Raw genomic sequence first — 72,089 nt, 5'->3', positions numbered from 1 at the left:
ACACCGGGTCCTCTTTCTCTTCGCTTCTCCTCCATCACCTGCGAATCCCTCATCCGGTTAATGAGCACATCATCACGATCCGAACACAGACTTTGGACCAATTCTTTTCCTTCCTCTTTTATCTCTTTCTTATCCCCTCTCCGTCGCTTCTTAATTTCGCTCACCCCTTCTTCCACTTCTTCTAATTTCTGCTTCACCTCTTTTATTTCCCGGTGCGTCTCCTCAAGCTCGTCCTCTAAGGCCACCTTGACCGTTTCTATGTGCGTCCTCACCTGCCGGTCCTTCGTCTCCATTACCTCTGTCACCTCGTCCAACCTCGTTGTCAGTCCCTCACGTACCATCTGACACTCTTTTTTAATTACCCCGACGTCCTTTTTCATCTCCTTCTGTGTCGATTTTAAACCCTCTATTACCGCTGTGTTCTTCTTTACCTGGTCCCCCAACTCCTTTTGTCCCACTGTCAGCTGTTCTACTCCCAGCGTCAACTCCTCTATACCACCTTGCAATTTTACAGTCCCCTTTCTCACCTCCTTCTCCATGCGCTCCTTACAGTGCCTCACCTCCTCGCGCACTCCTCCGACCTCCTCACTCACACCTCTTCTGATCTCCTCTCCCATCACTTGCATCTCCTGCCCAGATGCCACCCTCATCTGCTCCATTTCCTTCCTGTGAGCATCCAATTTAGTTTCTACCCCCATTCTGACCCCCTCTATCTGCTGCCCCATTTGTTTAACTTCCCTTTCCGCTTGGTCCCTCATGTCCCTCAATTTGCCTTCCATACTGTTTTCTAACCCCTCTAACCCCTTTTTCATCCCTTCCAATTGATTCTCTTGAGCGGCCATTCTGTTTTCTACCCCCGTTAACCCCTCCTCTATTTCCCCTAATCTATTGTCTAATCCCTCAAATTTGTTTCCTAATCCCTCTATTCTACTCCCTAACCCTCCGATCTGGACCCCCATGTCCTCCCTCAATTTCTCGCTATTGGACCCCATGTCCTCCCTCAATTTCTCGCTATTGGACCCCATGTCCTCCCTCAATTTCTCGCTATTGGACCCCATTACCCCCATTTGCTCACTCTGAGCCTCTATACTGTTTTTCAAACCTCCAATTTGGTCTCCCATTTGTCCCATAAGGGCCCTCATTTGCAGGAAAAAAAGGTTCGAATCCACCAGCGGCACTGCTACGGTCACGGGCGCGGTCGCCGTAGCCATGTGCGAGGCGCCATTTTGCGCGCCCGTAACCTCGTGCGCGAGGACGCCATTTTGCGAACCTGCCGCCCTCACTGCTTCGCTCTCCTCATGTCCCTCAATTTAGTCCTGGATCGACCCTGCCTCACTCTCCTCTACCGGAACCCAGCCGTGTTGATCTCCCATAGCGCGACTTTCAAATTCGGGTTTTTTTGTAAAACAAAATCAAATTTCGGTGACTTGTAATTTTGAGCGCGTTAAGCGCGCTTCGGGTCCGTATCTCACTCCCGACACCAATTGTTACGGTCAATAACACAATTGGTGTTCCAAAATTTGGGCCTAACAAATTTAGTCCCAGGTCCGAATCCGACACTCCTGACACCAATTGTTACGGACGCGGTTTAGATGTTATTTACCGAGCGGTGGTATTGCCGCGACCGAACAGTTATTCCCCGACTAGACCCCGATTCCACCCAGACGTTGACCAAATCGCGCTATGCCAAATCAATGACAGAAAGGACACGACGACTGGGAAAGAGGAAACGATGCAAGGGGTACAGTTCTCAAGACCTCCGGAGGAGGGTATAATTACAGTGGTGGAGAAAAGGGGTAGATTACAAGGCAGTGAGGTAAAGACACAGAAGAGATGGGCACTTAATTACCGTCTTATCTATTCCCAGACAGACCACAGACAAACGGAACAAGGCGGACTTACACAGGGATTGATGGCAGGAAGGGACAGGTAGGTCGATAGCACAAGGTGCACCTTGGCTCGGGGACAGGATAAAGCACGGTTCAGAAGATGCGGGGAGGCCTCACAGCACTCGGAAGGGACGTCTTTCTTGCTTCAAGCTCAGCGCGCATCTGACGTCACCTCCCTCTCCCTGCGCATGCTCAGCGGGGAGTGACACGCCCTCGGCTGGTTGGCTCCGCCCCACTTGGGCCGGTCCGCCGCTTCCATTGGGTGCGGGGGTTACCGGGCTCCGCCCTTGACGAGGAGCTGACAGGGAGCCCCTATTTGGTAACCCCGTCGAGCACATGTTCGATGGCGGCTCGTTGGGAAGGCCTGGTGCCCTCCCAACACCCCCTACCAACCAAGCCGGAGTGAGGACGCGCACTTCCCGTGCCCGCCGCTGCCGTTGCTGTTGTTGTTGTTGTTGTTGCTGAACCGTGAGGAAGAGCTGCGGGGAGGTATCAGAAGGTCCTAAACTTCCTAACGGTGCCATACAATCACATTCTGGTGCAACGAAGGGTCAGAATTAATGGAAACGAGTCCTTAACTGACATAGACTAAGAATAACTAGCAAGATGTCCTATAGTTGTCTTACATGAGATGCGGTGAACCTGGGCACGACATTTAATGGGGGAAATAGGGGGAGGTCGGGTCTACAGAGTGTTGTTTACAGAAAATGGGACTAGGGAATGGGGGATTGGGGATAGTTGGGAAGTATTGAGGAAATAGGGGAATATTTACAAGCAGATATGGATGGATGCAAATCCCATATCCGCAAATCCCAAATCCCATATGGCTTCTTTTTTTGACTCTTGTTCCTCTGCCAAAATTATAACATAAGACTATGTCAGGAGTTGAACAGTTCAACCAATGGGTTACATCAAGCTAATACATGTTCTTGCTGTTACTTGTAACAGTTCACAAATTGAGTCTGTTTTGGGGTCTTCATAATCTTCCACTGCTGGAGAAAACAGGGCTCCTGTGTGAAAGAGGCTCTTTGACCGAGACTGGTGTTGAGGGTGTGCTGCAGGTGTGCTCACTGGTGTGCTCCCGACTGGTGTGCTCACTCGCACCAATTTCTCAGCACCGCAACCCTCAGGCTTTTAATGGCAGTTTTGTCTCCACATTGCACTGTACTTTGATCCGTATTTGGATCTTCACCAAAATCGAATCAATTCGTCCTTGTTGTCACACGCCCAACCTGTCGACATAGTTTCTTCCGAATCCGTCCATAACTTTTTGGGATATTCTGCTCACAGATAAACAGACAGACACACAGAGGTGAATACATAACCTCTGTCCACCTGTTGGTGGCGGAGTGTGTTAAAAAAAATTGTATACATCGTCGAGGTTCATGGAAGAGTTAGTGCACTGAACGGATCAGGATGTAACAGGATGCAAAATGAATAGTAGAGAGAGGGGGAGGGGAGGGGGGAATACCAACATCAGAGCTGAAGGCCTACATGGAGATGGAGACTTGGACACACAATAGGTGTGGGGAGGAATGGGGGGCAGGAAAGGTTGCATAGGGTGGATAAGATGGATACAGAAAGAGACTATCAGGAGGGAAAACTGGAAATTTGGAAGGATGGATTGGGGTGGGGTCATTAATGAGGGCAAAAAAGATCATGGGTTTGGATTGGGCACGATCTAAGATTGTGGTGAAGAGATCTCCTGAGGACCTGGAGGAAAGAATGAGATTGAGGAATAATGTGGAAGTTGGTTCCACAGATGGAAAAATGAGGAACAAATGAGTGGAGGTGAGCAGTGATCCTGGATTTAGGTAGTTTTCACCGACCTGGCTGTGATGGGAAAATGGTAGGCCCATGGACTCAGCTTCAGCACGGGAGATTCCAAAGATCCTGAAGACCAACTTTGAGACGTGGTTTGCCCAAGTGAATAGTTAGATGATAATTCGTCATTCATCGAAATGTGGCATTTTTGGTAGGGGCTGAATACTCTTGCAACCAGGAAATTTTAATTTGTGCATGCTTTTTGCAGGTATTCCTGACATGTCATCTCCTTCGACTATAATAGAGTTTAGATCGATCTCTTCAGTTATGAGCAAAAATGTTTATTTGGAAAAATTGTTTCTGCATAATTCACAATCATCATAATAAAAACTCAAATTTGGTGTTTGTCTCTGTCTACCTGTCTGTCTGTCTGTCTGTGTGGCCGCAATACATTTGGTCGTTACTTATCCAATCTCAACCAAACTTGACAGGAGGACTAACACTCACACAATGGAGGTTGTGGAGACTTAATTTGCCTCCCTCCCAAAGGGGGTTTTCCGCCTTGTGGAAAGGTCCTTGCAGAAAGGTCCGCCTTGCGGCGAAAATCTGCGTTAAGGTGTATATCCGTGTTCAGATGGCTAATTGTGTCATTTTTCCAAGGCCACTTCTAATAACAAAAGTAACAACGACCTAAATGATAATAGTGTGGCGGATACGAAAGCCCACTGGCGTGGTGACATCATTCCGCGCACCAAGTGGGCGGCGGCCACGCCCTAGGGGTAGGCGTGGCCTCAGGATATACACCGGGCGCGCAGCCCGGAGCACGCCAGTGCTACAGTGACCTCTTTGGAATAAAGAACTATAAACTCACCGCGTTGTCCGCTTCCTCCTTGGTAGCAAGTCACGCGCGTAGTCCCGCGTGCTTCAATGGTGACCTCCGACATTCGAGTCATCCGTTGCTGACTCCCCGAAACAGCCGCAACAATGGCTACCAACGCGGTCTCCATCAAGCTCCCCGGATTCTGGGAATCACAAGCCGAAGTTTGGTTCCTGCAGGCGGAAGCCCAGTTCCGACTTCGAGGCATCACGGTGGACGAGACCATGTACTGCCACGTGGTCTCCGCCCTCGGGCCTGGCACGGCCACCCGCACCGTATCGGTCCTAAGGAATCCACCTGCCGACGGCAAGTATGAGGCGGTCAAGCGTCTCCTCCTCGCCACATACGGCCTTATGGTGGACGCACGGGCCGATCGCCTCTTGGACCTCCCCGAGATCGGGGACACGCGACCGTCGGTCCATATGGACCATATGCTGGCGCTCATGGGCAACGAAACCCCGAACGCTCTATTCCGGGCGTTGTTTCGACGCCAGCTGCCAGCACGAGTCCGCCTCACTTTGGCTGGTTCTGCGTTAACGGAACCCCGTGCGCTCGCTGCTGAGGCCGACAAATACTACGCGGCTTTGGACGCGCAGGCGAGTCTTGGCGTGGTTGCCGCTCCCGAGGCTCCCGAAGCTTTCCCCGATGCACCGCACCTCGTGTCCGCCATCACGCCCCGCCCACCACCACCACCACCGCCGCCGCCGCGAAGAAAACTGCGGCCTCTGACGCCGCAGCTGCCCACCTGGTGTTCCTTCCACACCAAGTTCGGCCACGAGGCTCGGCAGTGTCGCCCGCCGTGCTCATTCGGCAGGTCGGGAAACGGGCGCGCCGGCGCTCAGTGGCAACGGTGAGCGTCGGCAATTCCAACAGCCTGCTGTACATAACGGAAACCTTGTCCGGGCGCCGTTACCTGTGCGATACGGGAGCGCAGGTGAGTGTCATTCCTGCCGGTACGTCCGACAAGCACACCGTGGGCCGGGGCCCCGCGCTGCTTGTGGCCAATGGTACGTCTATACACACGTACGGAAAACGCTGTCTCTCTCTGCGGTTCGGAGGGCAGGTTTTCCGTTGGTCGTTCGTTACGGCCGACGTGCCCATGGCACTGCTCGGTGCGGCCTTCTTATGTGCTAATGGATTACTGGTCGATGTAAAGCGCAGAAGGCTTGTCCAGGCTGAGACGTTCAGCTCGCTCGCGTGTGCGCTGCCCGGCTCGTTGAGCAGCTCACAGAGCAGCTCATCGAGCGGCTCGCCGAGCGGCTTGCTGAGCGGTTCCGTTCCGGTCAGGTTCATCTGTACGCTTCCGGCAGCGGACGAATTCGCCCGCCTCCTCGCGGGTTTTCTGGGCCCTCACGCGGCCGACCTTCTCGGCGCGGACCGTCAAGCACGGGGTGGAACACCACATCCCCACCGCCGGGCCACCGGTCTATGCCCGGGCACGCCGCCACGAGCCGACGAAGCTCGCGGTAGCGAAAGCGGAGTTCGCTACGCTGGAGCGGCTCGGCATCGTGCGGCGCTCCGAGAGCGCGTGGGCGTCCCCGCTCCACATCGTGCCCAAGCCCGGCGGGGGATGGCGACCGTGCGGGAAATACCGGCGCCTCAACGACGCCACCACCCCCGACCGCTACCCCGTCCCCCACATTCAGGACTTTTCCACCCTCTTGGCGAATATGTCCTTCTTTTCAAAGGTGGACCTCGTACGCGGCTACCATCAGGTCCCTGTCAGGCCGGAGGACATCCCAAAGACGGCTGTCATCACGCCATTCGGGCTTTTCGAATTTCTTCGGATGCCCTTCGGTTTGAAAAATGTGGCTCAGGCATTCCAGCGCCTCATGGACAGCGTCTTGCGCGGCTTGGATTTTTTGTACGTCTACCTGCACGACATCCTCGTCGCCAGCGCGTCCTGCGAAGAGCACCTACACCATCTCCGCACGCTTTTCGAACGTCTGGGCCAGCACGGCCTGATCGCGAACCCCGCCAAGTGCCGGTTCGGTGTTGCTGAAATCGACTTTTTGGGGCACCGCATCACCAGGCACGGGGCCGTTCCCCTACCGGCCAAGGTGGAGGCGGTGAAGGGGTTTCCGCTCCCCCGCACGATCAAGGGGCTCCAGGAGTTCCTGGGCATGGTAAACTTTTACCATCGGTTCCTGCCCCGCATTGCCCAGCTCCTGCGCCCCTTACACGAGGCCCTTCGTAGGAAGCCGGGCAAAGGTGACGTTACCTGGACCGAGCAGATGGACGCGGCGGTCTCGGGCGCGAAGCTCGCCTTGGCCAACGCCACCATGCTCGCGCACCCGGCGCTCGATGCACCGATCGCCCTCACCTCCGACGCCTCGGACTACGCGGTGGGCGCGGTGTACGAGCAATGGATGCATGGAGCTTGGCAACCGCTGGCGTTCTTCAGCCGGCAGCTTCGCCCACCCGAACGCCGTTACAGCACCTTCGACCGCGAGTTGCTTGGGCTTCACCTGGCAGTCAGGCACTTCCGCCATCTGCTCGAGGGCCGTGCGTTCACGGCCTTCGTCGACCACAAGCCTCTGGTTTTCGCGATGGGCAAGGTCGCCGAGCCGTGGTCGGCCCGGCAACAGTGTCACCTCGCAGCCGTGTCCGAATACACGACGGACATCCGGCACGTCGCGGGAAAGGACAACCCGGTGGCCGATTGCCTTTCCCGGGCCGTCGCCCATGCAGTCCACCTTGGCATCGACTATGCTCAGATGGCAGCGGACCAGGCCGCCGACCCCGGGGTCCAGGCCCTGCAGACCGCCGTCACGGGCCTCCGCGTCACCGAGGTGCTCTTCGACGGCGCGGGCACGGCCCTCGTTTGCGACGTCTCCCTCGGGCGGCCTTGCCCCATCGTGCCCGCAGGCTGGCAGCGCCACGTTTTTGACGCCATCCACGGCCTGTCCCACCCGGGCACGAGGGCCTCCCAGCGGTTGGTCGCCGACAAGTTTGTCTGGCATGGCCTCCGGAAGGCCGTCCGCGGCTGGGCCAGGACGTGCCTCGCGTGCCAGCACGCAAAGGTGCACCGACACACCCAGGCCCCCTTGGCCCCGTTTACGGTGCCGGAACGTCGGTTCGACCACGTTCACGTGGACCTGGTGGTACCTCTGCCCCCCTCGCGGGGTTTCACCCATGTCCTCACCATGGTGGACCGCACCACCCGGTGGCCGGAGGCCGTGCCTTTGGCGGCGACGACGGTGGCAGACGTCGCGCGGGCGTTCATCGCCACCTGTGTCGCCCGGTTCGGCGCCCCCTCGGACATCTCATCCGACTGCGGCCCCCAGTTCACCTCGGAGCTCTGGGCCGCGGTCGCGCGGGGGCTCAGGGTCCAGCTGCACCGAACCACGGCCTACCACCCCCAGGCCAACGGCCTGTGCGAGCAATTCCACCGCTCGTTGAAGGCCGTGCTCCGGGCCACCCTCCGCGACGGCGGATGGGTCGACAGGCTCCCCTGGGTCCTGCTGGGCCTCCGGACGGCGCCCAAGGAGGACCTGCGCGCATCCGCGGCGGAGTTGGTCATTGGACAACCGCTGCGGGTGCCAGGCGAGTTCCTCCCCGACCCCACGGCACCTTGGTCCGCAGCGCAGGAGCGTTCTGTGCTGCAGGAGACCGCCCGGAGGTTCGCCCCGGTGCCGACGGCGCACCATGGGCACCCACCTACACACGTCGCCCCGGAGCTTCGCACCGCGGAGTACATCTTCGTCCGGCACGACGCTCACCGGACACCACTGTGGCCCCCGTACGACGGGCCTTTCCGCATGCTGGAGACCGGGGTGAAATATTTCACCCTGGACATCGGCGGCACTCCTGACCGGGTCTCCATAGACCGCCTCAAGCCGGCCCACCTCGACGTGGACCACCCACCGCCGGTGGCTCGGCCCCCGCGTCGGGGCCGCCCCCCTGCGGGCGGACCCCCGGCACCGCCCAGCCCCGCAGGCACGCCGCCCCCCGGTCCGGCACCCATCCCGGGTACAGCCGGGGGCATCCCACCTGGCATCCCTGCACCCCGGACGCCGCCGGTCGCCAGAGGGCGCATCGGCCGGGTCATCCGTTTGCCCTGCAAACTGGCCCTCCAGGTGCGCGGGAATTCTGGGGGGGTGCGTGTGGCGGACACGAAAGCCCACTGGCGTGGTGACATCATTCCGCGCACCAAGTGGGTGGCGGCCACGCCCGAGGGGTAGGCGTGGCCTCAGGATATACACCGGGCGCGCAGCCCGGAGCGCGCCAGTGCTACAGTGACCTCTTTGGAATAAAGAACTGTAAACTCACCGCGTTGTCCGCTTCCTCCTTGGTAGCGAGTCACGCACGTAGTACCGCGTGCTTCAATAGCATAATATTATTGTTAGTTTAAAACAATATTAATTCAAATAGTATCCCCCTCTCCTCCCGGTGTATTTTCCTCCTATGACAAGCGCCGTATTAATCTATCTATAATTCCAGTAATCTCTGTGTGTATGTGTGTGTGTATGTGTGTCTGTGACCGCTGTTTCTCGACAACCACGGGTCCGATATACTTGAAACTTGCCAGGTATATTGCTGGGGACCTGAGGATGTGCCTTTTCAAGGTTTCATATTAATCGGAGAAGTAGTTACCGAGCTATGTCCAAAAAACGATTCAACCAATCAGAGAGCAGCGAGCTATCACGTGTGCCGAACGTGGCGAACAGACTCTGCCTCGGACGGCACATTTGAGAGCGTATTCATTTATTTCACGTTGGCAAACTATGTTGGCGCTATGTTGGCGTTAAACTATGTTTTAAAACTAATTAAAACTAATTTGCGATTCATCGTAACTGCGATATGCGACCCTCCGGACAGTCAAATGAGGACGTCACTTCCGGACTTACGGATAGTCATAGTGACGACGTACTGATGCTGAACGTGGCGAGCAGACGCTGTAAGGTACGATCGATTGTAGTACACGTTTATAATAACTCTGCCGATACAGGCCCGATTAACTGCAGCGCCATCCGAGCTGCGGCGTCGGGACGATACATTCATTGTACGGTCACATCACGCACTTACGGGCACGCCCATGGGCCCATGGGCACGCCCATGCATGCATGGGCGAAGACATTTTTTTTTTTTTTGGCAAGGAACGGGCACCCACGTACGGGCACGTCCTAGTGTGTATAAATAGCTTATCGTGGCATATAGTGTGGCACCCCTACCAGAAGAAAATTTTAAAACAAATCACAAACACATTTGATTGCCTTTTTATTAAGTCGCAACTGCTGTTTAACATGAAACTGAAAGAAATTTGGAGGAATCCCGATGTCCTTGAGGCATTGTAGGTGGATTGCATCCACCACAGACTAACGGAACAAAGCCAAGATCTACTGTAATCTATATACTGCATATAAGATAATAACATGACCCTTCCTGCCGCTCCTGTGGAGAGTGGGTGTACTAAATCTAAATGTGACATTATTGGTACGGGGTGAATACTTTTGCAGGCCACTGTATTTAATACTACTTCAGTTGTGCTAAACTTCCGGTTTTTTAACGATCTTTAAAATCTTCTTTTTTTAATTGAAGTATTATTCTATGCATTGTAGGCCTGGGGCGTGTTCATTTACTAGTCAGCCAGCTAACACTTGCCAGGCCAGTCGTTCCTTATCTACAGTTTTAAATGGAGTGCTTACTTGAGTGCTTAAGCGACTTGACGAGCAATCTACAAGAAACGTAGTAACTGAACACACCTCTGGTGTTGGCTTTAGGGTTAAGGTGGCTGGCTTGAGATCTTAGGTTCTTGAGTTTGAGCCCCTGGCTGTCCAGGTGGGTTGTATAACACCAGGTGGGTTGGAAATGTGGCATCCAATAATACAATCAGGTGGGTTGTATAACACCATTTGTTAAATAACACCAGGTGGGTTGACTCAGCCTGTCATCCTTCCGAGGTCAGCAAAATTAGTACCTGCTTGCTGGTAACAGGGGGCACTGCATCAGCGACACAGATGCGCTCTCAGTAATGATGCAACCAGCAGCCACATTTTGCATACAAAACTAGAACGGCACTCAGTAGAGAGCATACCTCCACCTGGTTGGTCATATCACTCAATGGTGAAGAATCACTTAAATTAAATAATTGACATATCCGAATCCATATTCAGATCTTCACCGAAATTGAATAGATTCTTCTTTGTCACACACACAACCTGTCCACCACGTTTCGTCCAAATCCATGCACAACTTTTTGAGATATCCTGCTATGTCTAGTTTTTGGCCCTATCTCCCAATGGTGAAGAATCACTTAAGTATTAAATATTTCTCATATCCGAATCCATATTGAGATCTTCACCAAAATCGAACCTGTTTGTCCTTGTCAGACACCCAACCGGTTCACCAAGTTTCGTCGAAATCCGTCCACAACTTTTTGAGATATCCTGCTATGTATCGTTTTTGGCCTTATCTCCCAAATTAAAAAAAAATAAAAATTCTCATATCCGAATCCGTATTCAAATCTTAACCAAAATCGAATCGAATCGTCCTTGTCAGACACCCAACCAGTCCACCAAGTTTCGTCCAAATCCATCCATAACTGTTTGAGATATCTTGCTATGTATCGGTTTTGGTCCGATCTCTCAATGGTGAAGAATCACTTTAAAATTCTAGTAGCCGGATCCGAATCCGGATCTTCACCAAAATCTAATAATTTCGTCCTTGTTATATACGCTACATCTCTGCCAAATTTCGTCCGAATCTATCTACAACTTTTTGAGATATTTTGTTCACAAACAGACAGGTGAAACAGCGGTGAAAACATAACCTCAATTTGGGTGAACCCCATGACAATTTGGGTGAACAGGTGATCAGTTAGCACCCCATATGAATTTACTTAGCACCCCATATTATTTCAGTGCTGCCATCCGTTTGCATTAGTTTAGGTTAAGACAGAAGATTTCCTTTTTTATGCAAGAAAGTTCTTTGCAGACATCAAAGTTCGTTATCATTATTGTATTAACGCATGTTTTCTTTTACAGGTGGAAAACCATAAACCATGTCCAGGTCATTCAAGATCGTTCCTTTTCAAGTCAATCGGATGAAAATTGAGGATTTTAGAAATTTGGCCTATGTTGACCTTTTGGCCAATGTTGACCTCAAAAATAATTGCTAGTTGTATTCAGTGACCTGATATGTAAATGCTCTTCAAATTTCAAGTCAATCAGATGAAAATTGAGGATTTTAGAAATTTGGCCTATGTTGACCTTTTGGCCAATGTTGACCTCAAAAATAATTGCTAGTTGTATTCAGTGACCTGATATGTAAATGCTCTTCAAATTTCAAGTCAATCAGATGAAAATTGAGGATTTTAGAAATTTGACAAACTTGTTGACCTTTGGCCTATGTTGACCATTTGGCCTATGTTGACCTCAAAAATAATTGGTGGTTGTATTCAGTGACCTGATATGTAAATGCTCTTCAAATTTCAAGTCAATCAGATGAAAATTGAGGATTTTAGAAATTTGACAAACTTGTTGACCTTTGGCCTATGTTGACCATTTGGCCTATGTTGACCTCAAAAATAATTGGTGGTTGTATTCAGTGACCTGATATGTAAATGCTCTTCAAATTTCAAGTCAATCAGATGAAAATTGAGGATTTTAGAAATTTGACAAAGTTGTTGACCTTTGGCCTATGTTGACCATTTGGCCTATGTTGACCTCAAAAATAATTGGTGGTTGTATTCAGTGACCTGATATGTAAATGCTCTTCAAATTTCAAGTCAATCAGATGAAAATTGAGGATTTTAGAAATTTGACAAAGTTGTTGACCTTTGGCCTATGCTGAGTTGGGTCCTAATCGAAAAATGTTCCTACTGGGGTCCCCAACCTGTGTGCAAAGTTTCATAATTTCTCCACAAAGTGAAATATACTGCCATATTTTTCGACTTAGCCGCTGGGCTATTAGCTGTCTTTGTTTTAGAAAGAAAGCCAGACATGACAGCAGGCCATTCCAGTCCAGTATACAGTGTCATATCTTTATTCCAGCACACGGTGACGACATCCCTTTAACAAATAACACTGAGCAAGAAAAGAACCGCGGATCAATGATTCATTTCACACAGACATCAAACTACTACTATTACTAATTCTTCAATAGCCGGGGAATATTAATTCATCCCAAGTCTTCCCAAACCAGCTGCTCAGGCCCAACAATGGACTGAATGCGGCAGGAATTTGGAATTTGTTTAAGGTCCCTGCAATAACCCGTCAACTCATCTTTTAACATCCATCAACAGTCAATTCCGGAAGATGGGTCCTCCGACTTACCATCCATCCGAGGGACATTGATGCGTTGCCCTGACTGTGAATCACCGAGACAATTTATAGTTTAGTGGAGAATCAAAGCCAGGTTAGGCAGCTGAAAGGTGAGTGTGCATACCTCTCGGCTCTCCTGTCAGCCCTCCACACACTTATCGTAACAAGCAGACGTCTTTGGAATGGACATGAATATCCAAGCAAATGCATCTTTCATTGAATATGGCAAATTAAATGCAGGTGAAAGGGTATTGAAAGAAATCGTTATCATTTCGTCGACATTTGATTGCTTCTTATTTCAATCGAAGAAGACATTTGGATGTTTTTGAATGTATTTTTTATTTTTCTTCTTACCGACAAATGGCGCACTTCGTTAATTGCGTCCGCCACCAAAGGTCGACGGAGCTTGTTTTCACCCCTGTCTGTCTGTCTGTGAACAGGTTATCTTAAAAACTTGTGGACGGACTCGGACAAAACTTGGTGGAAAGGTTGGTTGAGTGACACTGAGAAATTTTTTGATTTTGGTAAAGATGGGGATCCGATCAGAGAATTTTTTAAAAATCTTCCTAAGTGATTCTTCATCATTGAGATATGCAGCCAAAAACGACATATAGCATGATATTTCAAAAAGGTGTGGATGGATTATAACAAAACTAGGTGGATGAGTTGGTTTGGCGACAAGAATAAGCCAATTCGATTTTGGTTCAGGTCCAAATCCAGATCGGGCCTATCAGTGGGATACAAAACGTGAACTGTTCAGCCTAGCGCAGGTACGCTCTCTTCCGAGTGCCTTTCTAGCAGGATCTTGGTCGGACTTGAGCACAATTCCCGGGAATTTTTTTTAATGCAGAAGGGGAATGTGTACTTTTCCCTGAACCTGAAATGAGCACAATTCACGATGGTTTGAATGGGTACGTATCTGTCATGTGTGTACCTCTCCAATCACTAGGTGGAGCAGTTGATGCACATTTGTATGGAATTTGTGTACAATGAGACATCATTTGGGGTCTCCCTGAATTGCAGAGCTGTCCGCAATGTACACTGCAATGGGACAACGCACTACAAAAAATGGAGCAAATATTGAAGAAGAGTTGGTTTCTGTTGCATTTGGAGCTATCGATATACGTATTTCCTGTGCATGGAAGGGCTTTGGTTGTGGTTAAACCTACTATAACTTTTGCGTACCGTACTCCTTATCCTCGTCTTTTATTCGGCAAAATGCACTCATTGCACTCATCAAAACGTGGAAAAAACATTTTGGAAATGCATATTTGTCAGGTGTAAGACTCGACTATTTTAACATCCCTTGCCCGTACCATGGACCCCTTGCATTGTATGGATGTAAAATCTATTCATGGGTCATATGACGTGCAGTACAGCACATTTCGATTTGCACTCCTAGAAACATTGCCAAACTAGAATAGCACTCGATGGAGAGAGCATACCTCCACCAGGCTGAACAGTTTACGTTTTGTATCCCACTGATAGGTCAGATCTGGATTCGGACCTGAACCAAAATCGAATCGGCCTGTTTTAGTCATCTACCCAACTCATCCACCAAGTTTCATCTGAATCCATCCATAACCCTTTGAGATATCCTGCTCACAGACAGACAGGCCGACAGACAAACAAACAAGCGTGAAAACATATCCTCCATCCACCGTAGGTGGGCGAGGTACCCAGGATGTTTAGCCTGCGCAAGATCTGTCTTGCAGTCCTCATAAGTATTTCCCAAATTTATCAACGAAAGGATGTGAAGACAGGAAGATTTCAACAGGACCCAGTCCTCTACTTCTGTACTGATCATGATGATGATGTTGAAATGCAGCTGGAAATGCTTGATGGAAGTTAAAGTCACCTTGATTACAGAGACCAAAAAGCCATGATGAAATATACCATGGTATAAACTGCGCTCCTACTGTGTTCATGGTACCTACTGGTACCTACGTATGGCATTTTGGCATGACGTCTTTTTATCTCGCGGACACACTCGTTCTTCTTCAACATTTTAAAAACATTTCACTTTATATCTTGAACTACTGATGACACCATTTAATATATTCCAGCCTTGTCAATCCTACCTCTCATTCACTTACATAACATGATAACCAAACGAATACATTTTTCAGATAGTACGGGAACCCACATTGCACACACATAATGCTCTCGCTGAGTCATATTAGGATTTCTCTGTTTCGCGAAAACAATATTTTTGATTGCAGAAGAAGAAGAACCACCTTTAGAGGCCATTTTCCCCTGCAGAGCAGGGGTTGGCCTTGGCAGTGGTTGGCCTTTTTCATTGGTATTTCAATACTTTTGCATTAGCACATACACCCTGGAATCATATTTGCCTTTCCTATTCATGATTGTCACTACTCCTACATAGCGATTGGTTGTAAGACCTACCCACAATGACCTCTTTCTTGCCTCCAATTCTCGAATTAACAAACGACTTGATTCACGACGTTATTTGACACTAGCCAAGGAAACACGTCACACATCTATCGAATCGTCTGCAACTACGAGCATTTCAAGTTTCCGAACTACAAATTTCAAGTTGCATTCTGGAGTCGGTGAGTTATGAAGCTAAGAACAGAAGATCGCATTCTTGTGACGTTTGTTCTCAAAATGACGTCGACAAATTCCACGTCCTGAATTTCAGTCAAAATTTGTGCGGAATCCCGATGCAAGGAAAAAAAAAATGAATGAAAGTTTTGTAGAACCTTCTGCAATCGTTTTCCTCGTAGTGGCGGCCATTTATATATTGGATACAGAGGAGGGGTGGTGGGTGTGAAGTAAATTGTCATTTGAGAAAAGGAAGGGAAGAGGAAGGATATTGGGGAGGAAAAGAGAGAACTCTGTAGAATACCTTTAAACTTTCACTATACCTCAAAATAACACTTGTTTCAAACAGACATAAACCTTGTACAACCAAACACAAGTGTACACCTTTATGTAAAAAAAATGAGAGTTAGACTGAAATGGGGTGAAAAGCAAAGGAATGTCAGAGGAGATGTAAGGGATTATGAGATTTAGGAAACCAAAAAGTTCACTATTTTTGTGTGTGTAATATGTAGATGGCTCCTAAGATTGCGAATGAATAAAAAATATAATATCAGCGTTATCACAGTTTCTTAGGTTCTGAAGCAAATTGCGCACAGGTATTGAAAGAACGATGGTTTGAGATTGTTGCTTTTCATTTCCCTCGAATTGCCTCCAGTCCTCACTGTGTCTGCGGATAAATCTCCAGGTTTCATCGGTTCCTCAGGCAGAGGTATCCATCAGGACGTGTTTGAGGAGTTGCGGTACTGTTTATCGTTCTTTTACAAAACACCCATTAGCAGGCAGCTACCCGAGTATGTTTCATCCACTACGATTACGTCACGATGGTAGAAGTCCGCATGAACACTGCAAGACATTTGTCATTGACCCTTCAAGTTCCGAGCCACCTGTACGAACCGATGATGTAAGAACAGTTATTGTCAATATTAATTCCAAAATCGGAAAACATTTGGTAAAAAAACAGATGGTTTTTCAGATCTCATTATTTGCTCAGTCTTGAGAATTTAATAATGAATGCAAAGAATCTTTACCTGTCTGTTTAAGTTCTCATTGGTAGTCCAATGGCCTCTGCATTTGCAGCACATATTGCAAACTATCTTCACTCATTTCCTAGGCTAGAGCTGTTTGTAGTTGGTTCAGTGCAAGGTATGCTGCTGTGGTATTCATTGAAGCAAAGGGTACGGCACAGTGGAAGATCGCAAAGGTTGCAACTAAAAGACGTTCTAATTTGCCCACCGGAAGGTGTTCTGCGACCTTTTCTGGAGCATTCACGGCATGCCCTCTTGTGCCGTGGCAATCTCAACAAGCGGTGGGCACCGACGGCCTTCACGCATCTCTCGCTAACCTTCGCACGAGCTTTTCGGCCCCTTTGGAGACTATGCCGTGAGAAACCAGCTTGGAGTTGCTCAGCCAAATCGAGTCGGAAACGAAGGTGGTCATAGTTTTTGGTCGGAGGTGGTGCATGTTTCGATTCACGGAACAACAGCCATGCATTAACGATGGCAAGGTTCATGAGAAACCACACGATGTATCGCCACCACTTCTTGGAGGAGCGACCGACAGAGTAGTAGCTGCGGTACTGATCAGATCGATCAACACCTCCCATGTACTGGGTATACCGAATTACTGCCTGTGGCTTACGCTTCCCATCAGGCATCTGCTCCATCCTTCCAACCTGGCTAGTAGACAGGATAGCCACTATACGTCGGTCACGCCACATCGTAAGCAGCAGACAGCCTTTCTGAAAGTAGGTCACATCACCACGACATTGAAGGTTGAGCTCTTTTACCGATGGTGGAATACCTCGACGATTGAGATTGACCGTGGAGCAGGCGTACGTGCCGTGCTGGTAAAGCAAGTCTTCAAGAAGCTCAGGCGTGGAAAAGAAACGGTCAAAGTAAACATGGTGATTTTTGTTTTGGTAGCCATGCAACAAGTGCATCACGACCTGATAGCCAAGGCCTTTTGTAGGCCTCTCTTGGCGGTTGCGTCCAGTGTAAATGCCAAAATTCAGGCAATAACCAGTCTCGGCTTCGCAGAGTTCCCACACTTTGATTCCCCACTTCACGGGCTTTCTCGGCATGTGCTGCTTAAAGAAAAGGCGCCCCTTGAATGGAATCATGCCCTCATCAACGCTCAACTCTCTACGAGGGCAGTACCACCGTGAAAAATTCCTCTTAACCACGTTGATCATATCACGCACCTTGTATATTGGGTCATAGTCAGGATGATTCCGCAGGGGCTGGCAAGAATTGTCTCGTAGCTGCAAGTACTGGTTGATTTTGGCATAACGTGCACGCGACATTGTCCCGGAGATCCACTCGCACCGCAGAGCCTGGTTTCTGGTCCAGTAGCAATAAAGCCGGGGGACGGACTTGATTCCCATCATGATCGCAAGGGCAAAGAAAGCCATCATTTCATTCTTTCTCGTTGGGAACCACAGTGGGTCTGCTTTGCCAGACTCTGCAATGCGCTGTTCTGCATAAAGGTTGGTTTCTCGTACAATTGTCTCAAACAAAGATTCTGGCCAGAGTAGAAAAAAGTAATCTAGCGGAGAAGCATCGACTGGAAGATTGTGTTGTGGTCCAGACTCTTGGCAAAATTCATGGACTAACGGTTTAGTTAGTCTTTTTGTCCATCCCAAGTCATGTGAGTTACCCGGCATCTCAATTTCATCCTGAGTACAATCATGCATGGAATCATTTGATCCTCCTGACAATTGATGATTTGCATCCTCCGATCCCGGATAACTTTCCATTACGATGCTTCAGCTGCAGGCAATTCCATGGAAAAGTAGAAACGAATTAGTTGATCAGGGTTATGAGGTTTTCAAATACCATACCTGCGTCTTTACATAGATTACCTGACCGTTTATAAGGTTCAAAATCCGTGTGTTAACTCGATGCAATGATAGTTGAAGAAAGTTGAGCTCGTAATCCTATCTTGCAATGGCGTAACTGCACCTCCCAATATCACTAATCACATTATCTTTGAATATTGCAGAAGACTGGAAGCCAGCACTGGAAGTGACCTGCCATTTTTGAAATCCGCTGCTCGGAGAATGCCCACCGCAGCCTTGGGAACGCACAACTGCTTTGGCTCTTTGACAACTGCTTGACTAAACCAGTGAGCTTCAAGGACTGCTTTTGTGGCACCAGCTCTGCTTGCAACAAAAAGTCCGTTTGCTTTCTTCGACACCCAATATATTTTGCATTTAATTAGGTTTACTCACATGGCAGCATTTAAAGAGCACAGTGATTTATCTGGACATCCTCCAGTGACTACTACAAAGGCAAGCAATATCGTTTTCATTTTGCGGCCAAAAGTAATCAAACCGCCAAAAAGAACATAGAACAGGCAAGATGTTGAGCCAACTCCGCTCGACAATGCGAGTGAGTGCTGTTAGAATGTGTGCGTGTGTGTGGGTCTGTCGAGCGTGTACATGTGAAATGACGTGTTGTAGAATCGGTACTTTCTTCCTAGGCCGATGATGGATCCGGGAAGCACGGTGCCCGCAACGAGCTGAAAGACAAAAATGCAGCTTCCATTTGATCAAAATACTTGAGAGTTATGAAAAGTACAAGGTGAAACTTCTCTTTGAATCATGCTAATGTTGTGGTTATCCTGGCAGAATTGTCGCTTAAATTTGGCGTGTAATAAGTATGTGCTGAGAAAATCATTCCCTTTCTTCGGGAGATTTACTGCGGATGACATCCCATTGGGGAAAAAACAGTGTTACACTTTTATGCCTGGGCCTACTGTTTTTGCAATAATCGTTCCTGCTGTGCAGCGAAAACGAGGAAATGCAGTACAAAGAAATATAAACTCCCTTACCTTTTGTGCAACTTGGAATGAAATGCCACACCAGCTACTGCGATATGGATCCTGACCAACAGGGTGTGCTTGCCACACACCACCCTGTCTGTGTAGTGTGGATGTCATGGCACAGGCACTTCCTGTTGGTCAGGATCAGTGAGGTAATAGCTGGAGTGGCCTACATCATACATCATTCCTGGTCCCACACCAGTGAAGCGTTTTATACAAGACCTTATTGAGTTTATATTTGATATGAGCCCCAGTATCAATCAGGAGGTGGGGCACCTGATCCCTGCTGATTGCCGGCAACCAGCTCCGTCACACATTTGTGAATGGATCACCCTCAACCACCTCCTCCCCTAGATTTTATGGATCATGGATGCTACGTTCTTGTGCTTATAACACTGTAGCACAACCTACCCTGCTGAGCAGCAGGTCTTCCTTTACAACATGTGCATACGTAATATATGCGGAAGGGACATCCAGCTTTTACATCCCCATCTGAAAATGACATACTTTGAGATGCAGCGCCTCCTTCACAGGTGCTCATCACAACAGCAATTTAAAAATAGGTCTTACCTTGGAAGGGATCTCAACACTCAGCTCTCGACGATCTCAACACTCAAAGTCAAACAATAGACAATTCAAATTCATCAAGGTGCAGGCTACATACAAAGCCACCATCTATCTATAATTCCATTAATCTCTGTGTGTATGTTTGTATGTGTGTATGTGTGTATGTGTGTTTGTATGTTTGTCTGTGACCGCTGTTTCTCGACAACCACGGGTCCGATATACTTGAAACTTGCCAGGTATATTGCTGGGGACCCGAGGATGTGCCTTTTCAAGGTTTCATATTAATCGGACAAGTACTTACCGAGCTATGGCGATTTCTTTACCAAACACCGCAAGCCGTTCGCTTTGGACCAAACCATTTCATGTAAATAGAGGGGGGGGTTCTGTGGTCGTTGCGAATGGACCAAACCATTCATGTAAATAGAGGGGGGGGGGGTTCTGTGGTCGTTACTGCCACGTGGTTTCAAAGTTTTTTTTTGTTGTTGTTTGCACGCATGTTTTTTTGCACCCACGTACGGGCACGCCCTAGGATGTTTACACACACACACCCCTACACAAATTTTTTTTTTTTTTTTTTTTTGGCAAGGAACGGGCACCCACGTACGGGCACGTCCTAGCTTATATATAGTACGGGCATGCCCTAGTCTATCTATAATTCCATTAATCTCTGTGTGTATGTGTGTATGTGTGTTTGTATGTTTGTCTGTGACCGCTGTTTCTCGACAACCACGGGTCCGATATACTTTAAACTTGCCAGGTATATTGCTGGGGACCCGAGGATGTGCCTTTTCAAGGTTTGAAATTAATCGGACAAGTACTTACCGAGCTATGGCGATTTAGCCGTTCGCCGTTCGCTTTGGCGTTGCGAATGGACCAAACCATTTCATGTAAATAGAGGGGGGGGGTTCTGTGGTCGTTGCGAATGGACCAAACCATTCATGTAAATAGAGGGGGGGGGGGGGTTCTGTGGTCGTTACTGCCACGTGGTTTCAAAGTTTTTTTTTGTTGTTGTTTGCACGCATGTTTTTTTGCACCCACGTACGGGCACGCCCTAGGATGTTTACACACACACACCCCTACACAATTTTTTTTTTTTTTTTTTTTTTGGCAAGGAACGGGCACCCACGTACGGGCACGTCCTAGCTTATATATAGTACGGGCATGCCCTAGTCTATCTATAATTCCATTAATCTCTGTGTGTATGTGTGTATGTGTGTATGTGTGTATGTGTGTTTGTATGTTTGTCTGTGACCGCTGTTTCTCGACAACCACGGGTCCGATATACTTTAAACTTGCCAGGTATATTGCTGGGGACCCGAGGATGTGCCTTTTCAAGGTTTCATATTAATCGGACAAGTACTTACCGAGCTATGGCGATTTAGCCGTTCGCCGTTCGCTTTGGCGTTGCGAATGGACCAAACCATTTCATGTAAATAGAGGGGGGGGGGGGGGTTCTGTGGTCGTTGCGAATGGACCAAACCATTTCATGTAAATAGAGGGGGGGGATTGTCACTGTACTCGCAAGCCGTTCGCCGTTCGCTTTGGCGTTGCGAATGGACCAAAACATTTCATGGACCAAACCATTTCATGTAAATAGAGGGGGGGGGGGATTGTCACCGTACTCGCACCCACGTACCCACGTACCCACGTACGGGCATTGCACCCACGTACGGGCATGCCCTAGTCTATCTATAATTCCACTAATCTCTGTGTGTATGTTTGTTTGTTTGTTTGTTTGTCTGTGACCGCTGTTTCTCGACAACTACCGGTCCGATATACTTTAAACTTGCCAGGTATATTGCTGGGGACCCGAGGATGTGCCTTTTCAAGGTTTCATATTAATCGGACAAGTACTTACCGAGCTATGTCCAAAAAACGATTCGACCAATCAGAGAGCAGCGAGCTATCGCGTGTGCCGAACGTGGCGAACACACTCTGCCTCGGATGGCACATTTGAGAGCGTATTCATTTATTTCACGTTGGCAAACTATGTTGCCGTTAAACTATGTTTTAAAACTAATTAAAACTAATTTGCGATTCATCGTAACTGCGATTTGCGACCTTTCGGACAGTCAAATGAGGACGTCACTTCCGGACTTACGTAGCGGCTAGCGGGCGCCATTTGGAGGAGCTGGGAGGACTCAGTCGTGATAGAGTGAGCCTGAGTGAGTATATCAAGACAAGAACAAGATCTAGAAGGAGGTATGTACGGTGCGATTCATATAATATATTGTTTAGTTATCGTCGATGAGGATGTAAATAGAGGGGGGGGGGGATTGTCACCGTACTCGCAAGCCGTTCGCTGGACCAAACCATTTCATGTAAATAGAGGGGGGGGGGATATAATTTTAGATATATATATAGTACGGGCATGGCCTAGTATCACTAATACCAGTAAAACTCGGTTTATATTTCTACACCCGCAAAAGTACCTGGCGTTGCTCGGCAACACAAAGTCGCTTCGTGGTGGGAGTATCAAGAGAGGGGAGAGTGGGGGAGGGGAGAGTAGAGGGGAGGAGGGAGGGGTGGGATAGGAGAACGGTGCGTGGGGATGGAAAGGGGGTGGGATTGGATGGTGAAAGAGAGGGGAGAACGAGGGGAGGGAGAAAGGAGAGGGCGAGAGCGAAGCCTCACCACATGTCGCTGTACTGTACACTCTAGGAGGGAGAGGTGGTGTGAGGAGAGGTGGGAGCATGGGAAACAGAGTGAGGGGAGGGAGAGGAGAGAGAGGAGGGAGGTTGGGTGGGAGAGAGAGGGGTAAATATGAGGGTAAGAGGTAGAGAGATGGGGGAGGATGTGTAGGGAGGGAAGAGTGGGTAGGGGGAGAGAAGAATGGGTAGGGGGAGGGAAGAATTGGGGAAGGGAATTGGAGGATGGGAAGAAGGCAGCGTGATGAGAGGAGAGGGAAAGGCAGTGTGATGAGAGGGGAAGGCAGCGTGAGTGGAGGGGAAGCGAAGGCAGTGTGAGGAGAGGTGAAGGGAAGGCAGCGTGAGGAGAGGGGAAGGCGACATGAGGCGAGGGGAAGTGAAGGTAGCGTGAGGAGAGGGGAAGGCAGCATGAGAGGAGAGGGGAAGTGAAGGCAGCGTGAGGAGAGGGGAAGGCAGCATGAGAGGAGAGGGGAAGGCAGCGTGAGAGGAGAGGGGAAGGCAGCGTGAGAGGAGAGGGGAAGGCAGCATGAGAGGAGAGGGGAAGGCAGCGTGAGGAGAGGGGAAGGCAGCGTGAGGAGAGGTGAAGGCAGCGTGAGGAGAGGGGTAGGCAGCGTGAGGAGAGGGGAAGGCAGCGTGAGGAGAGGTTAAGGCAGCGTGAGGAGAGGGGAAGGCAGTGTTAAGGGAAGTGAAGGCAGCGTGAGGAGAGGGGAAGGCAGCGTTAAGGGAAGTGAAGGCAGCGTGAGAAGAGGGGAAGGCAGGGTTAGGATATGGGAGGCAAATGCAGCCCCCACCCAATCCTTTCGCTTGCCTTTCTCATCAGAGTTCTCACTGCCAATTGAGGCCTTAATCATCATCTATATGCTTCTATAATTGCATGTTCATCTGCATTTATCTGATTATTTAAGCATCCCCCTAAAGGATCTAAGCCTCCCACTATAGAAGACCCCCACTTTTCAATTGTACCCAGAGATTATTAGACCTCTTGGAGTACTAAACCACCATATAGGTTTCTTCTCCCTTTTTCTGCCAATGTTCAAGGACTTTCGGAATGAAATTTCGCATCAATGATGGGAATAAAAAGTACGAGGGGCTGACATAAATTGTTTGACCTTGATCCAATTATAAGGTCATGACCTAATTATAGACTAAAATTTTTCACCATAACTCAAATAAGGTTTGGCCAATCGGAACAATATTTCCCTCTCTACATATTCTAGAGCACGGCACATTTAAGCTTCATTTATATCATACCCCTTCGAGTTAAAGGTCAAGGTCAAATGGCAGTCTGAAAAAAATACCTTTTCTCATCACTCAATTTTGTCAATGTGGAATCTCAAAGACCGCTTGGCCTTCCAAGATGTTCTTGCACCATAATAGTGTCCCTGCATTGAAGTTGTGCACCTGATATTTGTTTCATGTCCTTGACCTACTTTTTTTTACTCCCGCTAGGGAGTAATGCATTCACTCGTGTCCGTGTGTGTGTGTTTGTGAACAAGATATCTGGAAAAGTTCTGAACGGATTTGGATGAAAGTTGGTGGGATGATTGCCCTTGGGATAAGGAAGAAATGCTTAGTTTTTGGTGAAGCTCAGGATATTATTCCCGATCCAGAAATTTTTTGAAGGATTTTTTTTACCATTGGAAGATAGGGCTCATTTTTTTTAACATTATCTTCTATATATTCTATATTTAACATTGTGATATGAAAATGGTTTTCATATTTGTTGTAAATGTAGTTTAAACTCGTGGTTATGCGTTAGAGCGGTGTATTTTTTTTAGCAGCGTCGTCTTCAATGTTCATCTTTTTTTCTAATAAAGACATATTTTGTCATTTTTAAACCACCAAAGTGTGTATTAGGTTTTGCCGTTTCATAAAATGTATCGTTTGATACGTATAATGCTTTAAAACTGTTATTTTTTTATATATATATTTTTTACCTCAGAAGAGATATCAATATTTAGCTCGGCGAATGTCATTCGCGGTGTCAGTATTTGATGAACTTATAAAGACTTAGTTCCAGGTTTGTCAATGGCTGAGGTATATTAACAAAACGAATAAAACAGATTTGGCAAAATTCCAACTTTTTTTTAAAAGATCGTATATTCGCCCAGGGTTGTGAGAGGCTGAAGAAGAAGAAACCTCGCATGGGCTTCCCAGACCAAATAAATAATTCTGGTTCTGGCTCTGCGATTTTCAGGTTTATTACTCCCGCCAGGGAGTAACGCATTCGATCGTGTCCGTCCGTGTGTGTGTGTGTGTTCGTATGTTTGTGTGTTCGTGTGTTTGTGAACAAGATATCTGGAAAAGTTCTGAACGGATTTGGATGAAAGTTGGTGGGATGATTGGCTTTGGGATATTAAGGAAGAATTGATTAGTTTTTGGTGAAGCTCAGGATATTATTCCGGATCCAGGAATTTATTTTGGACATTTTTTGGGGAAAGATTTTTTCTGTTTTACTGCATTAAAGCTTTTATTCTTATTCTTAAATGATGTTTTTCTCCTCTAATTCCGAGATATATCAAAATAAATTCTCTGACAGTTAGGGCTTACTTTCTTTTTCATTTATTGTTTTGGGGAGAGGGGATGTTAAACAAAACGTATTATTCCAACTAAACCCACGACGGGAGTATGCGCTCTACTGAGTGGCGTTCTAGTTTCTGAATTGTGACCGAATGAACTAAAAACACCTTTTTATCATAACTTGAATCATTTTCCTCCAATTTTCATGATGTTGAGTTTGATGGATACAATGGAGGTGGGGACACATTTTCTTAATTTACATTATATCCTTAAATGTTGAAGGTCAAGGTCATATGACAGTACAAGCAAAATGTGCCATGATTGGATCGCCGGTAAGTCATGGGCGATCGTCAAGGGTAAGTTGGGGGAGGCTTACCCTTGGTGATCATTTTGTGATCTGAGATATCCACTTCTGGTCGTTACTTATTTACCTCAGAGCTAAAAGTAGTGTCCCTATGTAATTATTTACATATTACATATACATATTATTACATATGAGTATTGAATGTACAAATTTTGATCAAGCATACTTGTTCTTCATTTTGCTTCTTCCTGGCCTATAAGAAGAACAAAGATCCCATAAAGTTCGTTGAATTATGAGCCTCCAGCAGGAGATCGGAACATTTCCTTACCTGCGTGCCTGGCTCTTGTTCAATTGATCCTTAAGAATCATTGACTTTTTTAGCATCCTTTCGATGTTCTTGAATGTCCTCGAGCTGTTTCCAATGCTTGTCACTGCCCTGAAATGAAACAGAAGTGATGGTGAAAAGTGTAACAGGACATACCATTTCTAATCAGAATAATTCATCGTAAAAGAAGGATGAGAAGGCATCGATCGATTATAATTTGAAGGGGGCAAATGTTCATTGTAAGTTTTAGGTGGAACTTACACGTTGAATGTCGCTTTGATCTAGGCCATATTGGTAGGGCCAAGTCAAATCTCATCTGCAGTTTTAGCTAAGTTTCCTTTACCCTATAAATTATTGTTGTCCTGTCTTAAATGGATGAGCATCCAGTCTGACATTACACTTCCCTTTCATTTGTGTTTCCATTTTTTCAGGATATCAATTCACAAAATTATATTTTTCTCATTTTTCATTTCTCATTTACAACTAAAATGGCCGCCAGTCTACCAGTCGGCCATATTTGATCAGATCGCAAAATAAAGTGAGGTGCATGTGTATGCCGTCATGTACTCTGCTTGTGCCACGTTTGAACAAAAATGGTCCATGCATGTCGAGAAATGGTTGAGGACACAATTAAGCACCAAAATGTCAGCAGTCGGCCATCTTGGATTTGATCTCGAAAGAAAATGAAGTGCATATTATCATTTATTGTTTTTGTGCCAAGTAGGAATAAAATCGGTCAATACATCTCAGAGATATGATTGCGGACGCACACACAAATGGACGGACGAGACCCAATCCATAAGCCCCCGTTTTGACGAAGTCCAATGGTGGCTGATAACACCAGCACTTTGGAACCATATTAGCTTAAACAAATAGTCTTTATCACTTCACTTGGAGAGAACGAGGCTAATAGAAGAGAAGACGAGACAAAAATAAACCTGTTGCACGCGGGCCCTGCTAGAGTGCAGTCTTCGTCCCTAGCAGGCCTGTCTATGCAGGTGACTTCTACCTACCCGTCTGGTGACTATGCAGCTCATCCCTACGGGCTTGGCCAAACCACGAATCACTGCTGACACACCATGAACCACCAGGAGCCCTTCAGCCATGCACGGCAAGGAGAGCGACAGCCAATAACCCAAGCAAGAGCGAGTCAGCCACCAAGGAACAACCAGAGAGCAATTGTGCCAGCCACCAGAGGGATGCCCACCAACCAGAGCTTGGAATGGCAGCAACCAAGGAGAGCCCCAAGAGTACAGTGTTTGGTGCTTTTTATAAACCCGTGGGGGGAGTGGGTGGACTGGGCGCCGGAGTGCTCTCATTGGTCACGGAGCAGGGGAATTCTACCTACCCGTCTGGTGACTTTTTGCCCACCTATGCCATGTTGTCGTGGACAGCCGAATGCTGTGGGTAGTGGAAAATTACATAAAGACAACAGATGGACAACAGGGTAAGCTTAACATTGTAGACTAGATGGATTTCTGAGAAATGTGAATGTTATGTGCATTTTTGGGTAAAAGTTGGGAACCTCACTTTTTAACATAATTAGCGTATGCTGAATTCGATTAACCCGGTTCCCAAGCCGAGTGTTGAGTTTTTGACCTTCTAATTAGCATAAACAAAATGGCCGCCAAATTGCCATTTTTGGACAATTTCTTTGAACAAGCATTTATATATCATGTATAGACATGCAGCTCTTTTACTTTAACTTTACAACTTTAACCCCAAAATGCACCTAGAAGCTTATACATGGCCTTTTTTCATAAATCCGTCTAGTCTATATTATGGTTGGTGACATATTGAAAGAGACATTTAAACTGATATTGAAATTGGACACTATAAAATGGGAAATGGTTTTAATAAGACAATGTTTCATACAACCATTTATTCCAAAATTAAGTATACATGGCCATGAAGCACAAACATTCAGGAATGTCACACATGTTGTTTTGCCAAACTACATCAAATTCATACAAGGGGTCTGATCATCACTGTTTCTGACAGGCACGCATTGATGTGCACCTCAACTTTGAATAGCGACATTTGCAATGTTGAGTCTTGCATTGCTTCGGGCATGCACAACAAATCATCTCGAGGCAACTTTCTGGGATTGGACTCAGTGACATCAGAATAGGCTCAAGTCCTGAATCACCACGTTTCCATCCCATTTCCACAGGTGCAGGAAGGTCAGGTATGGCACAATGAGTATTTCTCCATACCATGGCTTGATAGTGTACTCGCATCAAATGGAAATGAAGAGCATCACTTGTCGGTGACATTGCTTCTGGTTTACCAGTCTTGGAGAACAACATATGTCGTGCTGAATCAACAGAGGTTGTTCTGTGCACATTATATATTCTGCAGACGAACGCTTCTGCAGATTTGATTGTCTCCTCTGTGAGTTCACTAATGCCCAAGTTCTTCAGCAGTTTATTCAAAACTCAAAAAAACAACTCAAAATTCGGCTTGGGAACCGAGTTGATCGAATTCAGCATACCGTAATTCTGTTAAAAAGTGAGGTTCCCAACTTTTACCCAAAAACGCACCCAGAAGCTTATACATGGCCTTTTCCATAGTCTATTTGTCCGCACAGAATAAATATGATTTTCTCTGCAACCGTTGGTCCGATTGACAGGAAGTTTTCACCATAGGTGCAACTCCACCTGCAGAACTTTTAAATTATAATTATGACGTCATAGGTCATGTGGTATGGGCGCTATCTTGGAAAAAACTAAAAATTTTGCACCTCTATCTCTGAAAGCGCTGCATAGAAAAAATGGAGACATGGCTCATTCTAAAGAACTCTCCATGGGGAATAAAATATGCTAATGATGATGTCATATGTGCTTCCATTATGACATCATAATTCGACAAGTACAAAACTTGATCCAATCAAGATGAAATTTCTTGAGCATCACCTGGGGATAAATTGGTGGAGAAAAAAAAATGATGATGTCATCCGTCACGTGGTTCGGCCGCCATATTTGTTTTAACACAAAAGCCTTAAAAACCAATGAAAGCACGTCCTGGCGAGGGTCTGCAATCTCTGACTGCTTTTTCTAGTTTATTTTTTGACGCAAACCTTTCCAGGAGTTCCCTGAATCCATCAGCGTTGGTTTCATTGAAATCCGTTAATCCGTTCTCTAGTTATAGCACGACAAACCTGTATAGAAAATCGTGTTAATTCGTCTCGTGTCTTTTGAGGTCTTGTACAGTGTGCAACCTTGAGGCTTTGTTTTTCCTCTCAGTGGTCCGTCGTTTGTGCTCCAATAACTTTCGTTCTCTGCTTTTCCCAGTCTTTTCACCCCCATAGCCTACTTCCTTGTGTAAATCTCAACTCAAAAAAAACAAAAATACCAAAAAAAAACATTTCCTTCTCTGTTCTTATTCTTTGTTCTCATTCGTTTATTCGTTCTTATTCGTTCGTTCGTTCTTCGACCACGTGTTTCTCCCCCATTTCCCCAGATAGTTTTCACTGTTATTAACCTTACAATGTTTACACTTTCCCCTCAAGTTCTGTATTCCGTCATATATTATAACACCTTTTTCTTCTTCTTTAAAAGGATGCTTTCGACTTGCTCACCAAATCTATTCATCCCCCAAAAAAATTCCATCTCCTATAGTGCCTTTTTTCTACATTCCCTAAACTCTCCTGCACTCCATCCTCCATCCAGCGTCCTTAAATGTATTTTTGATTCGGAGGTCACAAGAAACTCATTTTGCAATAAATATTCCTTTCCCATTAATCGTACACTTTCTAAAATCCAATCTCACCCCTCCCCTCCAAATTTTTTTTGTTTTTTTGTTTTGTTTTGTATACTGAATCGAGGCTCGTGAAAGAGCTAACATTTACTTCACAAACAAATCAACCAGACAAACAAAATACCCAAAAAGAGGGAGCGGAAGACAAGATGGGGAGAAGGGGAAGCACACAAACACAACATCCGAGAGCAGGGAGATGTGTGGAAGGGAGAGGGCCCGGGGGGAGGAGGCATGGGAAGGGGGGGGGGAGGGAGAAGTATAAAACACAAGGACACCAGGGACTTCCTGGACAGAAGTTGGTATTTCAAAAAAGTGGAATTGGGGTGAAATTAGCGGGGGTAGAAAAGATCAAGGTTTTGGATGGGGGAAGACAAGAGATGGTGATGAACAGCTGTTTTAAAGACTTGGAGGGTGGAGTGGGATTGAAGAGAGTGAGGGAGTTTGTTCCAGAGGCGGGAGAAAAGAGGAATTAAGGAGTGAAGGTGAGCAGAGAGTCTTGATTTTGGCAGTTTAACCATAAGAGGGTTGCAGGCAGATCTTGTGCGACCTGTAGGAATATTTGCGCGACAGAGCCCAGAGAGAGCTGGGGGGGCAAGGCCAGAGAGGAGTCGGTAGAAGACGGAAAGACCACCAACCTGCCTGCGGTGAGTGAGTGAGAGGCCCTTGGAGTTAGCTTCATCGTGGGAGATTCCAATGATTCTGAATGCTTTGGTTTCAACAGCGTGAAGGCGAGCTAGGTGTGAGGCAGGAGCACCAGCCCAGAGGGGAGAGCAGTATTCCATTGAGCTGCGGATGAAAGCCTTGTATGTGGTGAGGAGCTCAGGTGTGCCAAGGAAGGACTTCGCACGACGGAGGATGCCCAGTCGGCGACTGGCTTTGGAGGACAGATTTGAAATGTGGTTTTCCCAGGAAAGATCATGGCAGATAGTGAGACCCAAAAACTTGAGTGACAACTTCTTGGAGAGGATTATTCATAAAGTGGATGGGAGGGTTGTCCAGTCGGTCTTTTCGGAGAGACATCGTAAGAGTGTGAGATTTGTCAGGATTGAAAGACATGTCCCACTTGTTTGCCCAGTCTGTGATTTTGTCAAGGTCTGCAGAGAGTGAGGAGGCTGCAGACTGCCGATCTGAGGGATGAAGAATGGAGCGACAGAGAGTAGAGTCGTCAGCAAAGCGATAGAGAGGATTTTCAAGAGAGTCAGAGAGATCATTGATGAAGACCAGAAAAAGCACAGGGCCCAGAACACTGCCTTGGGGAACTCCAGCCTGAACAGGAAGAGGAGATGAGAGAAACCCATTCAGGGCCACACGTGGACTACGACTAGAGAGGACGTCCACCAGCCATGCGTGGAGATTTCCATGGATACCAAAAGAGGAGAGTTTGGTGAGCAGAGCGGGGTGCCAGACCGTATCGAAGACACGTGATATGTCAAGGGAGACTGCTCTAATTTCCTGTTTGGCATTGAGGACCTCCATCCATTGTTGAGAAAGCAGAAGCAGCATGTCCAGAGTGGAGTGTCCAGGTCTGAAACCAAATTGATGATCAGAGATCAAGCCATTGGAGAAGAGGAAAGATTTCATATCTGAAGCAATGATGGATTCCATGACTTTGCTGATAATTGGGAGAAGGCTGATTGGTCTGTAGTTGCTGGGATCTGTTTTTGCACCTTTTGTGTGCAAAGTGGTGATGTTGGCAGATTTCCAAGCAGATGGAAGATGACCTTTAGCAAAAGAGAGGGTGAAGAGAACAGAGAGAGGGAGTGAAAGAGCAGAAGAACATGATTTTAGGACCCGTGGGCTGATGCCGTCATGTCCAGTTGCAGAATCAGAGTCGAGGGTTGACAGAAACTTTTCCACCTTGTCAGGAGGAAAGGACACAGAGTCCAGGAGCAGCTGGGTACGACTGGGTACGGTGGGTATAGAGAGAGATGGGTTTGGGACACAAGATTTAGAGGCAAACACAGAGTTGAGGCATTCAGCTTTTTCACGTGCGGAGTCAGCCGTGTGGCCATTTGAGGTGAGGGAGGGGATGGAGGGGGAACAAACACAAGAAACAGATTTGACCAGACGCCACCAGGATTTGGAAGAGGGAGACAGATAAGAGAGTTCGGTCCTGAGAACGGAGAGATATTGTTTCCTGGCTCTCCTGAGGGTGGACACACACTTGTTTCGGGCTTTGTGAAAGGAAATGAGATTTCCTTTCGTTGGATTTGCTTTCCAGGAGACGAAAGCAAGTTGTTTCTGGGCAATAGCCTCACCACAAGATTCCGTGTACCATGGACGGGAGGAAGGGTATGACAACTGAAGACGAGATGGGATAAATCTGTGCATGAGAGAGAGCAATTTACTTTGGAAGAATTCCCAGGATGAGTTGATGTCAGAGGCTGTAGAGATGGGAGACCAGTCAAGATGATAGATGGCTGCTTGAAGACCATGCCAGTTGGCCTGAGTGAAATGCCAGGCTCGTCGACGCTGAGGAGGCTCTCTGAGAATGGTCAGAGAGATGTCCACTTTAACAAGCACATGATCAGAAGAGCCGATTGGAGCAGAAGAAGAGCAGCAGACATTTTCAGGGAAGTTAGTCATAACCAAGTCCAGAAGAGAAGGTGCTCCGTTGACTGAGATCCGGATTGGGAAATTGACAGATTGTGTCAGTCCCAGTGAGTCACAGAAGTCCTTTGCTGAAGAGCCATGGCTGGTGAGAGGGGTACCCACCCCCAGCCAACTGGCATGGTGACAGTTGAAATCACCACATATGAGGAAGAGAGAGTTGGGATGGGTAGATAGAAGTTGGTCCATATTATCAGACAGCGAGATGTAGATGGAGTCATCACTGTTTGGTGGATGGTACAACACACATATGAACAAAAGGTGGGAGCTAAGGGGAAGCCGTAGCCAAAGGTATTCCTGGGGGTGAGGTGGGGAGAGGGCAGTGCAGGGCGAGTGAGGAAGAGAGTATTTTTATAAAGATAGCAACACAACCTCCAGGACGAGGCTCAGGTCTATCATACCAGAGGATCCATACAGGATCTTCCCCATAACCCCTCCCCTCCAAATCTTCCCCATCACCCCTCCCCTCCAAATCTTCCTCATCACCCATCCCTTTCAAATCTTCCCCCTTTCCCCTCCCCTCCTAATCCTCCCCATCACCCATCCCTTTCAAATCTCCCCCCTTGCCACCTCCCTCCTAAACTACCCCCTCAACCCTCCCCTCCATGACTCCACCTCGCCCCTCCCCTCCTAGACTCCTCCCTCACCCCTCCCCTCCAAATCTCCGCCATATCCCATCCCTTTCAAATCCCTCCCCTTATCCCTTCCCTCCTAAACTCCCCCCTCGCCCCTCCCCTTCAAATTTCCCCACCCTCATTTCTTCTCAATTTCCCCCTCTCACTCCCCCTCCTCAAAGCGTCCTCCCCGCTTCTTCCCCCTTCCAACTCTCACCTCCATCTCCCCCAACCTTCTGCCTTGCTCTTCCCCCTCCTCAAATAACACCTCATTGTACCTCACCCAATCACCATCAAACCTTTTGTCCGCCCCATCCTGCCCTTTCTCCGAGCTATTCTGAAATCTCTGACACACCTTCAACAGCTCTCCCTACCTCTTCCACCTCTTCCACATCTTACCCTACCCCTCCTCCCCCCTGTTCTGTATCCGATGCTCCCCCTTCCTCTTCATTAACGGGATGGACCTCAAACATCCGGGGCCTTCGTTCAAACTTAACTGATCTCTCTCATCCGGGGCCTTCTGTCAACCCTCGACTCTGACTCTGCAACTGGACCTGACAGCATCAGCCCATGGGTCCTAAAATCCTGTTCTTCCGCACTTTCACTCACTCTCTCTGTTCTCTTCACCCTCTCTTTTGCTCAAGGTCAACTGCCATCTGCTTGGAAATCAGCCAACATCACCGCTTTGCACAAAAAGGTGCAAAAACAGATCCTAGCCCCTACAGACCAATCAGCCTTCTCCAAATTATCAGCAAAGTCATGGAATCCATCATTGCTTCAGATATGAAATCTTTCCTCTTCTCCAATGGCTTGATCTCTGATCATCAATTTGGTTTCAGACCAGGCCACTCTACTCTGGACATGCTGCTTCTGCTGTCAACAATGGATGGAGGTCCTCAATGTCAAACAGGAAATTAGAGCTGTCTCCCTCGACATATCACGTGCCTTCGATACGGTCTGGCACCCCGCTCTGCTCACCCAACTCTCCTCCTTTGGTATCCATGGACATCTCCACGCATGGCTGGCGGACTTCCTCTCTAGTCGTAGTCAATGTGTCCCTGAATGGGTTTCTCTCATCTCCTCTTCCTGTTCAGGCTGGAGTTCCCCAAGGCAGTGTTCTGGGCCCTGTGCTTTTTCTGGTCTTCATCAATGATCTCTCTGACTCTCTTGAAAATCCTCTCTATCTCTTTGCTGATGACTCCACTCTCTGCCGCTCCATTCCTCATCCCTCAGATCGGCAGTCTGCAGCCTCCTCACTCTCTGCAGAACTGGACAAAATCACAGACTGGGCAAACAAGTGGAACATGTCTTTCAATCCTGACAAATCTCACACTCTTACGATGTCTCTCCGAAAAGACCGACTGGACAACCCTCCCATCTACTTTCTGAATAATCCTCTCCAAGAAGTTCTGTCACTCAAGCTTTTAGGTCTCACTATCTGCCATGATCTTTCCTGGGAAAACCACATTTCCAAGCTGGCCTCCAGAGCCAGTCGCCGACCGGGCATCCTCCATCGTGCGAAGTCCTTCCTTGGCACACCTGAGCTCCTCACCACATACAAGGCTTTCATCCGCAGCTCAATGGAGTACTGCTCTCCCCTCTGGGCTGGTGCTCCTGCCTCACACCTAGCTCGTCTTCACGCTGTTGAAACCAAAGCGTTCAGAATCATTGGAATCTCCCGCGATGACGCTATCTCCGAGGGCCTTTCACTTAATCACCGCAGGCAGGTTGGTGGTCTTTCCGTCTTCTACCGACTCCTCTCCGGCCTTGCTCCCCCAGCTCTCTCTGGGCTCTGTCCCCCAAATATTCCTGCAGGGCGCACAAGATCTGCCTGCAACCCTCTTATGGTTAAACTGCCAAAAATCAAGACTCTCTGCTCACCTTTACTCCTTCATTCCTCTTTTCTCCCGCCTCTGGAACAAACTCCCTCACTCTCTTCAATCCCACTCCTCCCTCCAGGTCTTTAAAACGGCTGTTCACCACCATCTCTTATCTTCCCCAATCCAAAATCTTGATCTTTTCTACCCCTGCTAATTTCACCCCAAATCCACTTTTTTGAGGTGACTTTTGACTTGTTTCCTGGAAGTCCTTGGTGTCCTTGCGTTTTATACCTATCCTGCCTCCCCCCAGGCCCTCTCCCTCTAAAAACATCTCCCGATGTCCCTGCTCTCAAATGTTGTGTTTGTGTGCTTCCTCCCCTTCTCTCCCCATCTTGTCGACCGCTCCCCTTTTTATATACTTTGTTTGCTTGTTTGTTTGATTTGTTTGTTTGATAAATGTTAGCTCTTTCACGATCCTCGACTCTGTATACAAAAAAAACCAAAAAAAAAAACCAGACAGATAGACAGACATGGCTCCTTTTATAACATCGATTTTTCTCTTTATCTTTTCTATGTTTAAAAATAATTGGTAATACATACAGAATAATGCATAACATCAAATGCTGTATGTTGTTGTCATGTTCGGCTTTATTTCATATACCCTTACCCACAAGCATAGTCCACGTCATAAATCATGCCTTGGCTTTGCCTCTCAAGCTCTTGCATGTTAGCCTGTGAAGAATGCAGAAAACACAGATTTTTCAGAGAACATACATTTCCGTTCCCTCTCTCTATTCTCCGTGCATTGGCCTCTCAACCTCACCCTTTTCCACTAGTCTTGACGTCTGAAAAAGGAATACAATGAATATGGTGACAGAGGTGTGGTACTGTATAACTTTAGGATTGTTTTTTTTCTCTCATAATAACCACAAGTATTGTACTTATTGTGTTCCCAAATTGATGCAAAATATTTTCTGCTTGTCTCGGGTCATGTACAAGGTTTTCATGCTAGTTCAACATCTCAGGTCCAGAAAAGTGCACATCTAATTTGTTTTGCCAAAAAGGATTATGCGTTGAAATCTGTTATTCATTTATCAAAGTGAATGCAAATACATAAAATATGTTTGGAAAACAAGTATCTGTGTGAAGGCACAGTGGGAGCTCTCGATGCACTTTTGTGTGTCATTCATCTTAGTTCAGAAAGGAGGACATTCCGGAATGCAAAAACTACAAAGGAATTAAACTCCTACCACATACCTTTGAGATATAGCAGAGAGTCGTAGATCAGAAATTGAGAAAAATATTGGGAAAGTCCATGAAAGTCAATTCGGATTCATGCCCAGAAGAAGAACCATGGATGCCTTATTTGTTTTGAGACAAGTGATGGAGAAATATTTGTAACGTCAGAGTAACATAAGATTTTATTCATCGATATATAGAGAAGGCTTATGACTGGGTGCTTGGGAGGAAGTCTGGAGAAGTGCAATAATTTGTGGAGTCCCTGAGAAGTATTGTACAACTATTACGGAACATGTATAAGGAGTACCCGACAAGAGTAAGAATCAGTTTGGGAGAGAGTGAGAGTTTTGAAGTTAAAGTTGGATTGCCTCAAGGATCAGCACTGAGCCCTTTCCTCTTCCTGATTATCAAGGATGTTCTAAGTGAGCAAGTGAGACAGGAAGTGCCATGACCAATGATGTTTGCAGATTATCATTGAGCTATGTATGTGGTGGGGATGATGAGAATATGACTATCTGGATAAATTGAGGAAAAGTGCTGGAAAATAGAGGTGTTAAGATCAGTAGACAAAGATTCAATATATGGATTGTCAGTTTGAGCCTTGGGAAGAGGATAATTGTTAAGTATCTGGTGTCAGTGGTGGCAGAAGATGGAAATGGAAATTAATCAAGAGATTAGTTCTGATTGGAATAATTGGAGGAAATGCAGTGGAGTGTCTTGTGATAGAAAAGTACCGCTGAAACTGAATGGAGGAATTTACAAGACAGTTGTGAGACCCGCTCTTTGTTATATAGTGCGGGAACTTTCATACGAGCTAGCTCTCATACAAGCCTTTGTGTATACCAAAAAATAGTTGGGCAACATCAAAGAAAGATGAACAGAAACTGGATGCAAATGAGGTCCGGATGCTGAGATTGATGTATGGAGTGACAAGGTAGGACAAGATTAGGAACCAGTATATCAGGGGGTCAGTGAAGATTGTGGAAGCATCCAATAAAGTAGCCGAGACGCGATAGAATCAGATTGGTCATCCGATGAGGAAAGAGAAAGGGTATGTGGTGAGGTGAGTGATGGAGATGGAAATGCCAGGAAGCATGCCAGGAAGGCCGAATATCAGATGGAAGCATCCGTTGGTGAGAGATGTAGAAGTTGTGGAATTGGAAGAAGAATGGGCGACTGACAAGACGAGATGGAGAAGGGTGATCAACCTGCATTGCGGCGACCCCAAGTAAAAATGGGAGAAGCCAAAAGAAACACAAGAAAAGAAAAACATTGATCATATTTCAGCACGGCACCTTCTTGTATTGCTTCTCCCCACCAAAAAACATCACTTGCTTTTCACAGCCAAACACGTGTCGATGAAGGCAAGCTACGGCTGCTTCAAATACATTTACGTTGAAATTTTCTGAAGTTGCATTTGTTGCTTAAGTTAGCAATTTTTAATTGTTGTAATTCTTGTTGTGGTCGATTTTTGAAATGTGCACCCATTGGTCTGACAGCTGCCAGACACATACAACAACAGCCATTTTAAGGCCATTTTCCCTGCAAGAGTGTGGGTTAGCCTGATAGTTGCCAGACCCCACCCATATTTGTTGCTGCTGGACCCAGAGAAAATAATATGGCCACCATCTTGGTTTTCTGGTGGGCCTAGGACATTAGCCTCTGCTAATTATACACTGCCTGGGTTTGTTGTGTCAGATTTACATTGGCTTTGTTTGGATCAAGTGTTGATTGGGAGGGGGTTGTCTTCAAGTGTTACGTAATATCTTAGGGGGTGTCTGCTCTTGCATTACAGGCGAGGGAGGTGTCATATTTAATCGAAAATAGCATTACATAATTTTTGAACAGCCTCATATTGGGGTTAAACAACCCGTTACCATGTGATGCATCAGCTCGTTCTGATATAACCGCGGTGGAGGATGTCATGGATGAGACGTGTCGAGTTGATTTTTAATAGCACATCAAATGTGTTTCTCAATTGCGCTGTTCATATTTTAAGAGTGCTTTAAATGTGCGCTTACCAATCGGCCTGTTACCGGATTTTTAAAGCCAATTCACTCGCACTTGATGGAGGTACCATACCCTGAATGATCGAGGAGGCAAAAAAATGTATATTTTGTGTCGCAGGTTGTGACTACAGTGGGGTCATTCTTGTTCGTACAATGATGTAAAATAAAAACATGCAGTATATTGATCACCTCTAATTCTCCGTTTGTGATATTCATTTTTCTGTTCTTTTAAAGCATCAATTATCAATTAAAATCTCACAGGGAACATTTATTTAAAAAATTACAACCACATTAAGTAATTTTTACACCACGTTACAGATTTGCAATTTATTTGCACGACTTTTTCCCCTTATTAAGGCAATTGAAAACCTGTTAAATTGTGTGGATTTAGTAATGTACAGAGTGGTTACAAAGTCCCGATGTACGCAGTTAGAATTTAGTTAGAATTTATCTGTATGCTCCTCTCCATTCTCCATACAAATTTAATTTTTTCTCCATGTTATTCTGGACATTTTCTTCCATGTTTAGGGTTGGAGTTCATAAAAGTTTGTAAACAGCCCCTGACAGCTGTTTTGAGGTCTTCAACTGTTGTTAGGCAGAGATGAGAAATTTCCTCTTTCACAGTGCCCCAAAGCGAGTTGTCACATGTTGTTAAGTCCGGACTTTGAGGAGGCCACACTATCCCAGATCCACGTCCAATCCATCGTCCACTGAATTTGTCGTCGAGATATTCTCTAACTGCAAGAGCATAATGTGCTGGTGCACCATCTTGTTACAGGATAGCTGTTTCCTCGAGATCTCTCTCACGCAGTTGTGGAACAAACCACGTCTGAAGCATGTTCAAATAAGCAGTGTGATTGACACTTGTATCGAAAAAATATGGCCCCATCAAGTGATCTTCTGAAATCGCTGCCCACATCATGACATGAGGAGGATGCTGTTCAATTTCCTCATAAAAATAAGGATTTTCTTTGCACCAAAAATAAACATTCCTGGATCGATTGCTGAGGTAAATAGCACACTCATCCGAAAAAAAATACGCTTCATCTTGATTTAATGGAAGGAAATCGCTGCAAAAGAGCCTTGCTCTAAATCAAGTCAAATGAAGGACACTTCCTGTTGAAAAAGCCTTCTTCTCCCATGCCCACATCGTGTCATGTGTAGGAGCTGGCTTATTGAACCTCTGTGAAAATCTTGTCCTTATGTCTTCAAAACTTGCTCCTTCTCGCACGCGGTTGTGAACCCAAACACAAGTAACCAGTCTCTATTCTATCGTGTGCTCACTGGTGTCTGTCATGCTGAAGCCGTACCTGGAAAACAAATAAGTAAAGGAAGAAACACTATTGTGCATAAGGACTTTGTGGCCACTCTGAACAATTCAAGAGCAACATGTTGGCACATTTGTCAGTGAGGCAGGCAGCATATATGTTTGCTGCATTTATCTTTTTCTTGACATCCATGAACACAACTTAATCACTGTTCTACAATTGTGGCATGGGATAAATAACAGTGAATTCTGAGATGAAACTTCAAGGAATGTATGTATGTATGTATGTATGTATGTATGTATATATATATATATATATATATACCATTAATATAATATATATATATATATATATACAGACTTGGCATTTAATATGGAATATTTTTGTGGGGGTGAACTTACTTTTCAAGATGACTTAGAACCAAAAGTTCATTGGAATTATGTTGAAATTATTCTAGATTTTGTTAATGTGACCTTTAAAAGAAACAAAAACCACATTTGACATTTCGAAACAAATAAAATTGATCCTTGAAAGTGATGTAAACTGATATCGAACTCAATTCACGGACAGTACTGTGTTAAACTTCTGTGCGTTTTCCAGAAGTATCTCTTTATTTTGCACATTAGCCAAAAATTTTTTTTAACAAAAACAAAAGTTAAATTACGACTGGGATTACGGACAGTAAAATTACAGTTCAGTATTTCGTGTAACCCCCACGAGCATTCAGGAGAGCACGTACACGTTGAGTCATGCTGTTCACGAGTTTGCCAAGGTTTGGACAGGAATCGCTTGCCATGCAGTGACAATAGCCTGCTGCAATTCACGCACAGAGGCAGGCTGCTGGACCAAGTCGTCGATTTGACGCATTAATTCTGCCCACAAGTTCTCCATCGGATTCATATCCGGGGACATGGCAGGCCACTCCATATGCTCTACACCACGGTCAGCAAGAAAGTGTTGGATCATGCAAGCACGATGAGGCCGTGCATTGTCATCTTGGAAGACAAAGTTTCCTCGAAAGGCTGCACGAACAAATGGAAGCAATGTTTCTTCCAGAATGGCCCTGTGCTTGAACTGGTTCAGGTTTCCATTCAGAAAAACCAGGTCAGTTTTGCCCCATGCATGAAAAGCAGCCCAAACGGTCACCCCACCACCTCCAGCTTGGACTCTTGGCACTATACAATCTTCGTTGTAGGCTTCATGCACTTGTCTGCGCACTCGGACGCGGCCATATTGACGATAGACCAGAAATCTAGACTTGTCACTGAAGATCACGTGATTCCAGTGTCCTGGCTATCATTGACGGTGCTCTCTGGCCCACTGCAATCAGCGCTGGCGATGTTGTCTGGTCAGACGTGGCTTTCTCAGGGGAGGCCTGGCACGATAGCCTGCTTGAACCAGTCGTTGGTTGACTCGCCTTCTGGATACAGGCACATTTGTCAGTTACTGCCACTCAGCCCTAAGCCGATTAGCTGACTTGGTACGGCCATTGCGGACTAACCGGTGCAGCTGGCGATCATCCCTCCTTGTGGTTCTGCAGGGATGTCCTGGCCTCGGTATTGGAGTAGGGACACCCCTCTGAGCATTTCGTTTCAGGATCTTTGACATCTGACCTTGAGTGATGCCATCCTGTCGAGCAATAGCACGCTGTTTCATGCCATAATTTCTTAAAGCCACCACTCCATGACAAACTGCATTGTCAAGTTGACGGACCATCTCCACAGGAAGCGGCAATAACTTTTGGAGACGTGTAGCAGTTGTTTTCCACTAATACAGAACGCAACAACCCTTGTATACCCGACTGTGAAGCCAATCATCAAATGCACCTGTCCGTACATTTTGCCACGCCACCTGTGATATAATCCTGTTGTTGACTTCTTGCTGCGACAGACAATCAGTGACATGGTTCTTTTAACAAATAAATCACCAAAGTGTAAAAGAAACTCACTAGATTGATATACTGAGTTAAGAAAGTAAACCCAAGTCAAGAAAAAAAAAATATTCCATATTAAATGGCAAGTCTGTATATATATATATATATATATATATATATATATATATATATATATATATATATATATATCTATCTATATACCATTAATATAATATATATATATATATATATATATATATATATGTATATATATATATGTATATTATCCGGAGATCAAATCAGATGCGGACGTAGCTTCAGGACGGCCGATCTTTAATTCTCGACAAGCTTTCGACCAACAAAGGTCTTCTTCTTAGTCTACAGAAACAACAGGCATGTATATCAGACAAGTATGTATAGTGATATGTGTATAAGATGTGTGATATGTGTAGAATATGCATATAAAAAGAAGAGCCACGCTAAAGCTGACTCACCGTCCCCAAGTTCAGTGGAAGTGAAGCGCAGCTTATAGTTATTGTTCACGTTACAGTTTGTGCACGTGCATATACAAATATATATATATACATACATACATAAACACACAAGCATATATTCATATACCATTTATATTCATATAATATATTTATATAAATGACATATAAAGGTAGAATGAGTGAATGAATGGGTTACGGTTAATGATTTGATTGGGTTGATGTTGAAACATTGTTTAATCATCAAAATTTATGCCATGAGGGACTTTTGTCCGAAGTTTGTGTATCCAAAAGGACTCACGTTTCAGAGTCGTAGTGTGTCATCGATTTGTAATTGATTCAATGGCAGAGATTTGAATGTCATTTATAGAGTGATCCGGTTGATTAAAGTGTATCGTGTAAGGTAGAGATTTGCCCTGACTGGTGTGGAAGTTATTGATTTCTGACCGGGTGTTATTAAATCGTGTGCAGAGTGTATTCTCAGTTTTTCCAACATATTGTTTGTTGCACTTTTGGCAAGTGATTAGGTATATGACCCATGTAGATTTGCAGTTCATATAGGAGGTGATGGGGAATTTTTGTCCAGTGCTAGAACTACAAAATTTGTTTCCTTCTAGTAAATGCTTGTGAATAATACATTTGTTTGCTGTGCATTTATAGAAGCCAGGGATCCTAGTTTCTTTGTTGTGGGGCTGTGGGTGCTTTGCTTTTACCAAAAGGTCCCTGAGTGTCCGACCACGTCGAAATGATGTTCGTGGAGGTTGAGGAAAATGTGGTGCCGAGTGTTTCTGATTGATGGAGGAGAGGAATGGCCTTATTGTCCCCCGTCGCACCGCGGAGCGAAAGGGGGACTATGGTTTTCACGTGCGTGCGGGTGGGCGGGCGTACGTGCGTGTGTGCGTACGTGCGTGCGTGCGTGCGTAAGTGAAGGACCGAATTCTAATTTGGTGTGTGGGTGCAACCCACGTCAAAATCCAAGATGGCCGCCGCCATGTATGTCTGACGCCATGTATGTCTGAACCTTGTGAGCGGAATATCTTGAAAAATAAGCGAAGTACCAACTTCTAATCTGGTGTGTCGGTGTATCTACGCATAAGGAAGAACGCTATTGAAAATTGGGTCGCCACGTCAAAATCCAAGATGGCCGCCGCCATGTATGTCTGAACCTTGTGAGCGGAATATCTTGAAAAATAAGCGAAGTACCAATGTCTAATCTGGTGTGTGGGTGTATCTAGGCATAAGGAAGAATGCTATTGAAAATTGGGTCGCCAAGTCAAAATCCAAGATGGCCGCCCCCATATATATATGTCTGAAACTTTGAGCGAAATATCTTTAAAAATAAACGAACTACTAACTTCTAATCTGGTGTGTGGGTGTATCTACCCATAAGGAAGAACGCTATTGAAAATTGGGCCGCCACGTCAAAATCCAAGTTGGCCGCCGCCATGTATGTGTGAACCATGTGAGCGAAATATCTTGAAAAATAAACGAACTACTAACTTCTAATCTGGTGTGTGGGTGTATCTATGCATAAGGGAGAACGCCATTGAAAATTGGGTCGCCAAGTCAAAATCCAAGATGGCCGCCTTGCGTCTTCCACTTTGTCAACTCACATCACTTCACCGATGGGGGACCTAGGCGTAACGCTTGTTCAGAATACTTGGCAATTGGGATGAGGTAGGAGTGTAGGTGGTTACCAGTGGGACACGGTTAGTTGCAGGTTTGGGTTTGTAAGTCAGAAGTTCTGCTCTCGGTATGCGTTTTGCTCGGTTTATTGCTTCTTTCACAGAGTGAGGGTCATAGTTTCTTGCAATGAAGTGTGTTTCTAATTGGCAGAGAGATGTTTCTTCTGCCATTTTTGTTGAGCAAATGCGTCTTACTCTGATTGCTTGACTGTATGGTACCGTGAAATGGGGTGAATAGGGACACAAACTGAAAAAAAGTTCGGAAACTTTTTTCGCTGAAAATTGATAACCATACTGATTTGTTGATATTTGGGTTGAAAGTGTTCTCTTGTTTTTTTAAAAGGCAACTTATAGTCCCTATTAACCCCATATATGGGTTAAATAGCAATAAATAGGATTTTTATGGCTGTCCCTATTCACCCCATTTTACGGGTGAATAGGGACAGTCACTAATACAAAAAAATAATAATCAAGAAATAGGGAAAGTTTGGAGAAACTTTTTATCCCATATTTTTTTTCATTGGCACCGTGGTTTATATTATGGGTGCATATTATGTGCATCCATCTGAGCTATCAATTTAGCAATAAATTGGAAACTCAGGATTGTTTCTTGATTATTTTTTTTTTGTATTAGTGACTGTTCCTATTCACCCGTTTGGGGTGAATAGGGACAGCCATAAAAATCCTATTTATTCCTATTTAACCCATATATGGGGTTAATAGGGACTATAAGTTGCTTTTTAAAAAAGAAGAGAACACTTTCAACCCAAATATCAATAAATCAGTATGGTTATCAATTTTCAGCGAAAAAGGTTTCCGAACTTTTTTTCAGTTTGTGTTCCTATTCACCTTGCTGTCCCTATTCACCCCATTTCACGGTATACTTGCAATTGTATGTTTAGGATGAGATGAAGAAAGGAGAAGGTATGAGTGAGTGTCTGTTGGTTTGGTGTATAGTTCTGTTTCGAGTCTGTTATTTTGAAGCGTGAGTGATGTGTCTAGAAAGTGAACTTCGGACTGTGAGCTGTCGAATGTGAACTTGATGGTCGGATGAATCAAATTTAATTCATTTTGGAATTGGGTGAGACTACGGGGGGGATTTTGACCAGATGAACTGGATGTCATCAATATAACGTACCCAGGATTTTTCCAGGATGCCGTGATGAGGTTGTGCATTGATCTTGGCCTCTATCATTCCCATGAAGATGTTAGCGTACGATGGTGCAACAGGGGTACCCATAGCGGTACCTTGAGTTTGAATGTAATGTCGTCCGTTGAATTGGAAATTATTCAGTTTGAGTGTCAGTTCTAATAGGCGCATAAGGTCTTGAGTAGGTGGTATTGGGACTTGTCGTGTATCTAGTGCTTTGCGGCATGCAGACAGGCCTTCTGAATGTGGAATATTAGTGTGGAGGGATGTAACATCTGCTTTGACTAAAATGGTTTGGGAGTTGAAAGGTGAGTATATTCTGTTCAATTCTTGGATGTGGGTCAGAAAACTGGTTGTGTCCTTAAGGTATGAGGAGAGCTTCAACACGAGAGGACGTAAATGACAGTCAACAAATTTTGATATTAGAACAGTTGGACATGTGCAGCCAGGTACGATTGGTCTACCTGGATTGTTTACCTTGTGTATTTTAGGAAGAAAATAAAGGTTAGGGCAATGAGGATCTTTCGGAACCAAGCGAGATTTGATGGTTTTATCCACCCGAATAGAATCTACTACCTTTTTAACCTCTTCAAGATGTAAAAGGGTAGGGTCGGATGGGAGCTCTTTGTAAGTATCACTATGTAGTTGACGATTACCTTCTGCAACGTAACCGGTAGTCGACATAATGACAATGCCAGTACCTTTATCTGCTGGCTTTATGACTATCTTTTCATTGTTTTGGAGATTGTGAAGTGCTCGTCGCTCTGCCTTTGTAAGATTGTCCTTATGTCTGGAACAATTATATTTTTGCGCCACCTTTTCAATTTCATTGCTCACTTGTTCCATATAGACATGTAGATATGGATTGTCAACACGTGGTGTCCAGGTGCTTTTTGGTTTAGGTAAAGTGAGTTGTGGTGTATTAGTATCGGTGTATGTGATTGTATGCGTGGTTGTTGGTGTTTGTTGTGGCGTTGATGGTGCTGGGTGTACTTTAGCAAAGTGTGCCTTTAATGTCATTCGCCTACAGAAATCTTTTAAATCTTCTTTCAATTGTAATTGGTCTATTTGTGGAGCGATTGGGCAAAATTTTAAACCCTTAGAGAGCAGGTTTATTTCCGCCTCACTGAGGGAATGATTGGAAAGATTGATGATCCCGAGTTTAGGTAGATCCACAAGTTTGGTTTTCGTAGAAGTTCTATTGTTGTTGGTTTGACTATTTTCAACCTCAGCTGTGTTTATTTCCATGGAGGAACGGTTCTGTATGTAATGATGTCTGCGGTTTGTGTATTGTTTTTTACGATAATGTCGATTTTTGTGTTTATGCTTAAGTTGGTCAGAAGTGGTTGGAGAAGTGGTTGGAAGTGGTTGGAGTGGTTGGAGTTGGAGTGGTTGAAGTGGTGGAGAAGTGGTTGGAAGTGGTTGGTCAGACGTGGTTGGAGTGAAGTGGTTGGGAGTGGTGGTTGGAGTTACCTGGTTATTGTTTGCAATGGGTGTATTCTCTTGAGATGGTTTTATATGCTTGCATAACATTTCATCACGTTTCCTTTCCTTAACTTTAACAATGTAGTGTTTTGCAGCCATTAGCTTATCATTGAATGAGCACATTATGTGGTGGTATTGTCCAGGATTCACATTCTTCCACATCTTCTCCTTCTTTTGGCTGATGTTCTCATTCAATTTGATTAATTTTATTTTTACTTGTGTTATTACAATCTCCAGTAGTTGTTGAGCAGTGTTCCATAGCAGTAGATTTCCAACGCGCAGTGATGACGTCATCATTGGTTTGAGTTGCGAAGCAAGATCGTTTTTTAATGAGGAGACCGTTAGGTACGATCCCTCGTTGTTTATATTCGTTTAGGTAAGTGAGGTGTAGTTCATGTCTTTGTCTTTTTTGCATCAATCGTTGAAGTTCATTGATTGTGGTGGTCAGGTATACATCGTTGTTGTTGTTGTTGTTGTTGTTGTTGTGGTGAATGCGATCGCCATTTCGTGACGTGTCTGCTGTTATGGTAATGTAGAAATCCTGAAGCCGTCCAACCCTACACGGATCCCAACAGGGCTTGGAGTTCTGTTGGAATTCTGAGTTTCCACAGTAATATATATATCTAACTGTGAGAAATAGTAGAAACTCCACAGTACGAGCAGGGCATCTCATTTGCATTAAATAAATAATCGGGAGATTAAATGAGACGCAATGAGACGTCCAGTATTTAATGCAAATGAGACGCCCTGCTGTTTATATGTCATTATATGTCAAATGTTATATGTCAAACCCTTTATATGTCATTGATATAAATATATAAATAAATACATAAATATATTATATGAATATAAATGGTATATGAATATATGCTTGTGTGTTTATGTATGTATGCATATATATATATATTTGTATATGCATGTGCACAAACTGTAACGTGAACAATAACTGTAAGCTGCGCTTCACTTCCGCTGAACTTGGGGATGGTGAGTCACCTTTAGCGTGGCTCTTCTTTTTATATGCATCTTCTACACATATCACTGTACATATACATGCCTGGTGTTTTCTGTAGACTAAGAAGAAGACCTTTGTTGGTCGAAAGATTGTCGAGAATGAAAAATCGACTGTCCTGAAGCTACGTCCGCGTCTGATTTAATCTCCCGATTATTTATTTAATGCAAATGAGAAGCCCTGCTCGTACTGTGGAGTTTCTACTATTTCTCACAGTTATATGTATTTATATATATATATATATATATATATATATATATATATATATACAGTCATGTGAAAAAGTAAGTACACCCCATGTAAAGTTTTGACTTTTTCAACATATTTCAACACACAGCTATTTGATCTTCATTTCAACAATATTGATAGATAAAGGTGATATAATATAACAAATATCATGAAACATTTACATTTTGTAGTCCATTGTATAATTTAAATAAACATAAATGCAAATTTCGCATGTGGAAAAAGTAAATACACCCCTACATTTATCACTACTTCAAATACCTAAAATTAGAATCAGGTGCACCAGCTCAGGTGCAAATGATTAGAACATCGTTAGAGAGGATCTTGGAGGAACCTGTCTTATTTAAACCTCAGACATTTAGTTTGGTTTGCTCTTTGTTGTTGAAGTGTGCGGCGTCACCATGCCTAGATCAAAAGAGCTCTCTGAGGCCTTCAGAAAGAAGGTTATAGATGCCTACGAGTCTGGGAAGGGATTTAAAAAGATCTCCAAACAATTTCAAATCAATCATTCGACTGTCCGGAAGATCATCTACAAGTGGAGAAGATTCCAAACAACTGCCAACTTGTTAAGGCCAGGCCACCCCAGCAAGTTCAGCCCGAGAGCAGACCGCAAGATGCTGAAAGAAGTCTCTAAGAACCACAGAATGTCATCACGGGACCTACAGGTAGCTCTTGCCACTGTTGATGTCAAAGTGCACGATTCTCCCATTAGAAAGAGGCTGCACAAATTTGATCTTCATGGGAGGTGTGCCAGGAGGAAACCTTTGCTGTCCAGAAAGAACATCAGGACAAGACTAAAGTTTGCCAATGAACACCGAGGCAAAGATCAGCACTTCTGGAACAATGTGCTCTGGACAGATGAGTCAAAGGTAGAGCTATTTGGCCACAGTACCGGAAGACATGTTTGGCGAAAACCAAAGACAGTATTTGACCACAAGAACCTGATACCAACTGTAAAGCATGGTGGTGGAAATATTATGGTTTGGGGCAGCTTTGTTGCATCAGGGCCTGGGCAGCTCACCATCATAGAATCCACTATGAATTCTTCATTGTACCACAGGGTGCTTGAGGATAATGTGAGGCCATCTGTCGGAAAGTTGAAGCTCAACCGAAGGTGGACCTTGCAACATGACAATGACCCTAAACATACCAGTAAATCCACGAAGGAATGGCTGAAAAGAAAGAAATGGAGGGTTCTGGAATGGCCAAGTCCAAGCCCGGATCGAAGTCACATCGAGATGTTGTGGGGGGATTTGAAACGAGCTGTGCATGCAAGAAACCCCTCAAACATTGCACAGCTGAAAGAATTCTGCATAGAGGAGTGGGCAAAAATTTCTCCCAGTCGATGTCTTAGACTGGAAGACAGTTATAAGAAACGCCTACTTGAGGTCGTTTCTGCCAAAGGGGGCAATACCACTGTTACATATTTATGTGAATGTATGTGAATTACCATTCAGGTCTTTGCTTATCCATGTGTAGTAGATTAAGGGTTGTTGTGGTTGGAGGGTCAGGAGCCCTTCTGAAAAAGTGTCCGGAAACGGAAGTGACCGGAAACGGAAGAGGAAAAGACACGAGGAAGAAAAGCGATGAGTATTCTTCTTCCTCGCCCCGCTCCGACGAAAGGTGGGATTGATATTGAGCCGTGTGGAAAAGCGGCGTTCCCGAGCCTGTCTGGCGAGAGGAGTTACCGGGACGGATACCTGCCCGGTGGACGTCCAACTGTCGTGCGGCCGTGCACCGACCCAGCGTCTGGCACCGTTCGCGACACCGTCTAAAAAGACGCGTACGGGTCGCACGTTGGGGCCTAACACGCGTTGCAAGTGGCGTGGGGCTTTTGGCGTGCTTTACCGTACCCGCTTCGCGTGGCCACGAGGGGCTACAGCCGTGGTGCCTGGTACGATACCTGCCCGGTGGAAACACGTCCACCCGGGGTTCGTTCAACCGCCCGAGTGCGGCGACGCCGACCATCATCTTGGTCAGGAGGGGCCCAGAGACATTGTGCGGGATAGAGACCAAGAGGGGGTCGTGAGTACCAACGGGGACACACATATATAAGATGGCCATCTTAATCATATAGGGAATTGATTGTGGATTGGGAATTGTTGATGGTTGTGTGTTGTTGATTGCTCGGGGAATATATCCTTGATTGTATCATTGAAATTGTATGATATCCTTACCCTTGAAATATATCATTGCACATCAGTTTTCTCTTGGGTGGAATTCATAGGGATTGCGTTGTGAAAGCGCATATATAATACTACTTTCTGGCGAAGTTCCTCTCACGGTCCGGGGGTCACCGAGACCAGGTAGTCACCGAGGGGACCACGTAACAGAATTGGGGGCCCGTCCGGGATCTAAAATTGTATAAAATAATAAAATAATATTTTTATTAGTTAAAATTTATTCATTAAGTAGTAATTGGAAAGTTTTTGGGGAAATTGGGGTAAAGTCTTGGGTGAAGGTTAACAGGTGTTAACGATAGTCACCATGGCGTTTGTGGCACAGAACTTTGCGGTAACACCGAGTGAGGCACAGTTCCGAGCGTTACTAAAGTCGGACCTCTTTAAATTGGCCAAACATTTTAACTTGGAGGTCCGAACTAATTTGAGGAAGGCAGAGTTGCAGGCCACGGTGATACAATCTATGGTGGGATTAGGAACATGGGACGAGTTAGCCTGGGAGTGGCTACCCGAAGAACCGGAAGACGTTGAGCTCCGGAAACTGGAGTTGCAATTACGGAGCCAGGAACGGATCAAAGAAGAAGAAAGGAAAGCAGAAAAGGAAAGATCAGAAGAGGAAAGGAAAGCAGAAGAGAGGAGAGAAGAGAAACAAGCAGAGGAAAGGAGAGTGGAACGAGAACTCCAGGAAAGGTTAAAAGAAGAAGAAAGGAAAGCAGAAGAGAGGAGAGAAGAGAAACAAGCAGAGGAGAGGAGAGCTGCAAGGGAACTCGAAGCAGAGGAGAGAAAAGCAGAAAGGGAATTAAAGGAACGTGACATGGAGCTTCAGCAAGAAATTAAATTCAAGGAGCTGGAGTTAATGAGAGAACGGGGAGAGGCACCACCCTTGCTGACGGGGTCGACACCTAACCAGAAAACCTGGGATGTGGGCAGACATGTGAGGCTGGTTCCACCGTTCAGTGAAAAGGAAGTCGCAAAATTTTTTCCACACTTTGAGAAAGTGGCTCGACAATTAAACTGGCCGGAGGAGGCCTGGACCATACTAGTGCAAAGTGTGCTGGTGGGGAAAGCTCAAGAGATTTATTCGGCGCTACCAATGGACCAATGTGCAGATTATGAGGTACTGAAGAAGCACATCCTCAAAGCCTATGAGTTGGTTCCGGAAGCTTACAGGCAAAAATTCAGGAATGCCAGGAAGAGGGAGAGTGAGACCCATGTGGAGTTTGCCAGAGTGAAAGAAAATATGTTTGATCGGTGGTGTGAGTCAAAAGGAGTCGGGAAAGACTTCGAAACATTGCGTGACTTGATCCTGGTGGAGGAATTCCAGCAGTGTGTCCACGAGGACATCAAAGTGTACCTGCAGGAAAAGAAAGTACCAAAGTTGTGGGACGCAGCCACCATGGCAGATGATTATGCCTTAACCCACCGAATAGGGGTCCACAAACCTAACTCCTCGCCTAGACTTCAGCAGGGGAGTTATGGAACACCCGGTGCGGAGAACGACCTTACATGGCGGCGGCCTCGAGATGATTATGGGGACAACTATGATACCCCAACTGTTAGAAATCAGAGGGCTACGGGCCCAAGACAAACTTATTTTTCGGGGGGCTCAAGGCCGACCCCGAGGTTCTCCCCCGGGCCTACTTGTGCTTTTTGCCATAAAACTGGACACTTGATGTCCCAATGTTACCTCCGGAAAAGGGAGAACCCGGAACGGAATCAGTCTAGTGCGACTCCGAATGCACTGGCAAGTGTGAGAAATCATTCTTGGAGAGCAGAGCTGGGGGAAGATTCCCCTGTCAAAGGTACGGCGTCCCGGGAGAACCTTGTTCAGGAGGGCTACAAACATTTCATTTCAGAGGGGTTCGTGTCGCTGGATGGCGACCCGAGTAACCAGAAGCCAGTTAGGGTATTGAGGGACACAGGAGCCCACCAATCGTTGATGCTGGAGGGCATTTTGCCATTGTCGGAGAAGACGGCAACTGGGGTTAGTGTGCTTTTACAGGGGGTCGGGGGCTATGTTAAAGCTCCGCTTCATGTCATCCAGTTGAGTTCTGAGTTGGTATCAGGGCCGGTCACCGTAGGCTTACAAGCCACCCTTCCTGTGGAGGGAATCTCTTTTATTATCGGGAATGATTTGGCCGGGGGGCGAGTTTCGGGTAATCCAATAATGGTGGACAAGCCCAGTAAGAAGAATAACACCACTCGGTTAGAGATGGAGATTCCGGGGATCTTTCCATCCTGTGCAGTGACTCGGGCTATGGGTAGAAAGCACGCGGAAGAGAAGGAGGAAGAAAGAGAGGGGGAGTTGGAACCCTTAGAGGTACGGGAAGACAACTCGGAAAAGGGAAATAACCAGGGGAGGGATTCCCAGGAATTTCGAGAAATGGTAGCGTCTGGAACGCAAGGGGACGTGGAGTGTCCGTCGGAGACCGCGGGGAACGAAGTGGAGCAAACCGCGCTGGTCCGAAGGAGACTAGTGGAAGAACAACACGAAGACTCGGAGATCCAGAGGTTAATTGAGAAAGCCGTTACGGAAGAAGAGGCTACGAAGATACCTGTGGGGTATTTCATGAAGGGGGAAACCCTAATGAGGAAATGGAGGCCCCCGGAGGTGCCCGCAGACGATGAGTGGAAAGTTCACTATCAGATTGTGGTGCCACCGCTGTACCGGAAGGAGATCTTGAGTTTGACACATGAGACCCCTTGGGCCGGGCACCTGGGAGTGAACAAGACCTGTGACAGGATATTGGTACATTTTTTCTGGCCGGGATTGCGACGGGATGTGGCGGAGTTCTGCAAGTCCTGCCATTCTTGTCAGCTGGTGGGAAAGCCGAATCAAAAAATCCCACCCGCCCCGTTAAAGCCAATTCCAGCTTTTGAAGAGCCATTCAGCCGAGTCATTGTGGACTGTGTGGGCCCTTTACCCAAAACCAAAGCTGGACATCAATACTTACTGACCATCATGTGCGCATCCACCAGGTTCCCCGAGGCAGTGCCTCTGAGGAAAATAACGGCGGCAGTTATTGCAAAGGCCTTGATTAAATTTTTCACTTGGGTTGGTCTACCTAAGATCATCCAATCGGATCAGGGTTCCAATTTCATGTCCACACTGTTCCAGCAAGTGGTACACCTGTTGGGGGTGGAACAAGTAAGATCCAGCGCCTACCATCCCGAGAGCCAAGGGGCCCTGGAAAGGTTTCACCAGACTTTAAAGAATATGATCCGAACGTATTGTTTTGAATGTGCCAAGGATTGGGATGAAGGGATACCCCTATTGTTGTTTGCGGCGAGGGAGTCCGTGCAGGATTCCTTGGGATTCAGTCCGTTTGAACTGGTGTTTGGACACGCAGTGCGGGGACCGTTGAAATTGGTGAAAGAACAGTGGTTACTACAGGAGTCCCGGACACCGATGGTGGAGTATGTGTCCACAGTGAAACACCGGTTGGCAAAGGCGTGTGAGGTGGCACGACGGAACTTGAGAAGGGCCCAGGGGAAAATGAAGGAGAGACATGACAAGACCTCGCAGATAAGGAATTTCAGTCCTCAGGACCGGGTGTTAGTATTGCTGCCCGTTCCAGGTCAGCCCCTCCAGGCTAGATATTTCGGTCCTTATGCAGTGGAGGAGAGGGTGAATGAGACAGACTACGTGGTGACCACTTCCGACCGACGGAAAAAGCGACAGTTGTGTCATGTCAACCGACTGAAGAAATATCATGAGAGGGAACCGGTGGAAGACGTAGTTCCTGTCTCACCTGTCGTACCGGTGAAAATGGACGGAAACGCCGGTGTGAAGTTTGATAACTTGGATGACCAGGCCTGCCCCAAATTGACGAACACCGAAGTGTTGAGTCATTTGGATGAGAAGTTAGGTCATTTAACAAGGGAACAGCAAGGACAACTGTCCAGCCTAATGTTCGAATTTAAACATTTGTTCACAGATGTACCTGGTCGTACGGACTTAGTATATCATGATATCGAGGTGGGGGAGGCCACTCCAGTGAAACAACACCCCTATCGGATGAACCCGGTGAAGATGGAGTATCTTCGGAAGGAGATGCAATATATGTTGGACAATGACATCATCGAACCAAGCAACAGTGAATGGAGCTCCCCATGTGTGTTGGTTCCGAAACCCGATGGCAGCTTCCGGTGTTGTACAGATTTAAAACGGGTGAATGCAGTGACCAAGACCGACTCCTATCCGCTCCCGAGGATTGACGACTGTATTGATCGAATAGGCCCAGCTAAATTTGTTACCAAATTTGACTTGCTGAAAGGGTATTGGCAGATCCCTCTTACCGATAGAGCCAAATAAATCTCAGCTTTGGTCACTCCGAATGGGTTATATCAGTACAAGGTCCTCCCTTTTGGGTTGAAGAACGGGCCGGCTACATTTCAACGACTGATTAATAGGCTCATTGCAGACCTGGAGGGGGTGGAGGCATATCTGGATGATGTAATCATCCACACCATGACCATGGAAGACCACATTAAGCAAATCCATGCATTTTTTCAGACGATGTCCGAGGCAGGTCTGACCATCAACTTAGCCAAGAGTGAGTTTGTAAGAGCACAGGTAGTGTTCCTCGGCCATGTAGTAGGGCAGGGTCAAGTACAACCAGTGACCGCCAAGGTAGAAGCTATCGATCGCTTCCAAGTCCCAAAGGGGAAGAAAGAGCTGATGAGATTCTTAGGTATGGCGGGGTGGTACCGGCGGTTCTGTAAGAATTTTTCGGATGTGGTAGCCCCTTTAACGAGTTTGTTGAGAAAGGAGACCCCATTCGTTTGGGATGGCAAATGTCAGGCGGCCTTTGCCCATGTCAAAGCGATACTAATGAGCTCTCCGGTCCTAACCGCTCCGGACTTTCAAGCACCTTTCAAGTTGGCCGTAGATGCAAGCGATGTGGGGGCTGGAGCGGTCTTGTTACAGGAAGATGAGGATGGGGTGGACCACCCCGTGTGCTACTACTCCAAAAAGTTCAATAAACATCAGGCAAATTATGCCACCGTGGAGAAAGAGACCCTGGCTCTCCTGCTAGGGCTTCAACATTATGAGGTGTATTTAGGAATCACGTCCTTTCCCATAAAGGTCTTTACGGATCACAACCCCTTAACCTTCATTCAAAGAATGAAAAATAAAAATCAGAGGTTGATGGGAGTTTGGCTTTGCAGGGGTTCAACTTGGAAATTGAACATGTACGGGGCCGGGACAATGTCGTGGCGGACGCTTTGTCCAGATTGAGTTAATCTGGGGGGGGGGGGGGGGGGGGGGGGGGGTGGAGGTATCTGGTTGGTTTCTCCAAATTGGCCGGCAAAGAAAGTTTTCGCTGGGGTTCAAACTTTCTTTCTTGAAGGGGGGGAGTGTTACATATTTATGTGAATGTATGTGAATTACCATTCAGGTCTTTGCTTATCCATGTGTAGTAGATTAAGGGTTGTTGTGGTTGGAGGTCAGGAGCCCTTCTGAAAAAGTGTCCGGAAACGGAAGTGACCGGAAACGGAAGAGGAAAAGACACGAGGAAGAAAAGCGACGAGTATTCTTCTTCCTCGCCCCGCTCCGACGAAAGGTGGGATTGATATTGAGCCGTGTGGAAAAGCGGCGTTCCCGAGCCGGTCTGGCGAGAGGAGTTACCGGGACGGATACCTGCCCGGTGGACGTCCAACTGTCGTGTGGCCGTGCACCGACCCAGCGTCTGGCACCGTTCGCGACACCGTCTAAAAAGACGCGTACGGGTCGCACGTTGGGGCCTAACACGCGTTGCAAGCGGCGTGGGGCTTTTGGCGTGCTTTACCGTACCCGCTTCGTGTGGCCACGAGGGGCTACAGCCGTGGTGTCTGGTACGATACCTGCCCGGTGGAAACACGTCCACCCGGGGTTCGTTCAACCGCCCGAGTGCGGCGACGCCGACCATCATCTTGGTCAGGAGGGGCCCAGAGACATTGTGCGGGATAGAGACCAAGAGGGGGTCATGAGTACCAAACGGGGACACACATATATAAGATGGCCATCTTAATCATATAGGGAATTGATTGTGGATTGGGAATTGTTGATGGTTGTGTGTTGTTGATTGCTCGGGGAATATATCCTTGATTGTATCATTGAAATTGTATGATATCCTTACCCTTGAAATATATCATTGCACATCAGTTTTCTCTTGGGTGGAATTCATAGGGATTGCGTTGCGAAAGCGCATATATAATACTACTTTCTGGCGAAGTTCCTCTCACGGTCCGGGGGTCACCGAGACCAGGTAGTCACCGAGGGGACCACGTAACACCACCTATTAGAGCCAAGGGTGTACTTACTTTCTCCACATGCGAAATTTGCATTTATGTTTATTTAAATTATACAATGGACTACAAAATGTAAATGTTTCATGATATGTGTTATATTATATCACCTTTATCTATCAATATTGTTGAAATGAAGATCAAATAGCTGTATGTTGGAATATGTTGAAAAAGTCAAAACTTTACATGGGGTGTACTTACTTTTTCACGTGACTGTATATATATATATACACACACACACACACACACACACACACACACACACACGCATATATACGGTGCGAAGATATATGTACAGCACAACTCAGATGTAGTGCACTGGCCGCGGACCTTTTCATTAGGCCGGTTTTGATGCCCCATGGATCAGGATCTGATGATACAAAATGTCATCTTGTTGCACCATTGGCAAGACATTGCATCACAGTATGCCATCCTTTCATTTCAGAGAGAATGTTAATTTGGGTGTCCTATATGATACAGATCTTGCTTGTAACTGGTTAAGATCTGTCTCAAGTCACAGATCATTTTATGTGCCGGTTTTTACACTGACTCAATTCAAATCCCCTGTATGGGTTGGATGTATCATTGACCACTTTTCCTCATTATGGATCTTGCTGGTTTATAAACATCACAGCAGACTCAAAAATGGCTAGCCTGCAGTTAACATACTCACCACATTTCCACATGTGGAAATCAGACCACATTATTAACATACAAACCTTGTGTTGAATTTTTTGATACAAGTGTCAATCACACTGCTTATTTGAACATGCTTCAGATGTGGTTTGGCCACCAAGAGGCCAATGGCAACATACTCACCTTGTGTTGAATGTTTTGATACAAGTGTCAATCACACTGCTTATTTGAACATGCTTCAGATGTGGTTTGGCCACCAAGAGGCCAATGGCAACATACTCACCTTGTGTTGAACCATTTCTGGAAGAGACTTGCGAACATGCTCCTGGAGACGAAACAGTGCCACAGAAGGTTCATTAGCCAGGAGAAACACGCTGTCAGTCAGTTTGTCCGACACTGCAAAATATTAGTTATAATATGAGCGATTTTCATTTAATCTTCTGCAGAAATCTCCATCAACTTTGTATGTTTTTCACAAATTATTAGAAGCATTTTCTTGGGGGAGAATGTCGACAAAAACACAGTCAAAGCATTTGCCAAAGTGACAGTTGCTGGAAAGGGGGATTTCAATGGTCAACATTATGCATGTCTAAAACCGACTTACTTCCTCATTTATTCATCACTTTTTCGTCTGCAGTAGCACATGTGTGTGTATATGTATGTATGTATATATATATATAATGCCAACAGACTTGGCATTTAATATGGAATATTTTTTTTGTGGGGGTGAACTTACTTTTCAAGATGTCTTAGAACCAAAAGTTAATTGGAATTATGTTGAAATTATTCTAGATTTTGTTAATGTGACCTTTAAAAGAAACAAAAACCACATTTGACATTTCGAAACAAATAAATTGATCCTTGAAAGTGATGTAAACTGATATCGAACTCAATTCATGGACAGTACTGTGTTAAACCACTGTACGTTTTCCAGAATTATCTCTTTATTTTACACATTAGCCAAAATTTTTTTTAACAGAAACAAAAGTTAAATTACGACTGGGATTACGGACAGTAAAATTACAGTTCAGTACTTCGTGTAACCCCCACGAGCATTCAGGAGAGCACGTACATGTTGAGGCATGCTGTTCACGAGATTTGCCAAGGTTTGGACAGGAATTGCTTGCCATGCAGTGACAATAGCCTGCTGCAATTCACGCACAGAGGTCGGCTGCTGGTCCAAGTGGTCGATTTGACGCGTTAATTCTGCCCACAAGTTCTCTATCGGATTCATATCCGGGGACATGGCAGGCCACTCCATATGCTCTACACCACGGTCAGCAAGAAAGTGTTGGATCATGCGAGCACGATGAGGCCGTGCATTGTCATCTTGGAAGACAAAGTTTCCTCGAAATGCTGCACGAGCAAAGGGAAGCAATGTTTCTTCCAGAATGGCCCTGTACTTGAACTGGTTCAGGTTTCTATTCAGAACAACCAGGTCAGTTTGGCCCCCTGCATGAAAAGCAGCCAAACGGTCACCCCAACACCTCCAGCTTGGGCTCTTGGCACTATACAATCTTTGTTGTAGGCTTCATGCACTTGTCTGCATACTCGGACACAGCCATCTTGACGATAGACCAGAAATCTAGACTCGTCACTGAAGATCACATGATTCCAGTGTCCTGGCTGCCACTGACGGTGCTCTCTGGACCACTGCAATCGGCGCTGGCGGTGTTGTCTGGTCAGGCGTGGCTTTCTCAGGGGATGCCTGGCACGATAGCCTGCTTGAACCAGTCGTTGGTTGACTAGCCTTCTGGATACAGGCACATTTGTCAGTTGCTGCCACTCAGCCCTAAGCCGATTAGCTGACTTGGTACTGCCATTGCGGACTAACCGGTGCAGCTGGCGATCATCCCTCCTTGTGGTTCTGCGGGGATGTCCTGGCCTCGGTATTGGAGTAGGGACACCCCTCTGAGCATTTCGTTTCAGGATCTTTGACACCTGACCTTGAGTGATGCCATATTGCCGAGCAATAGCACGGTCTTTCATGCCGTAATTTCGTAAAGCCACCACTCCATGACAAACAGCATTGTCGAGTTGACGGACCATCTCAAGAGGAAGCGGCAATAACTTTTGGAGACGTGCAGCAGTTGTTTTCCACTAATACAGAACGCAACAACCCTTGTATACCCAACTGTGAAGCCAATCGTCAAATGCACCTGTCCGTACATTTTGCCACACCACCTGTGATATAATCCTGTTGTTGACTTCTTGCTGTGACAGACAATCAGTGACATGGTTCTTTTAACAAATAAATCACCAAAGTGTAAAAGAAACTCACCAAATTGATATACTGAGTTAAGAAAGTAAACCCAAGTCAAGAAAAAAAAAAATACATATTAAATGCCAAGTTTGTATATATACACACATATATATATATACGTATATATATATATATATATATATATATATATATATATATATATATATATATATATATATATATAATGGTATCTGTAATATCAGCGGTTCTCCACTGATGATATGAAGGTCGCATAGTGACTGATATATATATATATATATATACATATATATATATATATATATATATATATATATATATATATATATATATATATATTGTTACAGACGCGGTGGTGGATGTTAGTTTACCGAGCGGTTTGGTATGACCACGCCTGCACAAGTTACCCGATTATACTCGAACGTTGCCGAGTCGCGCTACGCTAGGTCAATGAAGGAAAAGGACACAACGGCTGGATTCAAATGACACGACACCAAGGGTTCAGTTTTCAAGACCTCCGGAGGAGGTTATATTATGGCGGAAGGTTAGATTACAACTACAAGAGGGACATCATAGAAAGACAGGCACTTAGACACACTCTTATATTAACCCCAACAGACGACAGATAAACGGGACAAAAGGCTGACTCACACGGGGATTGATGGCAAGGAAAGGCAGGATCGATGGCTCCAGGTGCACCTGGGCTCAGGGCAGAATCGACCCGGTTCGGTCCGGTCCAAAGATGCGGGGAGGTATCATCGCGCTGGGGGTGGCGGTGGCTTCCTCTGCTCTCCGTAGTTCAGGCGCATCTGACCTCACATCCGGTAAGTCGCCGCGTATATCCGGCGGGGAGTGACACGCCCTCGGCTCGTTAGCTCCGCCCCAGATGGAATCGGCACGTCGCTTCTCATTGGGTGCGTGCGGGGGGGGTTACCGGCTCCGCCCTTGACGAGGGGCTGACAGGGAGCCCCTTCGTGGTAACCCCGTCGGAGCGCATGGTCATGGCGGCTAACCGAGCCGGTGTGAGGACGCACACTCCCCCGCGCCGCGCCCATTCTCCTCTGTTGTTGTAGTTGTAGTTGTAGTTGTAGTTGTTGTTGTTGTTTCATGGGGAAGATGGGAGGAGGTAAGGGAAGGTCCTAAACTCACTACTGGTGCCATATAATCACATTCTGGTGCAACGAAGAGTCAGAATTAATGGAAACGAGTCCTTAACTGACATAGACTAAGAATAACTAGCAAGATGTCCGAAAGTTGTCTACGTGAGATGCGGTGGACCTGGGCACGACATTTAATGGGGGAAAAAGGGGAAGGTCGGTTCTACAGAGTGTTGTTTACAGACAATGGGACTAGGGAATGGGGGATTGGGGATAGTTGGGGAGTATTGGGGAAATAGGGGAATATTTACAAGCGGATATGGAGGCCAAATTCCATATTCGCAACATTGCACCCTTCTCTACCCTCGGGGCGTCCCGACCCGATAAATTTTTACCTATTTTAGTGTGGCACTCAGATGTAGTTCCCTCTACTATTAACTCTACCCTGAGTGCGACAGTTTTACAGATATTCACAAATGAGTAAATATGTCCCCCTGCGACGTTGCACCCTTCTCCTCTCAGAAACACACCCACAGGATAACCGAATTGCGGAAAGAATTCGCAAACTAAACATACAGCCGGTAGGGAGCATTATTTACACGACTACGCTGCTATTTACACTACGATCCAGGACCTGTTTTTGGAGGGACACATGCAGATGTTATGCATAGAGAGAGCACGCATGCCAGCATCGATACACCAACCCACGAGTGCTCTGTGGCCTACGGCCTTTAATAACGTGCAGAGCACCCTTTCCCAGCATGAAAAGCACCACCCCATCACACAGTCAGCACCATCCGGTGCACCAATAAAGTGTTTATGAATCACCGGTGGTGTCACAGCCGGCCGATGTTCTGCCGCTGGTCTTGCCTTCGTGTGGTGCACTTGGCCTTCTTACTTCTTTAAAAATAAAGAAAGGCGCCAACCGCGTCCATTTCTTTATTGTGGCCGTCAGGGGGCCAACTATAAGTGGTTCACCTGTATGGCATAGGTGCCACGTAGACCCATAGGTCCATCCACGGGTGGTGCTTGGCCGCATAAGAACTGCGGTCCATGGTGGGTGGCCACAAACATTGCGGTCCATATGGTGTATCGATCCAGGCAGCAAGCAGCGAAAGTGCAGGCCCACAACTGCGAAGCCAGCACCTCTCTCTCCTCTCTCTCTCTGCCCCAAAGCCAGATCCTCGGAGGTGGGAGACAAAAGAAGCAGACCAGTGAGTAAGGTGGTAAGGGCGCAAAAGTGCACGCAATACAAGATGATGCACACTGGGGGCACATGGGAACCAGGTGAGACAGGTACGTTCCTACCGTACGCTCCCCCCCCCACCAGGTAACCTACATGGCCCCTCCCTTACCCCTTACTGTATCCACAAAACACAACACTACCCATAAACATCTACTTTACAAATCAACAAACATCCCTACTGTCTTCCGCGTTCCTCCCATAAACCAAATTCGTCTTCTCTCCCTCCTAACCAATCAAATTTGCTATTTCCAACTTTCCTCAAAATTTGCCATCTCCAACTCAACATCATAATTTGCCATCACCAATTCATCATCAGTCCCTCCTAAGGAGGGAGAGATGGAATCACCCCAATGTCTCATCCACGTCGTGATGCGTCTCACCAATCCACACAGCAATTCTCATTTCTGCACACAGAACAAAGAAAACACAGGTGTGGAGTCATCATCATCACCACAGGTAAGTGGCTGCGTATGGTGCGACAGGTTCATCAATCCTAACTATTTCCTAAATGACTTTAACAACTTTACACTACCCGGGGTCTTTCTCCGGCCAAACCATTGGCCCTCTTACACTTTGGGTTCTAAAAACCAATTCCCATTGGCCAAACTGTGGTGCTTTTCAATTTGGGGTCTCACTCCCCCGATTCATCTCCCGGTGCCCTCGCACAATTTCTGGGCTGTGGCGTGTACCTCTCCCAGCGGGTCTACCCACCTGCACACCTCCACCACTGCAGTTGCCTCCGAGCTTACCTGCTCCTTACCCTAACCTAACTACCTGGGGAAGGCCCTCTGGCGCTCTCCCCACTCGGTGCCCTCTCTGGCACTGGGCTGCCCGATCCACACCCGGGATCCTCAGGCACCCACTCACAACTACCGGCTCCCAGAGCCCACCTGCGGCCTCACCTGGCCGACATCCTCACAGTGGTGGAGTGCCCAACCAACTACACACACTAACAGGCTACACGCCCAGCCATTTCCACAACACTAATGCACCCATTCACAACACCATTCTGCAACCGCACCACAAATGCCAATTTCCAACCACAATTTACCTATACCCTCTACCTAACACTTACACTACCCGCCCCGGGTACTCGTGAAAGGGGTCCACTCTTCCCCCATCCACACCTTCGCACCATGCACACCACTCCGTACCACTTACTCCAACTCTCTCCACACACCTGTACCTGCACACCTGTGCTCTCACACCTGGTGCCACCTGCACCCTTCTCTCCCCAAGCGCATTCGCGCTGATCCACAACAATCACTACTCATACACTGCTCCACACACCTGTCCAGTTGCACACCTGGGCAATCACACCTGTCCAATTCTCACCTGTTCGATCCTCACACACACGGCATCATCTCAGCTAACTACTCCCTTCTGAAACTTGCGCTTCCCAGTCGTCCCTTTAAACTATTGCGCTCCCTCGTCATTATCATCCATACTAATCTACCTGCGTCCCCACTACAGGTATCAGTCACTAACTAAACTTAACGTCACCTAATGTCATCTTCTAGGGCCCTATCAATATAACCTAACCCACCCGGGCTAGTTTTCACTGCCATACACCCCATAAGCTATTGCTCCTTTGCCCCCACTTCTGTGAGGGATGGTGGATTTGCCATCCCACCACATCGGGGGTCTCTCTCTACCAATTTTGCACATCAAATTTCAACAAATTAAAAATTTGCCAATCACTACCCATCATCTGCCAATCACTACTGCCAATCCTTTGCCAATCATCAAATTTTGTTTTTCTCTAATTTTGGGTCCAAAACACTAACCTCATCACCCAGTCTACTCACTAATACCTCTCGGTGCGCCAATTCCTGTCCAAAGCCCGGCTTCGTAAAGCCAAGCCATGAATGCGGGTTGTTCTGTGCCAGCGGCTGGATGCGTCCGGCACTCGGTGCAGGGACGGGGGCTTACCCGGGCCGAGATCCCACGCACCATCTCGGCGTGGAGCCATCCAATGTCCCGATCTCGACCTGCCGGACTGCCTCAACAAAAGGTGGTCGCCATAACGACCCTTTCTATCGGGCTGCCCGCTCCGCCTCGTGGAGCACGGACGCAGCCGTTCAAAGCGAGGCCCAGCACGCACCGAGGGCCCGATTCGGCTATAAGTCGTTCTAAACTCTACCCCGTCTAACGTCGATGCTTCACCTGGACGCTTACACCCCGCAGCCCGTTCCTTGCTCACACATCCAGCCGTGCCCATGCTCCTCGTACCTTTCCTTACACACCCAGGTACCCTCATTGCACTCACAGCCTTGGTCACACACCTGACCACCGAACACTTTGGCACACATTCGTTGGTCGCACACCTCACCAACACACCTCTTCGCGCCCCCTCCTCAGTCACCTCCTCTGTGACAATCACAGGTGTGCTCTCATTCGCACACCCAACCACGTGCCTCACCACCAACTCCAGCGTGCATTCCCACTCACGCTCTACCATTCCAGGTGTGCATCCTTCCATCCCAGGTGTACATCCTCGCTCACCTGTCACCACCAACTCACTCTCCTTGTCACTCTCACTACTCTCACCTCCATTCTTGACAGCGCACTCACCCTTACTCTTGACAGCACACTCTTTCCTCATGCACCTGTCCGTCACACACCTTTCTCGCGCACACTCTCCCGTCACACCCTCTGTAACACTCACCACACCGCGCTTCCATGTGCTCCCTCGCACACACGCTACGACCGACTCACTCTCGCCAGCACCCTCACTCCTTGGCACGCACTTTTTCCTCACACACCCCAGAGTCGGATTTTCTCGCACACCTCCTTTTTCGCACACCAGACCTGTCGCACACTTCACCAACGGCCTCTCACGAACACCCGGGTCCATCTCGACCCCCAAGCTTCTTAAATCCCCTGGCGCATCATACGCACGACCATATTGGTCACCACTTACACCGGGTCCTCTTTCTCTTCGCTTCTCCTCCATCACCTGCGAATCCCTCATCCGGTTAATGAGCACATCATCACGATCCGAACACAGACTTTGGACCAATTCTTTTACTTCCTCCTTTATCTCTTTCTTATCCTCTCTCCGTCGCTTCTTAATTTCGCTCACCCCTTCTTCCACCTCTTCTAATTTTTGCTTCATCTCCTTCATCTCTTCGTGCGCCCCTTTAAGTTCTTCCTCTAACTCCACTTTATTTTTTTCTATGTGCTCCCGCACCTCCCGCTCTTTAACCTCCATCACCTCTACCACCTTGTCCATTTTCCTCGTCAGGTCCTCATGTACCGTCTGACACTCTTTTTTAATTACCCCTACGTCCTTTTTCATCTCCTTCTGTGTCGATTTTAAACCCTCTATTACCGCTGTGTTCTTCTTTACCTGGTCCCCCAACTCCTTTTGTCCCACTGTCAGTTGTTCTACTCCCAGCGTCAACTCCTCTATACCCCCTTGCAATTTTACAGTCCCCTTTCTCACCTCCTTCTCCATGCGCTCCTTACAGTGCCTCACCTCCTCGCGCACTCCTCCGACCTCCTCACTCACTCCTCTTCTGATCTCCTCTCCCATCACTTGCATCTCCTGCCCAGATGCCACCCTCATCTGCTCCATTTCCTCCCTGTGAGCATCCAGTTTAGTTTCTACCCCCATTCTGACCCCCTCTATCTGCTGCCCCATTTGGTTAACTTCCCTTTCCGCTTGGTCCCTCATGTCCCTCAATTTGCCTTCCATGGTGTTTTCTAACCCCTCTAACCCTTTTTGCATCCCTTCCATTTGATTCTCTTGAGCGGCCATTCTGTTTTCTACCCCCGTTAACCCCTCCTGTATTTCCCCTAATCTATTGTCCAATTTCCCAAATTTCTCGTCTAATCCCTCACTGGTACCCCTCGCTTCGTCCCTCATTACCCCCATTTGGTTTCCCATTACCCCCATTTGGTTTCCCATTACCCCCAATTGCTCACTCCGAGCCCTCGCTTCGTCCCTCATTACCCCCATTTGGTTTCCCAACCGCTCACTATCAGCCCTCATTCCCACCATTTGTTCCATAAGGGCCCTCATTTGCAGGAGGAAAAGGTTCGAATCCACCAGGGGCGCTGCCACGGTCGCGGGCGCGGTGACCAGCGAGGCGCCATTTTGCGCGTCTACTACCCTCGCTGCTTCGCTCTCCTCGCGTCCCTCAATTTGGTCCTGGACCGACCCTGCCTCACTCTCCACTACCGGACCCCAGCTGTCTTGATCCGCCATAGCGCGACTTTCAAAATTCGGGTTTTTATTTTCGTAAAACAAATTCAAATTTCGCCGTTATAATTTCGAGCGCGGGAAACGCGCTCCGAATCGAATTCTACCTCCCCAACACCAATTGTTACCCTAGTGGTACAATTGGTGTTCCAAAATTTGGGCCTAATAAATTTAGTCCCGGGTCCGAATTCCACTCCTCGACACCAATTGTTACAGACGCGGTGGTGGATGTTAGTTTACCGAGCGGTTTGGTATGACCACGCCTGCACAAGTTACCCGATTATACTCGAACGTTGCCGAGTCGCGCTACGCTAGGTCAATGAAGGAAAAGGACACAACGGCTGGATTCAAATGACACGACACCAAGGGTTCAGTTCTCAAGACCTCCGGAGGAGGTTATATTATGGCGGAAGGTTAGATTACAACTACAAGAGGGACATCATAGAAAGACAGGCACTTAGACACACTCTTATATTAACCCCAACAGACGACAGATAAACGGGACAAAAGGCTGACTCACACGGGGATTGATGGCAAGGAAAGGCAGGATCGATGGCTCCAGGTGCACCTGGGCTCAGGGCAGAATCGACCCGGTTCGGTCCGGTCCAAAGATGCGGGGAGGTATCGTCGCGCTGGGGGTGGCGGTGGCTTCCTCTGCTCTCCGTAGTTCAGGCGCATCTGACCTCACATCCGGTAAGTCGCCGCGTATATCCGGCGGGGAGTGACACGCCCTCGGCTCGTTAGCTCCGCCCCAGATGGAATCGGCACGTCGCTTCTCATTGGGTGCGTGCGGGGGGGTTACCGGCTCCGCCCTTGACGAGGGGCTGACAGGGAGCCCCTTCGTGGTAACCCCGTCGGAGCGCATGGTCATGGCGGCTAACCGAGCCGGTGTGAGGACGCACACTCCCCCGCGCCGCGCCCATTCTCCTCTGTTGTTGTAGTTGTAGTTGTAGTTGTAGTTGTTGTTGTTGTTTCATGGGGAAGATGGGAGGAGGTAAGGGAAGGTCCTAAACTCACTACTGGTGCCATATAATCACATTCTGGTGCAACGAAGAGTCAGAATTAATGGAAACGAGCCCTTAACTGACATAGACTAAGAATAACTAGCAAGATGTCCGAAAGTTGTCTACGTGAGATGCGGTGGACCTGGGCACGACATTTAATGGGGGAAAAAGGGGAAGGTCGGTTCTACAGAGTGTTGTTTACAGACAATGGGACTAGGGAATGGGGGATTGGGGATAGTTGGGGAGTATTGGGGAAATAGGGGAATATTTACAAGCGGATATGGAGGCCAAATTCCATATTCGCAACAATATATATATATATATATATATATATATATATATATATATATATACATATATATATATATATATATATATATATATATATATATACAGTATATATATATATATATATACAGTATATATATATATATATATATATATATATATATATATATATATATATATATATATATATATACATACATATATAGATATACACACATATATACACATATATACACACACACCCATCTTTTACTAACCATGCATAAAGCAGCCAGACATACGCAAAAAAGCATATACGAGCCGCGAACATGACCTGCTGTGTGATGTGCGTTTTCATGGCTTTTGCGGCCGCAAATTTTAGCTGGACTATAATCGAGAGCTTCGCGGGATATCCAACCAGATGTGTAAACAAGTCAACTCTGCAAATTATAGAATGCAAATGCTTCATTAAATGGATTACAGTTTGCAATTTAGGGTAAAGCATCATCAGAGATGTTACACAATGAAAACGTTTCGGGGATGTTCCATAATCTACGAAAACATGTCAACCCCGCAAATTATCGAATGCAAATACTTCAAGAAAACTATTATTGAAATTAGCAGATAGGCTCAATTCACACAATGCTCGCAATCCCACATATAGTACAGACTGTCCTCAGTCTTTATCATTGCTCTCCTGTTGCTTTGACCTGTGTTTTTGACTTGCTCTGCTCATCGTTCAATAATGGCTCCCAAGAGCAAGAGCAGTGCCAGAGATGCGTCGACTACCAAGAGGCAGAAGAAAGTCACGAGCCGTAGCCATAAAGTGAAGCTGCTCGACCGGCTTTCGAGAGGAGAGAGTGCAGCCTCTATGGGCAGACATTATGGAGTCAACAAATCTGCCGTTCGCTACATACGGAAGAATGAGAAGGTGATTCGTGACAGTATTTCAGCGAGCGCTGTATCGAGTACGAAGGTGGTCACCCATGTCCGGGATGTCCACATAGAAAGGAATGGAGAAGGCTCTCAGCATATGGATCGAGGACAAAGTACAGAAAAGTATGCCTTTGAGTGGAACTCTCATTCGCGAAAAGGCCAAACGAATTTACGATCATCTGTCTGGCACGGGTGGTGCCAGCACGAGTGATGCATCGAGCGATGATGGTACAAGCAATATATATATATATATATATATATATATATATATTGTCTACTACAAGCAGTAGACAAGATCGGGAGAGGGGGAAGAACCCAAACACAACATTTGAGAGCAGGGACAACGAGAGATTTGTGGGAGGTAGAGGGCTTGGGGGGAGGAGGCACGGGAAGGGGGTGGGAGAAGTATAACACACAAGGACACTGCAAGGACTTCCAAGAAAGAAGTTGGTTTTTCAAAAAAGTGGATCTGGGGTGAATTAGTGGGGGTAGAAAAGATCAAGGTTTTGGATGGGGGAAGACAAGAGATGGTGGTGAGCAGCTGTTTTGAAGACCTGGAGGGAGGAGTGGGATTGAAGGGAGTGGGGGAGTTTGTTCCAGAGGCGGGAGAAAAGAGGAATTGAAAGAGTGAACGTGAGCAGAGAGTCTTGATTTTGGCAGTTTAAGCATAAGAGGGTTTCTGGCAGATCTTGTGCGTCCTGAAGGAATATTTGGGGGACAGAGCACAGAGAGAGCTGGGGGAGCAAGGCCGGAGAGGAGTCGCTAGAAGACAGAAAGACCACCAACCTGCCTGCTGTGAGTGAGTGAAAGGTCCTCGGAGTTAGCTTCATCGTGGGAGATTCCAATGATTCTGAAAGCTTTGGTTTCAACAGCATGACGCCGAGCTAGGTGTGAGGCAGGAGCACCGGCCCAGAGGGGGGAACACTATTCCATTGAGCTGCGGATGAAAGCTTTGTATGTGGTGAGGAGCTCAGGTGTGCCAAGGAAGGACTTTGCACGACGGAGGATGCCCAGTCGGCGACTAGCTTTGGAGGCCAGCTTGGAAATGTGGTTTTCCCTGTGTTAAATTGTAGTGATTCTGATTTTTTCAGAATCAAATCAGTTGTTCCTGTTGGTTTCCTCTGCCGGGTGGTGCATTTCACCGCAAATACTCAACCATGAGGCCGAAGAGGCTTTCAAAAGATCTCCATGATAAAGTTGTGGAAAGGCACAGAACAGAGGCTGGGTGTAAAATATTTCAAAGGTCTTGGATATCCCTTGGAGCACAGTCAAGACAATCATTAAGAAGTGGAAGGCGTATAGTACCACGTAACCCTCCGTGCCCCTGTCTCGGTGTAACCCTCCATGCCCCTGTCTCGGTGTAACCCTTCATACCCCTGTCTCGGTGTAACCCTCCCTGCCCCTGTCTCGGTGTAACCTTCCGTGCCCCTGCCTCGGTGTGACCCTCCGTGCCCCTGTCTCGGTGTGACCCTCCGTGCCCCTGTCTCGGTGTGACCCTCCATGCCCCTGTCTCGGTGTAACCCTCCCGTCCGTGCCCCTGTCTCGGTGTAACCCTCCTTGCCCCTGTCTCGGTGTAATCCTCCGTGCCCCGATCACATGTATACGTGCGCTGTCCAAAGTGCTGCACCGGTTCGTTTCGCTCTCTAACACATACGGGATCGTCCGCTCCGATATACCGTACTATAGTACTGTACTGTACTACAGAGGTTACGGCTGCACGGTAGGATCTAGGGGTAAAAACACATTATACTGTACATACGTTCCCCCAATGAATCTCGGCGCTACGAAGCAATTTCACGGAAACGTTTGTTTACGAGCTCAACATGGCGGATTGGGAGTCGCAGCCTCGTTACACCTTCGGCTCCTTCGTGCCGCCGCAGAACCCTACCTACCTACCCACCTTTTTTCACCTTGTTCTGCATGTCTTGGTCTTCCATGCTCTCTGCGCGATGGTTTCACACGAGGGCGATCTCAGCATTCACGAGCCGCACCTGCTACGTACGTGACGTCACGCGACCGCTTTGTCCGTCAGCACTGCTGTCCCCAAGCCTGAAACGGACGGTTATTGCTGAAATATTAATTTCACATTGCAACCATCTCTTCTATATCCCAGAGGCTTCTAGAACCCGATGCTACACTTCCATATACAAAGCGCGTTAAGTAAATAAACGCACAGTTCCATTCGGGGCGTCCATTTATTGATTGTGACGTCAGCGGAGCCCGAACGTCGTTCTTCAAGGCGATACCGAGTCCTCGTGGGCTTCAAGGAACCGGATCCGTTACATTTGGCACAACCTGTCACATGGTGATCTACCTCATTGCATACATGATAACGTCATCTTATTTATGCGTTCTTCACTCAAATTCTGCGTGAGTTAAATACATTGGACAGAAAATGGGGTGTCTTGTTAAGGGGTTGGGGGGGGGGGGGGGGGTGGTAAAGTTGTACACACGTGGGAGCCTATAGATACTATAAAAATACTATAGGTATTTAAACATGTGGGGGCCTCTAGATCCTTTAAAATGTATGTGTGTATATATATATATATATATATATATATATATATATATATATGTACATATATATATATATTATTGTTACGTGTACGGGGTTAGGCAATGAAATACCTTTGTCCAGATAGCATTGTATAGATGAGCATGTGCTGTATGCTGTGTAGCCACCTTCATGTATCGAAGTTAGGCCTGGATGTCCGTGTAAGCATTATGTGTCTCCATGGCGAGGGGTGGAGCTATGATAATTAGTTAGGGTTTAAGGGTAAATTTCCTGTGTGTAAATGTGTGTCTTGCCTGCGAGGTTAAGTTTTTTCGCAGCTGTCCACGCTCTCCACGCTATCGAAGTTAAGTAATTGTTCCCATTTGTATTTTCGTCAAAACTGTATTTATTTTATGGTGTGTGTACCTACAGTGGGCCCCTAGGAAGATTATCGGTGTAAATCTTTCATAACTGTACAGAAAATCATGTTAATTCGTGTCGTGTCTTTTGAGGCCTTGTACAGTGTCCGACCTTGAGGCTTTGTTTTTCTCTCAGCGGTCCGTCGATTGTGCTCCAATAACTTTCGTTCTCTGTTTTTCCCAGTCTTTTCACCCCATAGCCTACTTCCTTGTTTAAAATCTCAACCCCCCCCCAAAAAAAAACAACCAAAAAAAACATTTCCTTCTCTGTTCTTATTCGTTTTTCTTATTCGTTGTTTTTATTCGTTCGTTCGTTCTTCGTCCACGTGTTTCTCCTCCATTTCCCCAGATAGTTTTCACTGTTAAACTTTAAAATGTTTAAACTTTCCCCTGAAGTACTGTATTCTGTCATATATTATAACACCTTTTTCTTCTTCTTCTTTAAAAGGTTGCTTTTGACTTGCTCACCAAATCTATTAATCCCCCAAAAAAATTCCATCTCTTACAGTGCTTCTTTTCGACATTCCCTAAACTCACCTGCACTCCACACCCCCCACACCCCCCCCCCCCCCCTCCAGCGTCCTTAAACGTATTTTTAACTCGAAGGTCACAAACTCATTTTGCAATCAATGTTCATTTCCCATTAATCGTACACTTTCCAAAATCCAATCTCACCCGTCCCCTCCAAATCTTCCCCATCACCCCTCCCCTCCAAAACTTCCCCATCACCCCTCCCCTCCAAATCTTCCCCATCACCCATCCCTTTCAAATCTTCCCCCTTGCCCCTCCCCTCCAAATCCTCCCCATCACCCATCCCTTTCAAATCTCCCCCCTTGCCCCTTCCCTCCTAAACTCCCCCCACACCCCTCCCCTCCTGGACTCCCCCTCGCCCCTCCCCTCCTAGACTCCCCCCTCATCCCTCCCCTCAAAATCTCCCCCATCTCCCATCCCTTTCAAATCCCTCCTCTTGTCCCTTCCCTCATAAACTCCCCCGAACCCCTCCCCTCATAAACTCCCCCCTCACCCCTCCCCTTCAAATCTCCCCACCCTCATTTCTTCTCCATTTACCCCCTCTCACCCCTCCTTATCAAAGCGTCCTCCAGGCTTCTTCCCCCTTCCAACTCTCACCTCCATCTCCCCCAACCTTCTGCCTCGCTCTTCCCCCTCCTCAAATAAAACCTCATTGTGCCTCACCCAATCACCATCAAAACTTTTGTCCGTCCCATCCTTCCCTTTCTCCGAGCTATTATGAAATCTCTGACACATCTTCAACAGCTCTCCCTACCTCTTCCACATCTTACCCTACCCCTCCTCCCCCCTGTTCTGTATCCGAAGCTTCCTCAAACATCCAGGGCCTTCGTTCAAACTTAAATGATCTCTCCATACAGGTTGCTTCTGACAAACCAGACGTGATATGCTCAACAGAAACTTTCCTCCTTCATGATGTCTCTGATTCCTTAGTATCTCTCCTGGGTTACTCCCTCCTCCGGTATGATAGACCTAAGCCTCGTCCTTGAGGTGGGGTTGCTGTCTTTATCAAAAACTCTCTTTCTCACACGCCCTGCACTGCCCTCTCTCCACCTCACCCCCAGGAATACCTCTGGCTATGGCTTCCCCTTTGCTCCCACCTTTTGTTCATATGTGTGTTCACAAACGTCCACCAAACAGTGATGACTCCATCTACATCTCGCTGTCTGATAATATGGACCAACTTCTATCTACTCATCCCAACTCTCTCTTCCTCATATGTGGTGATTTCAATTGTCACCATGCCAGTTGGCTGGGTGTGGATACCTCTCTCACCAGCCAAGGCTCCTCAGCAAAGGACTTCTGCGACTCACTGGGACTGACACAATCTGTCAATTTCCCGACCCGGATCTCAGTCAACGGAGCATCTTCTCTTCTGGACTTGGTTATGACTAACTTCCCTGAAAATGTCTGCTGCTATTCTTCTGCTCCAATTGGCTCATCTGATCATGTGCTTGTGAAAGTGGACATCTCTCTGACCATTCTCAGGGAGCCTCCTCAGCATCGACGAGTCTGGCATTTCACTCAGGCCAACTGGCACGGTCTTCAAGCAGCCATCAATCATCTGGACTGGTCTCCCATCTCCACCACCTCTGACATCAACTCATCCTGGGAATTCTTCCAAAGTAAATTGCTCTCTCTCATGCACAGATTTATCCCATCTCGTCTTCAGTTGTCATACCCTTCCTCCCGTCCATGGTACGCAGAATCTTGTGGTTAGGCTGTTGCCCAGAAACAAC

The 72,089-nt window shown here is 46.6% G+C and overlaps 1 protein-coding gene across 1 annotated transcript; it reads right to left on the bottom strand.

Moving 5' to 3' along the window:
- Positions 1-18,723: 18,723 nt before the first annotated feature.
- Positions 18,724-68,922, bottom strand: BORCS8 (BLOC-1 related complex subunit 8). The gene is made up of 5 exons (XM_078773417.1): positions 68,810-68,922; positions 56,194-56,306; positions 35,016-35,080; positions 25,549-25,656; positions 18,724-18,878 (listed from the first exon to the last, which is right to left on the bottom strand). Exons 1-5 carry the CDS (start codon positions 68,844-68,846, stop codon positions 18,836-18,838), a joined length of 366 nt encoding a protein of 121 aa, XP_078629543.1. The 5' UTR covers positions 68,847-68,922; the 3' UTR covers positions 18,724-18,835.
- Between the last annotated feature and the right edge of the window lie 3,167 nt (positions 68,923-72,089).

Source organism: Myxine glutinosa, chromosome 2 (genome assembly GCF_964187855.1).
Source record: "Myxine glutinosa chromosome 2, kmMyxGlut1.1, whole genome shotgun sequence".
NCBI classification, from domain to species: Eukaryota; Metazoa; Chordata; class Myxini; order Myxiniformes; family Myxinidae; genus Myxine; species Myxine glutinosa.
The sequence above is the reverse complement of the archived record's forward strand: the minus strand, read 5'-3'. Positions and strand labels throughout refer to the sequence as shown.

Excerpts from the sequence above, each read along its gene's own strand:
- BORCS8 (XM_078773417.1), bottom strand. The coding sequence starts at position 68,846 with ATGGAAGACCAAGACATGCAGAACAAGGTGAAAAAAG. Across the intron at positions 35,081-56,193 it reads CAGAAATGGTTCAACACAAG|GCTAACATGCAAGAGCTTGA; the intron begins GTGAGTATGTTG and ends CATTCTTCACAG. Across the intron at positions 18,879-25,548 it reads AACAAGAGCCAGGCACGCAG|CTCGTTGCGGGCACCGTGCT; the intron begins GTAAGGAAATGT and ends TTTGTCTTTCAG.